At 36.8% G+C, this 72089-nt stretch overlaps 2 protein-coding genes across 2 annotated transcripts; one reads left to right on the forward strand and one right to left on the reverse strand.

Annotated features, from left to right (window-relative positions):
- Positions 1-20474: 20474 nt before the first annotated feature.
- Positions 20475-56170, reverse strand: CDKL3 (cyclin dependent kinase like 3). The gene is given in 16 exon segments (XM_032211417.1): positions 20475-20508; positions 21468-21498; positions 21501-21533; positions 21536-21562; positions 24541-24703; positions 27213-27235; positions 27238-27305; positions 27809-28137; positions 29729-29882; positions 31854-31942; positions 39447-39586; positions 47435-47547; positions 49048-49226; positions 50529-50723; positions 54177-54358; positions 56090-56170. Coding segments are annotated over 15 exon segments (1743 nt in total). The 5' UTR covers positions 54342-54358; positions 56090-56170.
- Positions 56171-57312: 1142 nt separating this feature from the next.
- Positions 57313-69293, forward strand: UBE2B (ubiquitin conjugating enzyme E2 B). Its single transcript, XM_032210361.1, has 6 exons — positions 57313-57512; positions 61787-61867; positions 62311-62336; positions 66848-66937; positions 68373-68461; positions 68742-69293. Exons 1-6 carry the CDS (start codon positions 57469-57471, stop codon positions 68868-68870), a joined length of 459 nt encoding a protein of 152 aa, XP_032066252.1. The 5' UTR covers positions 57313-57468; the 3' UTR covers positions 68871-69293.
- Positions 69294-72089: the final 2796 nt, after the last annotated feature.

Below are 72089 nucleotides of genomic sequence, written 5' to 3' on the forward strand. Positions count from 1 at the left end.
TCTGCCAACCTAGCAGTACGAAAGCACATAGAAATGCAAGTAGAAAAATAGGAACCACTTTGGTGGGAAGGTAACAGCATTTCGTGCGCCTTCGGCATTTAGTCATGCCAGCCACATCACCATGGAGATGTCTTTGTACAGCGCTGGCTCTTCAGCTTTGAAACGGAGATGAGCACCACCTCCTAGAGTCTGGAATGACTAGCACATATGTGCGAGGGGAACCTTTACTATTTTATTAGAATTGGCATCAGTATACCTACTGTGTAATTTTCAGCTCTTTGAGCTCAGATTTCTGAGTAGGCATGCATAGGATTCTGTTGTTAATGGTGGAAGGTTATAGGCAAGAATGCTTTAAAAGTGTTTTTTCAAAAAGTCCTAAAAATAATAAAAAACGAGCAACTGCTAAATGTTTATTATTATGGGAAGTCTAACAAATGAAAATAACTAAATTACCAACAGTATTCTAATAGATGGGGCTCAATTAATTACTTTAAATACATGGATGAAATATTTAGAATATTGTAGACTTGTAGGCAAATTATAAATTGCATCTCCAAAATGCTACCTGTCAAATCAAGAAATATAGAATCAGGTTAGTTAATTTATATAATTATAAGAGATAATTTTTGCATAATGCTGAGCAATTAAATGTGAGGAAGATTACTCTAATTTTCTCAGAGATACTCATTGGTTATATCTCCTATGTTGAAAGAAATATTGACTCTTGTTTCCACCTTTACAAAAAAAATTGTGTATTTTGCAACATAGCAAGGTTGAGAAACCTGGCAATAGGAGTAGTATATTTGCTGATGATTTCAAGAGGCATAATACTAATATGCTAATATGACATAATTCTAAGGAACTCTGGAGGCTATGAAAATAAGGCTTGGGTTTCTTACAACCTATCCATGGCTAGTTGTCCAGAAAGAGAGGTGTCAAGAAATATATGATTCATGTAGGGAAGTTACAAAATTGAGAGAAAAGGTTTTTCTGTGGGTATCACAAGATATAAAAATCCCTCATATTTCTAAATGCAACAGCCCCTTGGCAATTTTGAAACAATCCTACACAGGTAATTATACTTATTAGGTTTAGTGAAGTAAAATAGGTGAAAGTCAAATAATATTAATCACTGTCATATTAATTCCTGTTTTTAAAGTATTTATGTATGTCTGACAGTGTTAGAAGGATGTATAACAAATACTAGGCTATTGTATGTATTTTTAGCACTATAGCACAAGAAGTAGCACTTAGACTTATATACTGCTTCACAGTGCTTTACAGCCCTCTCTAAGCGGTTTACAGAGTCAGCATATTTCCCCCAACAATCTGGGTCCTCATTTTACTTACCTGAAAAGGATGAAAAGCTGAGTCAACCTTGAGCCGGTTAGAATCGAACTGCTAGCAGTTAGCAGAATTAGCCTGCAATACTGCATTCTAACCATTGCACCACCATGGCTCTTTACCTTGCTGCTGTCTGGACTTGGTTGTTTACTTGCCAGCATTTCATTACCCGTCTAGGTAACATCATCAATGTTAGGGAGTATGTGTTAGGGAGTATGGTGGCGCAGTGGTTAAATGCAGCACTGCAGGCTAACCACTGAGCCAAGGTGGCGCAGTGGTTAAATGCAGCACTGCAGGCTGACTGCTAGATCAGCAGTTCAGCGGTTCAAATCTCACCAGCTCAGGGTTGACTCAGCCTTCCATCCTTCCGAGGTGGGTAAAATGAGGACCCGGATTGTTGTTGGGGGCAATATGCTGACTCTGTAAACCGCTTAGAGAGGGCTGAAAGCCCTATGAAGCAGTATAAGTCTACTGTTATTGCTATTATTGCTATTGCTATTGCTGTGTAGTTTGCCCTGCCATTATTGGTGAGGCTATGATGGTGAGGTTTCTCTTTGCTATTTTCAGTATTATTTGCAAAGGGACTGTGACTTGAATTTGGAAGAGTAGCTCTAAATCTTCTATAGAAAACAACCAAGTGTCTTGTGGTTTTTTAAACTGTAGAGAGCCATAAAACATTTCATGGTTTTGTCTTGAAATAAAAACCGAATTAGGACAGAGGTGAGAGGAAAGTTTTTTCTTTAGCAACAGTCTTCACTAACCATGTGAGCTAGGCTGTCTTTTTTTACCAATGTTGTAGACCTTAAAATTACCCAGTGAGGGGTTCTATAGTATTAGCTGCAATTGAAAAAGCTGTCCCTTAGGTACTCTTTGTGTATCAGTGACGTGCAGTCAGAGGAGGCAGGGCCTCACCACTGTCATCTTGAAAAGAAAAAAAAATTAAAAGGAAAAAGGCTGAGGTAGTTGCTGCCAGAGTCACAGTGGATGACTCTGCTTAGTGCTTAACTGTTTAAAAAAGTCTCTTTAAAAAGTGCCCTCTGCAGGAGGAGGCGAGAGAACCACGTGCCTCATTTAGTCTATGATCACTTGAGCAGAGTTAAGCAAGGGTTAAAAGGCGAAAAATTCCTTATGTAGATGAGGCATGTGGTTCACCTCCTCCTGTAGAGGACACTTTTTTAGAGGCTTTTTTTAAACAGTTAAGCAGAGTCATCCATTGGAGGCTCTGTCAGCAGCTAACCCAGCCTGACTTCAGCAGCTCTTGCCTTTTTCTTTTTACATTTTTTACATTTTCATCATGGCAGACAAGAAGAGAGTTGAAATCCTCTGTGAAACAGCTGGAAAAGGTATGTGGGTCGGAGGGAGGGGGAGGAGGAATTCAAAATTATTGTAATTTGTAAGTAATTGTAATTTGTATTATTGTAAGTAATTTGTGTGTGTGTGTGTGTGTTTAACCCGCCTCTGCTGGCGCGCAAACTGGCACTTATTTTTATTTTTTTAAAGCCCTGCCGCCGTGTCCGCCATAGAGCTCTATGGCGGACACAGCGGCGGGGCTTTCGGAAAGCCACACCGGGGCTTTCAGAAAGCCACGCCAAAGCCCTGGCGCTGGCAAACGTAGGGTGGCTTTTGCCCACTTGCCTCACCACTCATGAACCTCACTGCACATCATTGTGTGTATGTATTTGTACAAGAAGCAATTGCTCTCTTTTTTGGTATGTTTTCACTATGATAAAAGTAACTTGTGTACTTTTCAGTTTTTGTTTCTTTTTAAAGAGAAAGAAACTTTCAAATAAGGTTTTTAAGTTCACATCTGGCAATAAAACATACAATACACAAATGATATTGTTAATTTCTTGCCTAAACTGGCCACCAGACAATTTTGTCTTGGGTACCAAATGTGATGCAGTGTTTAAGAGCAGTTTATTTGGGACAATATCTTCTTCAAATTAGCAGTAGGAATCTGCATTATGCTTACCTTCCAAAGTAAGGGAGGGAATGCAATTAGATTAAGTTACATTTTGTATACATATCTAAAATTATGATTTACACCTGACTTTACATACTGACTTTACACATGGTACTAAGGCATAATTGATTTGTTTATGGCTAGGTATGTTTCACCACACAGCTGTTTGTGAAATATGAATTATGGCTAGTGCAATTATGTATTTATTTACTTTTTAAATTTGATTCCTATCACAGCTTTCATTAAGAGCTCAAGGCAGTGTACATAATGTTCTTCCTGTTTTTTTCCCTCAGGTAGGCTTTCCTTGGGGTAGATTAAGCTGAGAAAATGACTGGGCCCAATGTCACCCTGAGAGCTTTGTTCCATGAATCCAGCCCATTATGACTTATTCAATCATTCTACTTAAACTATGGTTTAGCATATTTTATGCAGTTTTATGAGTAAAAAAACTTGTGCCAATATGAAATATCATTAACCTGTTTTCAAGGTTTAAAATAGCTACAATGTTTCTTTATAGCTCTGGTAGATCTGGTGATATTTATATCGATTCAGTCATTTTCAGTCATACACAGAAGAATGAATTTCTGCAGGATGCGTACCATTGAAAATGAGACCAGAACAGAATTGGTGAAAAAAATACAAGTACTGAATGTTTTTCTCTAGATTCTTCTTCTGTGACCTATAATGCCATTTTTATATATAATAGGAATGGTAAGAAAATGTAAAATTGTACGTAATGGCATAGCAACATTTTAAAAGGCCACCATGTTCAAAAAATATTTTTGTCTGAAAGAAAAACATTTAGAGAACAACTAATGAGATAGAGTACATTTGGAATTTTGAACTGTTGTGGATATTCTCTCAAAATCTGAGATGAATTATTTTCAAAACTGCAGCCATGGTGGATATATACTGCATATACTGCATTGTGGGTATATACTGCATAGACATAGAATTCCATTTAAAACTAAAGATAAAGGTTTCCCTCTCCAGTCATGTCCGACTCTAGGGGGCAGTGCTCATCTCGGTTTCTGAGCTGTGAGAGCCAGCATTGTCCGAAGGTCATGTGGCCAGCATGAGTATATGCAAAAGTGCACAGAATGCTTTGCTTTTCAACTGAAGTGGTACCTATTTATCTACTTGCATTTGCATGCTTTCAAATTGCTAGGTTGGACAGGAGCTGGGGCAAGTAACGGGAGATCACCCCATCACACTCAGGTCTTGAACCTAGGCGAACAAGCTCAGGTCTCTAACTGAGCCATAATGCCCCCGCAATTCCATTTACTAGAAGGCAAACAGACAAGGTTATTTTATATTGCAACTATTTACCATCTAAACTTATTTTTACCATTTCCACTGCTAGTGATTTTTTTTCAATCACGCAGCATAATAATCCAACCATTTGCTTGTCAGTGTAAGCCCTATCTTCATTGGTAATATATTACTTCAACAATTGTTGGATGACGCATTAATGTGCTATCAATCTTTAATGAGGAAATGGCTAAAGTACCAGGCTGAAGTCACCTGTGTTTTTCCCCCTTATAACAAGTCTCAATTAAGTTTTATCTACTGTTTGTGAGAATGCTTACCATAATACTTCGTATTTCTGCATAGCTTGTCATGCTAAATACTGCTGAAAGCAATGGACTTACTTTAATTGAACACAGGATCAGGCTGTACTTTCATAATCCAGAACTCAATAGATAGCTGCAAAAAGGCTCCATGGGACTAAATGAGTAATGCCTTTGAATAAACATGATATTATTGTATGTCGTGAATATCTCCCTCTGAACCAGTTCTGTCAGGGCACATCATGTCAGTATTTTTTGTTTAATAATTTTATTGATAATATGGTAAAAACTAATACAAATAAATTAGAAGGGGGAAAAATCAGGTGCAGAAAAAAAAAAGAAAAAAGATGAAAGAAAAAGGCAACAAATGAAATAATAAAGGCTTCCAACCTTTATTGCATCAAGCATGAGCTGATAAACTAAAGTTTCACTATTTGAAAGTTACAGATAAAAAATTCTCCTTTTTATAGCCTAACTTTTATCTCTAGTATCTTCTTTCATTTTTTTTAATCTTAAAGCAAAAAATAACTGATATTCCAATAACTTTTTGTCACCCAATCTGTTTAAACCTTTGTTAAAATACTTTTTTTTTGCTTTTTGCAAATTGCATAATATTTTAATTCTTAAGTCTGCTTAAAACTTTTCAAATTCAAAAAAAGATAAAACTGATCAGCTGTCAAATTAAGCTTGCTGTTTTGAAAATCTCTGATAATTATAAAGTGATTAAATTCAACATTTCCAAACATAATTAGAAAGTGAGTTTGGCTGGCTTATAGTCCTTATGAAATGCTCTGCCATTGCTGAGAGCAAAGATGTTGTCTCTCTTGACTCCTGGTGCTCAAACGCACAGCAGACTGCTGTTTGTAAGTACGTAACTACAATTCAGACACTTGTAAACAATCTCCCAATCTCTCCATCTTTGGAAAACCAAAAAAACCAATCTAATTGCCAGTCTTCTGTTCTTCACAACGATTGTCATCTCTGATTTGTGGAGACATCTTTAGTTAGCCATGACGTACACCAGAAACCACTTATTCTGTTTGATTACTGATTATATTTTGCACCACTTATTCTGACACCACTATATAGTATTACATATTGCATTTAATGTGTAACAATGCATATTACCTAGAAAAGTATGGTATGTCAGGTGATACTAATTTTAAATACATTCCAATGCTGGATTAGAATTTAGATTAGACTAGTTTGATATAGATGCTGCCTTATTTATGAGTTTTGTAAAAAAAAAAAAAGTTATATAATGCCATTCAAAGACCGGATTCCCACCCTGTACCAGGTCATAATGTTATTTTGAGAACTCACATCATGAAAAGTTGTGGATTTGTTACCTACTGCAGTATGTTAGCCCAGCCAATTTTGGCATATTTAATATATTACAATTTAAGAAAATAGTGCGATATATATGAGCTCCAGTAATAAATTTTCTCTCCATCCTCTCTATTATGTCTCTCTTCCATATGCTCTACAAAGAGGTAGCAATGTATGTGCATTCAGAATATGTCTTTCTCTGTGAAATGGCTTTGTGTTAATCCTGTATTTAAAAGTAACTCCTTCAGCAGCAGTTCAGATATAATTATTTCATGTAGCTCTGTATTGTTCAATATTTAGATTTATTAAAATAGGCTTAGTGTCAAAATAATGTCAACTAAGAACAAACAATGTATTTGTTTTTATAATTTATTAATTAAATAAGAATTATAACAATGGAACAAATGGAATTTGCCCCTTTGATGGAATGCAAATACCTATTATATCTAAATACAGTATATACACTCTGGGGGGAAATTTGCTACCTGGTTAATTTTATGTTAATTTTAGTGTTAGTCATTCAATTAGGTTAGTTCAGTGGTTCCTAACGTGGGGCTTGCCCCATGCCCCACAGGGAGGCAATTTGATTTTTAATGGGGGCAATTTGAACCTTGTTTAAACCAAGTTAATGGCCTTTTAGGCTTCCTAAAGTGAGTAGAGTTCACTTTTTGAGTAAAGTAAAAATTATATGTCAGAGGAGGGGGGGAATCAGGATTTTAAAGATGCTTAGGTGGGGCATGGCCAAATAAAGGTTGGGCATCACTGGGTTAGTTAATGTGATTTTAAATTCCAATGTTATTATAGGGAGAATAAGTATCTTCACATCTATAATGTGGAGAAAAAGAATTTTGAAGGAACTTCTCTTTCCACAAATTTCACAGAACTTTGTACTGTCAATACTGGATCCATACCATTAAGTTAAGCTATAACAATTTGGAGAAAATAAAAGTAGAGACATAGTTGGGTAAGTAAGGAAAGAACCCCTGTTTCTCAGCTCATTTTTTTAATACTTATTATCCACTGAACTATTTTTTCGTTCTTGATAATGCCACTTCTGGAAAGAACTAATAATATTTAAAGCAGCTATGTCTAACCCGCAGGCCACATGTGGCCTTGAACAGCTACTAATGTGGCCCAAGATTATAAACTTTTAACACTATTATGTGATTTATATACATTATATGACACATTTTTATGTGGCCCAAGATAGTTCTTCTTCACTCAGTGCAATCCAGACAAGCCAAAAGGTTGGACATCATGATTTAAACTGCTACATAACAATATTTTATTATTGTATGCCAGTGGTGGGTTTCAATTTATTTTACTACTGGTTCGTTAGTGTGCATGTGTGCGCTTGTACGACGCTTCTGTGCATGTGGAAACACAACCAGGCTGGTAGGCAGAGCCTCCTGATTCCGCTATTACCGGTTCACCTGATCTGGGGTGAACAGGCAGAAACCACCTGTGTATGTGGTTGTTTAGTATAGCACTCTGGGAGAGCTACACTCTGAAAGATACTTTCTAAATATTGTACTAAATACTTGAATTTGTAAAGGAAGTGCCTAATATCATAAATGTAGGCAACTTCATATGTCTCATTTATTGCTCTTTTGACTGTATTGCTATGCATGGGTCAGATAGAAATGTAATTTTAAATGGGATTATATCAGGTTTTATCACACAGAAGGGCAATGCATATTAAAACTTCCTGTTTTCTTCCAGCAGAAAGTGAACTGGTATTATCTGTCTGAAGTACATGCTGAAGTTCTTTTACAATTTTGCTTACTTGTTGCTTCAGCATAATATTTGACTGACTCTTTTCTACCTGATAATGTGTGCTTACATGATTTTAAAAAGGAGTGGAGGAAAATATAATACATGAATGATAGTGATATGAATTAAGAGGATATCATTAATGTCCTTTATGCTTTCATCTTTCAATTTAACTAGCAGTTGAATTATTATTTTTTCTCCAGTGGAACTAGTGAAGTTTTCAAACAAACGGAACCCTTGTCACCATTAATTTTACTGAAACTGCACTGCTATGACAATTTTCAAGGATGTCAACCTCTCCCATGCATCCCAATTGCTCTTGTGCCTCGGGGAATTGCACCAGATTAAAATATAAATCCTCTAATTTGCCAACAAATACTTGGCAGCATTTACAGCTTGGTGAAAATCAAGCATTGGGAATCCTATTAAATTTTATGCTGCTGTTTGGAACCTGACATCTGCTCACATTTACTGGGAATTGATGATACGTTCATTGAGTTGCCATATTCCATTACACAGCAGTTGTTATAGGCTCTCAAATCCCCAGTGGTTAATTTCTAAAAAAAGGAAATGCCAGCGGTTAGCTTTGGGGGTGAAATTTTCTGATTAGGAAGCCCTTCCTTTACTCCCTGATGTATGCTGCAGATTCTCTCTGCTTTGTCAATGGTGTGTAGGAAATACACTATAAGCCTGCCTAGGGCATTTTTGTCTGTTCTTAAATCATCTTTTCCCTAAACTAAACCTTGGCATAGAAAATAGATACGAAGACTGAATCCTGGAAAGCTCTGGTATAAAACTATAGTACATAAAATAAAGTGAATGTAGCAAAGTGCTTTGATGATCTGTGTTGAATGTCTTCTGGCTTCCTCCATTCCCTGAATGATATACCATATAACCTGAGGCATAGTTTCCTGTTTCTTCATAATTCGTTCATAAAAGCCAATAAAACAAGGGATAGATCATAAGGATAAACAAGAGTTGCCATGGAGATAATATGCTACCATTTTATGTTGCAATTGAAATTGCATATATTTGGCATGCCACACATGGCTCCAGTAGGCATAAAATTCTATATAATTTCTGCATCCCTCTGAGACGCTTCATGAGAAAGCCTACCTGCTCTTTCTTCCCATTCAGGGAAGAAAGGAACGGCAATTTGTTCTGGTTGAGAAATACAAGGACAGCAAACCAAGCCTGCCAAAAATCACTCTTTTATGTATCTGTTCATCATGCAGGGCTCTTGCCCTCTTTGGCATCTGGCCCTTCTATCAGCCAGTTCTGGGCCACTCACTCCCGCTTCTGCAGTTCTAAATGGAAAAGAAATGAATATGCAATGTTTTCTGCAAAACCAGGCTGGAAGTCATTGGAAGCTTACCCAACAGGTAGAACTTCCTGTCCTTATTTATGTAACTCTTCAATTGTGTACAAAGCTTAAGAACCAGCGGATACATGGGTTAGGAAATACTGCATTTCAACAAAAGGAATTACTTGAGATTCAGAAGTCCAGATTAATGAAGGAAGGAGCTACCTACATAGCAAATTCAATCCACGTACACGTTGGATAAGTGCAAGTAACTTTCTAAGCATAGGAGAAGGTTTGTTCAGCAGCTTCTTCATTTCCCCCCTCTGGGGTACAATCTGTCTTGTTCTTTTTTTCTCACCACCTCCATTTTTTTCACTTTCAAAACAGAGAAGGTACTGCCATTGTACCTGCCATCCTGCCAAGAGCTCTTCTGGGGAAGGAAAGAGGGAAGGCAGTACTTGTGAACAATTAAAAATATTTACACACACATTGGGCTGGTGATGTAAGAGCGCTGGACTTGAACTCAGTGATTTAGAGTCACGTTTCTCAACAGCAGCAACTTTAAGATGTGAAGACTTAAAATGCTAGAATTCCTTGGTGCTGTAAAGGTTTGTGTGACCTGTCAGTTTACCAGCCTGCCTTACAATCTGAATAAGTAAATACGGGAGAAAATGTTGCATTGAGCAATGTGAGGGAGAAAAAAATCTTATCTGAAGAAGGTGTTTCCTACACATATGAAGAAATATCTCTACATACAGATGTAATGAAGAATCTTTTACCTGATTCCCCTAATATCAATACCTCCATTGTCTTGAGAATTAGTACTATCATCATTGGTTTGTAACTCACCAGTTACATGTTGGTACTTCTGTCAACTCTGCATCCTAGAAGGACCTTCAGAGTACAAATGAAGATAAATAACAAATTAGCACATCAACCAGCATATAACTGCTAGTTGATGTGCTGGTTTGCTATTTATTTATCTTCATAAATTGTGCCTGAACACACCTTAAAAATACTAGCCACCAGCCACTGAACCAGCAAAAAAAGTATTGCCCTGATAGGTGAATGCTGCCCTGACAAGTGAATCATTATATCTCACTAAGAAAGCCAGCAAGGGGTTTCTCTTGATACTGCAGTGTTAATGCACAACACATTAAGCAAAGTCATCCCCTATTTAATTTCCCCTCCCAAAGAGCATCACCTGCTATAGGAAATATAATCAATGTTTTCTCAATATGTGATGTGGGATGGGTATGGACAGGTACCTTGGATGGTAAATATGGTAAAATCCCACCATATGTCAAGTTGTCTAATAGGCTGCAGGTTTGACATAGGGCATAAAAGAAACAGGATGGTGTTCCTCCAATGTATTGGAAGTTCTCACATTGCCCCCCATGATACTTCTATGAGCTTGTCACCTGTCCTTCAGGCTATGAGGTACAAAGGAAGGACTAGGTGAAGGGAAAGGAAGAAATAAGTAATGAGCAAGCTTTGTCCTTGATGCACACTGCAGGGAAATAGCGATGCTGCCAATGAGTGGCCATGACTAACACCACCCAGAAGTAGCCTATTAATAGGCACAATGGTACTGCCCCTCCTCATCCCAACTATAAAAGATTCAGTTATTGGCGGAAGTAGATAATTTGTATTGGCTCACCTGTTAAGCAACCCATTCATGACAGAACCAGCAACAAACACAGCTGATTCTCTTTCCCACTGTAAATTGTCTTCTCTGTAACAGAGAATTAAAAGCAATGGTCTTTTGTTTTCCTAACACGCTTTTAGCACTCTTCTAAGTGTTAATCTGGGTTTATAAAAGAGGTAGTGGGAGAAAATTATAACTGGTTCTCCAATGGAAAAATTTGTTTGGGGCACCTAGCATTAGTTCCTAGGGAAAAATCCCACCTCAAGAGAGTGAGATCCCAAAATAAGAAAATTCAAATGCAATCCATCAATCAATGTTTAAGCCAATCAAATTAGAAACCAAGTAAAAGCAATCAAAGCATAGGAAAGTCACACTGAGTACTGGGCCCAGTCAGGAGAAAGATTTTGTCACTGAAGTAAACCTTTTAAAAAGGAAGGGAATGGTTCCATATTGTCTTCGTTGTGCCTTTTTTCTGGCATAGAAGATGGAGTATTTCTTCCTGGACTGGTTACAAGCCATGGAAACAGTATCCTAATCATCAGATATTTGGGACTGGAAGTCAGGAAATAGTTTTCTAGTGACTAGTGTCAGATAGCTGTGAGTTAAAATATGGATTTATTTCACAGAAAATAAGAAAATAGAAAATAAATAGATTAACAGTAGACCAACAATCAAGAAGTTAACAATACTCCTATTAAGGAGCCACCAACTCAGACAAACAAGCTAACAGTAAACAACAGCCTAACAAGGAACCACGAAGACCACTCCCACCAATGCTGACAGGGCAAATCACTAGTATATAAACTTAGAGCAAACTTTATTCCCTTGTAACTGATTGTGTTATTTAGTTTGATTATGAGATGTCTGCAAGAAAACAACTAAGCTCAAGGGCCTCACGGTTCAACCCTGAGCTACAAGTATTCTCTTCTATTGGTATTACAGAAAATAATTTCCTTGGTGCTTTCTTAGTTTTTGCCTTTATTCTGATTCTGTGACAGCTTCCCTGGTTGAAAGAGCAATTTGCTGGGAAAAACTCTTCAGAATCAGTTTTGGTGAAGGTGCTGGCCTACAAACCAAGAGAGTGAGTTCTAATCCCACCTTTGGCATGAAAGCCAGTTGCTTGACTCTAGGCCACTGATTCTCTTTCAGCCCAACTCATCTCATAGAGTTCTTGTGGAGAAAATAGGAGGAGGAGGAAACATTAAGTAACTCTGCCATCTTGAGTTATGGAAATTATTGAGGCAGAATAAACATTGAATACTGAAATAACATAAAATAAATAAGTAGTACTTTTTCCCTCACCTGGCTAAATAGCTGATGAGAACATTTGACCCCCTTTTTTCCTCCTGAATCACACAATGCAGATAAGGATTTTTACCTGGAATAACATAAATAATGACAATGCCCTGAATAGATTGTTATAGGAGAATGAGAGAATCCAAGAGGGATGATGAGGAAATGCTTTAAAGCAGCCTTTATGAATCCTTTTATACCACCACCAGCCCTTGAAATAATGTTCGGATCTCAGGGAAACACCAAATAAAAATTGCAAAAATATGAAAATTTCACAATACAATTTATTTTTAACTGACACAATGTTTTGCAATGTTTACAATAAGAGAAAAACAGCAGGCTGGCAATTTAGTCATGACCCATAAATTTTACCATCACCAAGCATGCTAGCACTGTACAGTGTGCAAAGTTCAAAAATTCTGAGTCAGAGAGTTTTTTTGTTCCCAATCTCTCACAGAATCCCTAGAAACTTTTCACAGGGCCCCTAGTTAGGAAATACTGCAGTAGGGACTTCCTCCAAGGAACCAGAGAGGGCAGTCCACCGTCTTCCAAGTATGTGCTTACAAATACATTCTGTTGGAAGAGCAGTGAACCCCAAGAAACACCTGTTATTCCACAGCAAAATCTGATGGATCGTAATCTGTGCTTGTACAAACAGCCATACTACATTTGATAAAAGTGGGAGGATCAAAGTAAATGTGCTTGGATAAAAACCCATTATTCCATAGGATTGCAATAGGTAGGGATTTTTCAATAACACTTTAAATGAAATCTTTTGTATCTGTGTGCATATGTGCGTGTGTTTGTGTGTGCGTCTTCGAGTCATTCTTGACTCCTGGGGAGTGCTTGGACAAGTCCCTGCAGTTCTCTTGACAAGGTTTTTCAGAAGGGGCTTAGCATTGGCCCTCAGCAGGGTTGAGCACAACTGGCCCAAGGTTACCCAGTTGGCTTTGTGCCCAAGGCAGGACTAGAATTCCCAGTCTCCCAATCACTAGCCTGATGTTTTAACCACGATACCCAATATGGAAATAATAGCAGATTACCGCAGAGTGGTTTGACGTATTCTTGCAGAACAGCAGTGTTGCTTCATGTAGTTTGTTGTTTACTTAAAACATTCCAAATGCTATTTTTATCATTCAGTAAAATCGAGGTGCAGATTGGTGGGACAAAAGGGCCTACATTATTACACACACACTTTCTCTCTAATTGTACAAATGTCTGCAGTGTGGTAACCCATCACTGAATCTAGGCAACAAAAGTATCACATTTCATGATACTTGACTGCAGATGGTTTCAACTCGAACAGCTAAGCTATATTCCTGATGGAAACAGATCTGTGATTTATACATAATTTCTGGTTGCCAGAGTGTATCATTCCACTCCTCCCTTTTAATAAAGGCTCTGGGTTAGAACAGTTTGTTATGTAAGAATGCAAACTATATTCAGACCCACCATAATTATCCTAACTGCATCATCACCTATTTTTAACACCAAAGGCACCAGGGAAGTTTGTATTACATTGTTCAGAGAACAAACAGGCAACAGATATGTGCATCCAAAATGAAATATGATTTAACGATGGCTTGAGTGGGGCTTGTTATAAGTACAGTAGATAAACAGTTATTCTTTTACTTCATTAACACTAAATTCCAATGACATGCTTCTAATATTGTATTTTTATTCAAATTGTAAAATGCCCAAATATATCCAATTTTCCTAGTCTGAATAACCATTTAAAAGGCCTAGCTTTCTCTGCAAAATAGCTTTAACAAGTGATGTTGGTAAGATCTAATGGTTAGCTTCATGGAGTAGCTACAATGAGAGAGAAACCTAATACTTCTCTCTCCAGTAATGACAAGCAATAAAATCGTGGAAAGAAACATCTTGTGATCTGATAATCAAGTGGCTGTAATGCTATTTAGAATTATTTTAGGAGCATTTAGTCATATGTGGGAAGAGAATATAAATATAAGTGACTCTCCTGAATGGCAGCACTTATTCCTGCTCAAGAGGTCAGATGCAGTCTCCTCTATGCAATCTATTCTATGTCTACCCTTCAGTTATTAATGAGACAAAAAGAACATATTAACTTTTTGTGTATATTTTCCTTGGGCAACAAATCCAGAGATTGGAAATTTAGGATAGTATGCAGTTCAGTACTGGCTTCACAAAGTAATCACAAAGTTGATTCTCAGGTAATCAACTACAATTGAAATTAAATCTTATATTCAATTCATATTCACACCCTGGTCAGTGTCTCTTTGCACTTCTACCATCAGGCAGAAGACATCAAAGTATAGCCAGCCGAACAAATAGGTTTAAAGATAGTTTCTATCCTTGGACTGTGAGACTTTTAAATACAACCACAATCACTCCATGCACACACTAGTTTTTTCCTTTTTCTTTGTTATAATTTTGCACCAGTGAGGTTAAAACCAATTTTGCATTTAAGTACAATGACATAAATATTATATTAAAATACTTACTAAATATTCAGAAGCACCATCCCCCCAATAATTATTTACTATGTAGAATCCATTTCTATTTAGGATTCATTATCAAGTAAATATGAGAACCAGCATCGCAAAGTAGTTGATTAGATTTGAATCCATAATCTTCAGTGAAGAAGTCTTCAGCATGCAATGTTTGGTTCAAGTTAATGATGATAATAATAATGATGCACATAAGACTTCTGGGTATCAAAACCAGATGTAGAGAAATCCACCAAATCATCATGATTATTTAAAAAAAGATTTAGGGGCTTGGGATTTTAAAAAATACAAATTCAGAAGAACTACAGCTATGGTAAAACAACACAAGGAACAAAAGGCAAAATTAGGGCAGTAAAAGGTAGAACAGAATGAATTGTGCAAGTATTACAAAAGAAAAAGCGTGTCAGTTACTATAACCTGAAGCACGCATGAGTGCTGCATGAGCTATTTTTGTGGTTACCACAGTTTAATACAAGCTATTACATTCACTAGTGAGAACTTATTGTGCTTTGAAAGTTTGTGTTGTTTAAGCACCATGCCTTGAGGACGGCATAGAAGTTGAGAACAGATTTTAATGTTCAGCTCTCCCGTGGACATACAAGAAGGCATAAAGCTTGATTGGGACTTCAGCTATGAATATATAAGTGCAGATAATTAAGAAATATACAAAGGTAGTTTGGTCAGTAATATAATTAATTGCTATACTGTAGGTTTTTTTGGGAGTTGTGATTAGAATCATATATATTCAAGGTTTTCTTTTAAAATATAGTTGCCTTTTTTCCAATAGATTTCTGCTTTGGATCTTACATAGCTACATAACAAAGGAGAAATTCAACTAGTTAGGCACATTCTCAAAAATGTGCCTAACTATAATTTGTTTTGCCACACAATTATTATTGTATTTTAAGAAGGCAACAAGCCATAACAAAGAGTGCAGTCTGATCCATTTCATCAACCACTTGTTTGGTGTTAGGTGACATCTAGTCATGTGGGGGGGGGAGTACACTCTTTGAATTCTGTGGTTTTATGTATCAGGACATAGTAAAAATAATCTGGTCCTCAGCAGTTCTTAAAAGTAGGTAAATACAACCTCAGCTGAACAATAACACATGACATATTGCACTATGTCATCATATTTTACAAAAGAAAGCCAAAATGGAGAAGTGGTATGTGAAAAACTAAGTACACCTTATGATTTCATAGCTTGTAGAACCATCTTTAGCAGCAATAACTTGAAGTAATCGTTTTCTGTATGACTTTATGAATCTTCTGTCACATCGTTGTGGAGGAATTTTGGCCCATTCGTTGCAATATTGTTTCAGGTTTGTGGGCATTTGTTTATGCCCAGCTCTCTTGAGGTCCTGCATTTCAGTCAGGTTGGGTCTGAACTTTGGGCCATTACAATGCCTTGATTCTTTTCTTTTTCAGTCATTCTGTTGTAAATTTGCTGATGTGCTTGGGATCATTGTCCTGTTGCATGGCCCAGTATCAGTCAAGTTTTAGCTGTCGGATAAATGACCTCACATTTGACTTTAGAATATTTTGCAATACAAAATTGTTCATGGTTGAGTCAATGTCTGCAAGGTTCTCAGGTGATGTAATTGCAAAATAAGCGTAAATCATCACCCTTCCACCACACTTGGCAGTTGGTATGAGTTGTTTGTGCTGATATATTGTTGGGTTTCGCCAAACTTAGCACTGTGCATTATGACCAAACATCTCCATTTTGATTTCATCTATCAAAAAAAAATGTTCCAGAATTTTGTGATTGGTTCAGATGCAACTTTGCAAACCTAAGCCATGCCGCTATGTTGGTTTTTTTTTTTTTAAGAGAAGAGGCTTTCTCCTGCTAACCCTTCCAAACAAGACACACTTGTTCAGCTTTTTTTCTAATTGTACTGTCATGAACTTCAACATTTAACATGCTGAGATTAACACTTGGATTTTATTTTTTTGCAGTTTTCTGAGCATTACATGATCTGACCTTGGGGAAAATTTCTTGAGATCTACTCCTGAGAAGATTGGCAACTGCCTTGAATGTTTTCCACTTATGATGTTCCTCACTGTAGAATGATGGACTTTAAATTGTTTGGAAATGGCTTTATAACCCTTCCCAGATTGTTGGGCAGCAACAATTGCTTCTCTAAGATCATTGCTAATGTCTGTACTCTTTGGCATTGTGTTAACACACATACCTCAGTGCTGGAGACCAGCAAACTCCTAAAACTTTGGCTTTTATAGAGTTAGTCGTACTTACTGATCAATTGATCAAGGGCTCTTGATTAGAAGACTTGGCTACTACCTAGCCTCTTCTACCTATGGAAGAAGGTACCATGTACTTAGTTTTCCACAAGGCTTCTTCATTTGGCTTCCTTTTTGTAAAATAAATACATGGTGTCATGCATTGTTGTTCATCTGAGATTGAATACCTACTTATAAAAAACTGCTAAGGACCAGATGATTTTTACTATGTCCTAATACATAAATCTGTAGAGATTCTCAGTCATCCAGGTCAGGCTTGTCCAAAAGGTGCTTTTTTCAGGAGGCAACTGGATTCTCCTTGTTTTTTTCTTTTGAAGACATTTCGCTTCTCACAGGACTATGTCGTATGGAATCTATTTCCTGACATCATCTACCCTGAAAGACTGACAATAACTGCTAATAGCCAAACCATCAATGACATGGAAAGGGGCAACTGCCTACATTTAGGCTTGTATCCCGTAATATTTATTATAGTTGAAAATGAGAAATAGCATTTGTAATTAATTGTCAAAAAACTCAGTACTGTGAAAATTGTTACTATTTTATAGAATTTAACAGAATTTTGTAGAATTTAACAAATCACAGAAAGCAACTAATGACATTGAATGTGTGACATTGAATTGCAATAGTATTTTTCTACATTACTTGTAATCATTAAAACAGCAATAAGAATAGAAAATAAAATTCAGGCACATATTGCTGTGGTATTCTGATTAGCTGCTTTAGAAAATATGTGTTTCTGGGTGTGTATTTGAGAGTGTGTGTTTGTATATTTGAGTGTGAGTGGGAGATTACCTTTGTGGAGGAAGGGAAAGAATTCTTAGCAGCCAATACACTTACAGGTTTTCTTTTGTTATATTTTATTTTTACAAGTGCTAGCGTGTTTGTTTCTATAAAAATGATGCTTGATTCAGGTTGTAAATAAACCCTCTGCAAATAAACAACCACAGAAATTCAGCTTATTGTCAATGACATGTATAAGACACATTGAAATATTTTTAATTAGCTAAATGAGAATTACTGTATATATTTATTTTGGAAAAAAATCCTGCAGCATATATATTCACTGTATGAGAAAAAGTTATTTCCTGTTTATTTCCTTTATCAAGTACTTGGAGCTGATGGTGAAAAACATAATCAATGGAAATCATAAAGAAAAAACTGCATTCATTCAGTTTGTGTTGCATTTACAGTAAGTTTCTCTGACCTGAAAAATAAAATAAAAACAGTTTAACAGAGCATTTAAAAATGTACCAACCAAATGAATAATAAAAAATACTATCAATTTGAAATAGAATGTGCTTTGTAATTTCTAATATATTGGCTGATTTTAATCAAAAGAGATTCTAGCTCATGCTGTTTTTCCCACTGCTTTGACACAATGGACTTCTCCACATAATAGTCATTAGAGCAATAACACTCCATTGAACAGATTGCACAATTCTGATTACTGTATTTTTCGGAGTATAAGATGCACCTTTTTCCCTCAAAAAAGAGGGTGAAAATCTGGGTGTGTCTTATTCACTGAATGCAACATTTTTGGCCTCCCGAAACCCTGCCCCCCTTTGGCATCCATAGCCTTTAGGAGGCTTATAGAGTGCTCCTGGGAGCTGGGGAGGCAAAATGAGCAAAAAAAATGGGCCTTTTATTGCTCGTTTTTGCCCCCCACCCCCGCCTCCAGGAGCACTCTATAAGCCTCCTAAAGGCTATGGATGCCACTTCTTTGACAAATAACGGGGCTATTTCATGAAAACTGGGCTGTTTTCAGGAGGTCTGCAGAGTGCAAAAACCTTTTTTTTAATTTGCCTCTTCAAAATCTTGGTGCATCTTATACTCTGGTGTGTCTTATACTCCAAAAAATACGGTATGTCAAATTGAATGTTTGAATTATGTCAAATTTTGCTTATGTCAAATTATGTACAGAACTGTGCAAATGTCTTAGGCTCTCTTTAGATTTGTTGTTGCAGCAATGGTATAATGACCCATATATAATTATGTCTCTGTCTCCTTATTAGAATATAACCAGAAATTACAGGTATTTTGTGTGCAGAATCCAAAACAGGAAAAAGCAGAGAAAAAAGAGCTTCCATAGGCCAAAGTGACAAGTATATAGTGTGACCTTCCTTTATAGCTGAGCAAAGCAGACACCTGGCCCCCATAAACCTAAATGGAATGGAATCCTAATTTGACAGAGATAAAATCATACTGTTGCATCAGCAAGGCTACTCTCAAGGGGAAAAAACAAACTGGATATTCAAGATGTGGTATTCAAGACCCAAAAAATAATATGGTCATTAAAATCTTGCTAGAACAACAAAGCAGGTGGTGGCTAAGACTTTTGCACAGTACTATCTATAAAATGTATGTTACCTGACTGTATAATATTTTGGCAGTGATATCTATTTTTATCATTGGGCATATCATTTCACAATGAATTAGGTTCACTCACAAATTCACTACTTTTTAATCATAATAAGTAGCAGAAATTATATGTCCAGAAATACAGGAGCCAGGGATTCAGACATTAGTACTTCAAATACAAATTAAGTCACAAGATAAGCTGGAAGCATTTTATATTGGTAGCCAGTGAACAACCAAAGATGGGAAGGTGGCTAAAGGCTGGACCATTAGACGTTTTATGATAAGAGTTGCCCTAGGCCCCAAAGGTTTGTGTTTGTGGATGGTTTCTGTTAGTTTTCTCCTTGCCCAAAGTTATCTTTTGTGGTTGAGACAAGCTACAATTATTCCACAAGTTAGAATCTTTGCATATTATCTTATACAATTTCTGATGTGCTTGTTAGCAGTAGCCACATTTAGCAGTATCTTTTTTTGGCATGGACCTGAGGAGTGAAAAGCTAAAAAGTATTAATCCCCTTTTGGGTTGTTAAAATTTTTGCATACATTTGCTATTAATTGCTATTAAATAATTATTTCTAAGAGAAAAAATACATCAAAATTAAAAACATTTGTAGCAGATAACATTCCATAATGGTGTAGGGTTTCCTGCCTAAGCAGGGGGTTGGACTAGAAGACCTCTGAGATCCCTTCCAACTCAGTTATTCTATTATTGTGTTCTGTTCATTGGCAAAGATATGCAAACTTCATAAAAATCTAAAAATGGATGAATACTTTTTCATAGAACTGTACATTGCTAGCAATGTGAGTGAGGGCTGGTGGAGTAAAGGCACTTTAGTATAATTTTGATTATTCTATGTGTGCTTATGTGGAGCTGAATGCTAAGATGTTCCCCTAGTATCTTAGTATGAGCACTGTGTATATATACTTAGTTTCTTTAAATATACTATATAATTCCATACAAAATGAATAGTTTGGTGACTATTGCATTTCAAAATACTTTATTAGAGGATCTACACATGTTCTGCAGAGTTATCCATGGCAGTTTTTAATAAAAAGTTAATTGAAAAGCAAATGTCTTACGCCAACATTCTATATCTTCCCAAGATGCATGCTGTTACATGGTAAAACGTGGCTTTTTTCATTCATTTTGCATATTTCCAGAATTTCTCGTGCTCTAAATATTACATTGAAAATAAAATTAGTTGACAAAAGAGTTTTATTAGAATTATCTTATTTCTTTATTAATCCAATTTTATAAAAGCAACTCTGAGCAGTGCACACCAATCTTCTCTCAAACACCCCAATGTTTTACATTGCAATAACATTTCCAAAAGACTTTTGCAGCAGTTTTTAACAAAAGAATGCAAATGTTACTCATAACCCCATTCAAACAATAACTCAGCAAAGGAGTTCAAAGTAGGTCTGGGAACATGGGAGTGAAAGAGCAAGATTTTCTGGAATTTCCAGGCTTTTGCTACCTCAAAAGTAACTTGGGCAACAGTTTTGTTTTATTAAAATCCCAGAAAGGAATCAGGAGAATTTTCTTTTGTCAGCTTCAGGTATGCAACCAAGCAACCCAATGCAAGTCCCTTTCAAGGGAATGAAGGGCTTTGGCACCCACAGGATCATTCATATACCATTCCGACCAGAAGGTAGTACTCAGCCAGTTCTCTCCAGTTTGGGCGAACCGATAGTGACAGTTGCAGGAGGCTCTGCTCACCCGCCCCGACGTAATGAGTGAGCACTGCACATGCATGTGCTCACATTTGCAAACCAGTAGGGAAGGTAAATTAATCCACCTCTGATTCTGACCTATAATTATTGCAACCTGCCTAGCAGCCACCATCAATGTAAATATCCCAGCAGTAAATTGTCACAACATTTAATCAAACATATCTGGGTCATTTGAAATGGATATCACACACCTTCCCATTTTATCCTATCCTTCCATGGACAATCATCCAAAGGGCTTGTATTTATCCCTGGACTTTTAATTTTTAGTTGAGTTATTATCATTATTGCTTATATAAAGGACAAGAAAATTTAAATCAAATAATAAAATACCAATACCAAATCAAGACTAACCACATTGTTATATGGCTAGAAAATCACAGCAGAGAAATTAACTTACTTCTTGTTTTCACGATTCTGATCCGAATTTTGTAAGATGGTATTTTGGATATTTCAGGTTTCTTAGACTCCTTTTCAGCACTCTTACCTGTTTAACTTTTACAAGAAAAAATAACTATTTCTAAAACTGCACATTTTCTTTTCTTTTTTTATCTTTCCTTTTTTTAGAACTATGGGTTTAGATCCATTTGTTGTTTTAGAAATGGCTAGTACATACTATATAAAGTAAAAAGTTGTAATAACATTATCTTATTCTATTGTGCTAAAAGAGTCGGAAGCCAATGTTTTTTTTTTTCTTTTTCCCTCTTAACACTACCCTTCTTTTTCCCTCTTCCTTCCTCATTTTCCAATATTTCACCTTTTTTTGTATATCTTCATAATATTATGTCTGTCTGGTTTGGCTCTGTGACCAAACAAGACAGACAGACACAGACTTCAATGGATAATTAGAACTGCAGAAAAACAATTGCTACCAACCTGGCTTCCATTGAGGACCTGTATACTGCACAAGTCAAAAGAGGGCTGTGAAAGTATCTACAGACCCTCACATCCTGGAATTGTTTCAACTTCTAGCCTCAAAATGATGCTATAGGGCACTGCATACCAGAACAACTAGACAGAAAACAGTTTTTCCCCGAATGCCTTCACTCTGCTAAACAACTAATTCCCATAACACTGTCAAACTATTTATTAAGACTATATTACTATTTATTCTTCTCATCCTTCCTATTACCTATCTCCTCCCACTTATGAATATAACCTTGTTGCTTGTATCTTTACTATTTATATTGTTTTATTTGTTTCCTAGTATGATTTGATTGCTTATTTAGTAACCTATGACTATCACTAAGTGTTGTATCTTATGATTCTTGATGAATGTATTTTTTCGTTTTATGTACACTGAGAGTATATGTACCAAAGACAAATTCCTTGTGTGTCTAATCACACTTGGCCAATAAAGACTTCTATTCTATACCCATGGCACATTTTCTGTTTTGAAGAAATATTCCAAAAACTACAACTCAATAGCTAACAAAACCATTGAAGATTGCAAAAGGAAACCACTGCAAAAGGAAAAAGTATTTGTTTATCAAAGCGTTCATATTTTAATTCAGCTTTCAATATATATATCTGGGGACCTCAGCCTATATGATGAAAAATAAATGAAAGGACCCACTTGCAGGAGCATAATACCTGTCAGAAAAGCAACATTAATCACTGCCTCTGGTCCAAATTTGAAACTCTTAGCATTTAAAAAATGTTTAGGCTGCTTAGCATTTAAAAATGGCCCAAGGAAGTTTTTTAAAAAGCAACTGAAAACAGAAATCATAGATAATAAACCACTATTATAAACCACTATAATAAACCATATTTATTAGTGAAATGAACTCTGGGGAATGTCATTTGAGACTATGACTACATACTTTTTACTTTCATGCCACTAGTCTCTTCAGAATAGGTCTGAAGTTGAATGCAGCAACAGATATCATATCCTTATGTAATGACCATGTGTGACATTACATACTTATACACACACATAAATACTGTTTTCTATTTATTTGGGTGCTTGTTTGGTTATCTACTGCTTATAGACATATACTGCCTCAATGAACGCAGAAGTATGATTTGCCTTCTATTGCCAGATTCCGTTTCAAATATGCTCTAATGGGGCAGTGGCATGGCTAGCAAAATGTCAGTGTATATTGCTATCTTGCATTGCATTATACAAAAGATAGTTCACCAATAAAAAAGTAATACTTCTCTTCCCATACCACATGTATTGCAAGCCTTTTTAGAAAATGAGGGGGTTCCAAAGCACTTTCTCAGTTGGTTATGGAATTTCTCCAGTTCAAAGAAAATAAACTAATACACATTCTTGGTCATCTTGTGGCCAAATTATTCAGGACTTTACCTTTTAGTATTTTATTTATATTTAAAATATTATAATGGAACTACATTTTTACTGGAGAAAGCAGCATAGGATAGAGGGGCTGTTTAATTTGATCTTTTAAAAAATCAAACAAAAATAAGTGCAAACGGTAGCATTTGCACAATACATGTAGTCCTGTATACAACCAAACCCAAAATTTCTATGGCTAAACAAGGCAATTGTTATGTTTTGCCCCATTTTACAACCTTTTTTGCAATAGTTGTTAAATGAATCCCTGCAGTTATTACGTTAATAACATGCTTGTTAATAGCAATAGCAATAGCAGTTAGACTTATATACCGCTTCATAGGGCTTTCAGCCCTCTCTAAGCGGTTTACAGAGTCAGCATATTGCCCCCAACAACAATCCAGGTCCTCATTTTACCCACCTCGGAAGGATGGAAGGCTGAGTCAACCCTGAGCCGGTGAGATTTGAACAGCCGAATTGCAGAACTGCAGTCAGCTGAAGTAGCCTGCAGTGCTGCATTTAACCACTGCGCCACCTCGGCTCTCTAAGTAAATCTGGCTTCCTCATTGACTGCTTGTCAGATCACCAAAGATGATCACATGACCTTGGGACACTGCAACCATCATAAATATGAGCCAGTTGCCAAACGTTTGAATTTTGATCACATGTCCATGGGGATGCTGTAGTAGTCGTTTTAAGTGTGAAAAACAATCGTAAGTTGCTTTTTTCAAGTATTGTTGTAAATTCAAATGGTCACTAAACAAATGATTGTAAGTCGAGGACCACAAGTAATGTTTCTAATGGGGAAATATGAAGGCTAAATATAAACACTAAAGCTCCATTTGAATTGTGGGCAAATATGCTTGCTGGCTGTGACTTAAAGTCAGCCATACGTAACTGTACTCCAGTAATAGCTGGATTTTTTCCCATTTCCAATAATTTTTGGATTAGTTTGTATTCAAGCATCCCTTTACAAAGAAAAGATGCTACTCCAGTTGTGTACTAAACAAAAAGACTGTTTACTGTCAATGAATTTTTGGGGAACTATTTCTTTAAATCTGATGTAATGCTACTTCATATTTAAAGTCCATAATTACAGATACACATTTCAGGTGTAAGGCCCATAATTATATACACAAAGATATTCACAAAGACCTGTAGAATATAACAAACATACTTTCCATTGCTTTCAATTCTTTCTGTTGCCCTGTTGTATTTAGTTCTGGCAAGTGAATTTCTCTTTTCTCACATCTTGAAATGTTGCGTTTCTTCCTGTTTATGTTCACCATTTGATCAATTTGAGCAGCTCTTTCATACAGGGATACTTTCTCCATTTGGTTCTAAACATGGAATAATTATGCATCCAAGGAAACATCTATACCATGATTATAATATAATTTATATCAAATCAGCAACACAACACTTCAGGAACAATTGTACATACAACACCACCAGATGCCGCGCACAAACCTCATTTTAAGAAAATAAAAAAGAATTTTAAAAAATTAACTCATCAGATATATAAGAAATTGACCCTAGTCATGCAAGATAACTATTCTTGGAAGACATCTTTGAGAATTCATTAAGATTTAATTTTTTAAATTATTTTTATTCATTTCTGCCTTTCCTGTAACATACTAAAAATCTTTCCTTTATTTAGAGAAAGCTTATATCAATAGGAAGTAGAAGTTCTTTAAAAAATATTGGGCAAACTAAATCAATGTATTTGGTGCTTTAGTAACTGACAGCATTCAGCATTATGTCTCTGAAAAATCCAACAATACAGTACTTGCTTGGTTTACATTTTCTACTAAGATTTGTTTATTTTACCTGCTAAAAAATAAGAAGCAGCAACTTCCTTTGAAAAAAATGGGAAAGCCAAGGTAATTTTTGAAATGTGTTTCCAAGCATATTTCTCTAAAATAATTATTTAACTGGCACACCAAAGGCTATGAATCAGAATTCAATAGTCAATCTTTAAAAATTTTGCTACTTTCAGCTATCACATTCAAATAGGCCTTTTCTGTAACCAAAACCACCAAAAAAAGCCAAAGAGATAGTCAGTGACAGTTATTTATTTTCCAATTCAGATCATAGGAACAAGCTATGGTCCAGAGGCCAGGAAAATGTAGACATCAACCTGTCCATTTAACATTAAGTTGTTTACTCATTTTTAGAAGCCTGAAAAAATGCAAACATTTTACAATGGAATATAATTGAATTGGAATAAACTCCAGGCTATACTAGAACAACAGAACCTATTGGATGTTTTAACACTGGGGATGAACCAGTGGTGCTATTCAGTTGGTTCTATCAGGTTCAGGCAAACGGTAGCAGTGGCTGCGGGAGGCTCCGCCTACCCGCTCGGACATCATCATGTCTGATTTTTGACACTCTGTGCATGCTCAGAAGGTACCGCGCATGCATAGAGGTGCACACACACATTTGCAAACCAGTAGCAAAAGTAAGTTGATTACATCCCTGGGATGAACAAAGATGGACTTCATTTAGCAACCTCAACTGAAACCAATAACTCAGATGTTAAGCAAAGCAGTCCCTAGGTGAAAAATCATGTGACCTCAACAGTGCTCATCATTTGATTTCAGCTTTCTTTTAGTGGCAGAAAATATGACTCAAAACAGCTAGGTGAATCCAAACAATGAGGAAAATTTCCAGAATTCAATTTACAAGGAAGCTGGGTAAAAGGAAAAATCTTATGGCCCATTTTTCCTTCTTCCCTCCCCACACTTGGATAATTAGCAAGAAAAGAACTAAGAACTATTTGCATTAATTGGATAGGAAGGGATTACAAGAGAGTAGGTTAGCATACAATGGGGAATACACATCTAAAGGAAGGTGCTAGCACTTTTCCTATCAAGCTCATGGCTGCCAGCTTCCTAGAGGCAAAAGAATCTTCAATGTGAAATTAGTTAGGGTCTGGTTATTGTCCGGCAGCAGTGCAAGCCCATTGGACAGTTCCAATCAACTAATGAAAGTCACAGAGCTGAGTTTGTTAACTTGAGGTTAGCACCTTCTGGAGAGATACTGCATTGTGGAGAAAAGCATCTCAAGAAGAGATAGCTTGCTTAAATAATAATCTCTCCGCCCTGCTGGGGACAACAAATAAAAACAAAAGAAACAAGTCAGGTGTAGACAATCCAATATTGTACTAGTTGACTATAATAGCAAATGTGACTGAGAAACAATGCGAAGGTCATATATGCAGATATTGGCTGCAAAGTTCCTTTTTTTATCACCATTGTAACTGCAAGTGGTCATAGTAAGAGGCAATTGCTAAATGTGATTACCTATACAGCAATCAAAACACTACAAAAGTCAGCAAGTATAATATTGACAAATTTGCTTGAGTCTAGCTGAAATCAGAAGTGGCATTATTTCCTCACTGATTTAAAAGGGCATAGGAGGTGTTTTTTAATGTATTCAAATATGAGACCATCAAATAGGAATACTGATTTTAAGATACATAAGCCTCCAAATAGGACGTATCCTGATTTGTTTTTTTTTAAATCCCACCTTTATTACCTTATAAAGGTAGTGAACATAACTAATACTCCTTCCTGCTCCTATTTTTCCCATGACAACAGCCCTGTGAGGTAAGTTCAGCTAAGAGAGAGTGACTGGCCTAAAGTCACTCAGCTGGTTTTTCATACCTAAGGTAGATGAACCTCCTTCCTGCTTTACCTGTAGCTGGGCTATAAACCATGTTTAAACAAAAAAAAATAGTTTGTCAAATCTAGTATAGCTTAAAATTAATTGGAAAATAATTTGATTTATAATTGTTTTAGTGCATGAACTATAGTATTTTACAAAATATTTTTTTATCATTACTTGAGTCAGAACTCCATCTTCTGACGACTGTTTGAACCTATTTGTCCTACTGATGGCCAAGGACTTCGCCGTTTCTTTGCTTTTTCTGGAAGTCTGATAAAGAAAGAATACATTTATTCTTGGACAATAATTGAGCACTTGAGAGTGTAATGTTTTCCTCCAAAATGAAATTAAAAAACATGTTTCATATATCATTTTAAAACATTTATCCTGAAAAGATGATTTTTAAATAAGGAGTCAAAAACATATTTAAATCTATGAATTAAAAAATCCTACTCTTTAAAGCTTTGAATGAGGCCTGAGGGTTGACTGAGATGTTTTCCTTCTATTAATAGAAATTGTTGGTTGGTGGGAATGGAAGTTACTCTTATTCCCAGGATCTAATTTTGTGATGTTTATGAATGCAATATTATAATTACATGTTGTATAGTATAGTATTAATCCAAGTTATGGAGAGGAAATAAAACATTGCTTCAGGTTGGTTGTGATTGAGGAAGCCTATAAACCCTATAAAATGAATAAAAATTAATACCCTTTCCTATCCTCCATCCAACTCTCCCCTATACATGGCCAGCATTCAGTTTTCCAATCGATACCTTGAATTAGGACACAGGAAATGTGAACTGAAATTCGCAGTAAGATTTCCACAGTTTGGATGTATCCGTGGCATTGTTGTACAGGGTGTCTGTGGAGCTTCATCCTTCATCCCACCAGCATCAATGCCAACTGTTATCAAGCTGGTACCATCACCAATTGTGGGTTTGTTCTCATAAGGTAAGTTTAGAGCATTCTGAGACAAAGTCACCCACTGTGAAACAGCATCTTCTTGTTCATTTCTTTTAAGCTCTGAAATTTCAGATTTTCCCCCTTTCACTTTAATACCTTTGATCTTCATCTCCTTTGACTTTCTGTCTTTTTCCATTTCCTAAAACAGGTAATACATTCAAACTTTGTGCAAATACATCTACTCATACTATACAATGTGAAACATGTTTATGAAATTCATTGAAAAATGAAACTGTTCAAATCATTTCGGAACATGAATTTAAAAGTAGTTATTTTGGTAGATAACAACATAAGGAAGGCCCTGCTTTATTTACTCATAGTTTCAATAGATAAACCTGTGTAAATTTTACATAATCTTCTAATCCAGAATACTAACTCAACAACTATGGAACACTAACTTTGATAGATGAAATGTCATCTTGCCAGTAGAATCCATGAACCTGATTCTCTGGATAATATGCTGGGAGTATTAACTGTGGAATTCTCTTACTAAAATAATTGAGAATATTTTCTTTACAGGGATACTGCATTAAACAATCTTTTAACACTTTAAAGCTAATACATTTGTTACATCAAAATACTGTCGCACAAATCCATTTCATCAGGTGATTGTAACAAACTTATATGTTTTTGGGGGTTGCAAAACTCTTTGTTGGTTTTGCTGCAAAAAACATGCCAGCTATTCCTCTGGAGCTCGCTACACCGAAAACAATATTGGAAATATTTCTTCAGTTATAAAGGCATTTTATTTTACAATTAATGTAATTGAAAAAAAAGCAGTTTAGAGCTCTCAGTTCAGTAATATTAGAAAAACTAGACCTGAGATTTTCTTATTAACGTTAAATTGTTTGCCTTACAGCCTAATTAAGCAGCCTATTATAAAACCAATTCTAGTGTAAATCAATTATCTAGAATGAACCTAATGCCAATAATTTGGTATCACATTCTATCACATTGTATTTTTAGGATATCTTATTATTACCAATATAGACTTCCAATTTTATGTCTCCCAATTTCTAGCCTGATGCCATAGCCACTACACTAAATGTTTATTATCTATTTTAATACATGTTTTAACCAATGGCTTTGATATTTTATTTGTACACCACTCAGAGTCCCTCTGTGTGGGAGTTGGATGGTTTCTTAAATAAACGAGGGTGAAGATTCGTTCTCCGAGCTTGTGGGTTGGTTTCCAAATATTTCATTACGAAGCTAGGTAACATCTTCAGCAGAGTTTAGGGAATGTCAGTGTTGATATTCTTCTGTTTATAAGGGCTTCGTATGGTCAATAAGTCTTGTGATGGGTAAGTTGTGGGTGTGTCAAATGAGGAATCTTGTAATGGCTATTGTGATAAGTCAGATGTGAGTTATCAGTGAGAGTCTTGTGATGGGTCTTAAATTCACAATTCTTTAATCAAAATTCTTAATTAAGCCTTGTTTAACTTGATATTCATGAGCTTTTTTGAGCAAAAATTCCCACAATTTTGGGAGTTGTAATTGCCAATAGACCTGACTTGTTGAGATAAGACTAAATCACTGTATTAAGAGAAGAATAAATTAATTTGTATGGAAATTAATTTAATATAACTATAAAATATGATTAAATAAACCATACATAAAGCAATATAATGGTACAGTATATCTGTAGATATTTAACAGATAATTTGTATATGTTATATGTTGTGTCATAGATCAAACATTTTAAAAGAATAATCATAAATCATTCTTACCTTTACAGTTACAGGACCATTCTGAGACATGTTAATATGAACTATTCTCTTTTCATCTTTGATTTGTTCCATCTCTTTGTTATTGTCTCTGAATTTTGAAAGATAATTCAGCTTTGCTTCTTGTAGTAATTTGCTTTTCAATTCTGGTAGGAATCTGATATGAAAAACGACATTATTTAAATTACACTGACAATTTCAAATATAATCTTCTCCAGTTGCTTGATTCCCTACAACAATTTGGTTCTTCCTACTTTCCCAACCACCTACTTCTTTCTAGAGACGAAACTATTGTATATGCAATAAAGTAAGCATAATTCATAGAGAAATTAATGCAATAGACAGTTCACATAAATTTCAGTATCCAGCTTCAGTTACTGCCATATATCTACACTCTATACAAAGCAAATATACTGTACAAAGCATACAAATGACAACACATGTTCTCTATATCATAGATTTGATCTCGCTGGAAAAGACTTAAAGGATTTGCTGGTGTGCTCTCTTTCCATGTTAAATATTTACTTCTCAGTACAAAATATATGTTCTCTTTCCAATTCTCTTTCAATCTTGACAAATTATGCACTGTTTTATGTGTTGTGTTTAAAAATCAGGATTCTTTCTTGTCCCTTTAGCAAAACCATTTTGAAGTTTGAAAAACAGAACAAGTTCCTAGACAGATTTGCAACAAATTCATTATTCATTCAGTTTTTTCATCTAATACCTAAGATTATTATGTCATCCATGGATACATTCCAAACTATAAGGGTCTGCAAAATAAAAAAAAAGATTTTCACACTGGCTTGTGATTCAAGCTTTCCTTCTATACATTCCATTCATTCAAGCTAATTACTAAAATTGTATTTGAAACCATCAGAATATATGCTTTTTGGGGTGACAAGCTAGACAAGGCTAGTAAACTTTCTAATATAGATACATAACCCATCTTTTGGACAAAGGCAGTAAAACCTTCTTCCATTGTTTATAGCCTTTCTATTGAAAAGATACTGCTTTTCTTTCATCCATATTGTGTTTAAATGGTAAGCCATTGGTTGAAACTGAGAACATCTTATTCATTGATCCCTTTTTCTTCTCAGAAAATGAATCAAGCTTCTAACAATATACTTTCTTAGAAAAAAACCAACCACCTGTCTCGTGATGGGACATTCTCTTGTATAGATTATGTTTTCATCCTTCCAAGATGTCTGTAAGACTCAGAGAGGTTTTTTTCAGCACTTGTGTTCACTTTTTTTCATTCTTGAGCCCAATTTGTTCAATAGCAGATATGCAAAAACACAGCTCTCCAAAACCAGTAACCTGGGCCCTGAGATCTGGGTTCAAAAAGTAAGGTTTTTCTTCCTTTTTCATAGGACTAATTCTTCCAATGGGCATTAATATCTTCCTTTTCCTCGTATTAGATTCTAAGTGCAAATCACTCTCTGTAGAAAAGGTTTCCCTGTCTGAGGATATAATTTTCAGATTTGAGCTCTGAACCCTGTCAATTAAGTACATCCCGGAAGCAAGAACATGAGATAAAACAAGAACAATAAGATAATTCTCTACCTCTTTTTCCCAGGCTAATTCCTAGAAACTTGGCTAATTAGGAAGTTTTGGGAGAAAAAAACTATTAAATACCCTCATGTTCACATTGTTCTGGAATTCCTCAGTTACCATCATTCACATTACTGCCTCTGGCCCACCTTTCAAATACCCTTTTGCCCCCCCAGATTTCTTTCAGCTGAAAAAGCCAGAATACCCAGGCAAAGCCACACCAGATAGAAATTTTTAAAAGTAGTAAACACCTAGAAATCTGGAGAGTACTAGTTAGGGAGGGATGTTCTGATCTACAGAGTACTGGGACATTGAATTACAGCAATCCCACAGTAATTGCATTTCAAATTGCTCTGTTTTGTATCTAGAACATGTGAAGAAAATAAGGTTTCCAAGAAATCAGATATTACGCATGAGAAAAATATAGCATCTCAGCAACACAAGCAGTATTGTGGTGGAGATTTGACCCTCTCCAATCAATAAATTAACAGCAATTTTACATCTGTCATACAAAAAAAGCCAACCATCTCAAAAAGCTCTTTGATTAAATGCTGAATGTTATATCCAAATAGCTTACTTTTCAACAAAACCATCTCTGGTGAAATATTCATGCTGTAGCAAATCAGCAGATGATATCCTGTCTGCAGGATCCATTTGTAAACAAGCCTAGTAAATAAAAATTATTATGTTAGAAATAATATACTACAGAAGAATGTTGTGTAATAAAGTTTGTATTATATTTTTTCTATTGTTTAAAAATGTAAATGTAATTGTCCTTTAGTTTCAATAATGAGTATCTCTTTATTGCCAGAAAAATCTTGCTCAATTTTTCTCTACAAAAATTCATATATTAGTACACTGATATGAATAAGTCTCAATTCTTTTAAGACAAATTCTCTCTTGCTTGAAACAGAAAACAGCTATCCTTCTTGTGATCTTTGAAAGGATTTCTAAGAGCATTTTAGGAACACAGGCCTATTTTATAGCATAAAAAATGCAAATTGCTGATAATTTATTGTCTAGAATCCTGCCATCTTACCTAAAGGAAATAAACTTTTCATCTATGAAACAGTTCAGCATATTTTTTTAACAACTGAATTATTTTTTAAAAATCCTAAAATTACAAAAGTAAAGAAAGGACAGCAGATGTTAACAAGAATAGAACCATCTCAGTACCTCACAAGGCCCCTAGAGCCCCAGACCTGATACCAGGTTTTAAGGACTTCCTGAAAATCAACAGGGATGGAATCAGCCTCATGTCAGAGTCCATAATGTAGGCGCCATGGCAGAGAAGGCTCACCACCTGAGACCTGTCAAGTATAGTTCCCTAACATACAAGACCTATACAGATAGTCTTCGACATACGACCACAATTGAACCCAAACTTCCTGTTGTTAAGTAAGACATTTGTTAGGTGGGTTTTGCCGCATTTTATCACTTTTCATGCCTCTGTTGTTAAGTGAATCACTACAGTTAACAACCCAGTTGTTAAGTGAATCTGGCTTCCCCATTGACTTTGCTTGTCAGAAGGTCATAAAAGGGGATCACATGACCTTGGGGGACAGCAATCAACATAAATATGAACTAAGCATCCAAATTTTGCTCACATGATCATTGGGATGCTGCAAACATCCTAAGTGTGAACAATGGTCATAAGTAACTTTGAACGGTCACTAAATGAACTGCTGTAAGTAGAGGACCCCCTGTATAGCATGCCTCTCTTGGAGGATCTGATTGAATTATCAGATATAATTGAAGAGAGGCTGTCCCTCAAATAACCAGGCTGAAAGATTTTAAAAGTAGAAAACAGCACCTTGAATTGGATCCGGAAGCAGACTGGTAATCAATGCAGCTCAGGGAAATGATGTTCTAAAGGCACACATAACTACCCTGCTTCGCCATTTTGCACCAACTAAAGCTTTCAGATACTCTTCAAGGAGAACCCCGTGTAGAATGCATTAGATAAGTCCAGTCAGGAGATGACCAAAGCATACGTGACAACAAGCAGAGCCCCTGATCTAGGAATAGGTGTAAAACAAAGATGTGCAATGGTCCTTCTAGCCATGACTTCCATCTATTCTTTGAGCAGGAATCATGAGTCCAGGAGGACCTCCAAGTTGTACAGAAGTCTGTTTGGGGCAGTGCGTCAAAGATGGTATAGCTTTACAGCCAACAGGCCCCAAAACCCAGTCACTCAGTCTTGTAAAGATTCAGCTACTTTTGTTCCCCATCCACATATTCACAGCCTCTAGATACCAAGATAAGATGTCTATGGTATTGCTTAATTCACCAGAGGCAAAGATATATCATCAGTGTATTGATGATACCCACCCAATGGCAATGGATGAGCTCTCCCAGCAGCTTCATGTAGATGTTGAATAGGAGAAGAGAGAGCACCAAACCCTGTGTCACCCCATATAGTAGCTTCCAAGGGCAAGATCCCCCTCCCCTCATCACCACTAACAGGAATTAATTCTGGAGAAAGGAGATGAACCAGTACAACACAGTGTCACCTGCCCTCAATCCTCTGAGCTGATCTATCAGGATACCATGGTATATCAAAGGGTTGAGTAGGGCAAGGATGGATGTTCTCATAAAAGCCTCAGCTAACATTCTTAATTTTCAAACAATTCTTAACTTTTTTCTGAGGAAATGCTGTTTTTCTCTTTCTTAGCGCATTAGCTGATTCAAAAAGTGAATCAAATTTTCTGATAGCGCCAGGGATAAATTCAAACATCAAAAAGAATGATAACCTCTCATCTGGGCTATTGATGATAACTTAGCAATTCTGCCTTTCTCAGCTAGAGGCCCTAGATGTGGATGTCACCATCCATATCCAGGGTAACGCTATCCAAGGATTATGAATGTAGTCCAAAACACCCAAAGAGTGCAATGCTGGGGGAAGCCTACCTAATTTTTATTCCAGAGCATTATTTATTGCAAACCTAGAAACAGTAAGAAATGTGCAAGAAGGAATCTAAAACAAAGGGGCAAACTGGATGTTATGCTGAATTTATAATTAGGAAACACATTTGCAATTTGTTTATACGCACAGCCAGTTTTAATTAGGAGGACTACAGCACTTGATCTTTCTTTTCCCAACTACATTCCCAATTATAATTGGCCATTTATGCCCTTAGTCGCTCTGAATGATTTCCATCCCCACCACAAAATTGGGGGGGGGGGGGGGGGCGTCTCCTATGTTAAGGCAGACTGTGAAAAAACTAGTCTCATTCTCATTCCTAATAGCACTTTCCCCCCACTCAAGGCACTAGTTCTGCCACTGTGAACCTGATATCACTGGATTTTCTAAAATGCTGAGACCAGCATGGTTCCCTTCATTCCCAGAAAAAGAAAATCTATTCATATTATCAGGTCCTGTCTTTGAATAGGCAGAACTAGCCAGTCAAGATGAAAATGAAGAAAATGCATAACTTCCACAACCTGCGGCTCATTCAATATCTTGAATTGAACTCCTATAATCCCCAGTTAGCAAAGAAAGCTCTTCTGCCCTTTTAAAAATAAATAAGGGTATTATTCCTGAAGAGTACAGCCCTTGTTTGCCAGGAGTGTTAAAGCTTATATTCTATTAGATGTCACATAATCCTCTGGTTACAAAGTTGCTGATCTTAATAAATTAATGTAAACATATTTAAATTTAACAGCAGTGAACATTTGCAAGAGCTGCCTCACAATCATTTTTCCAAAAGCTGTTTGCAAACAGAATTGATCCTCAATAAGAGCTAATAGCTAGTTGTCTCCCACCCGCCTCTGAGTGTGTGTGTAATAATTCACTAGGAAAAAAATGAACTTAAGAACTTTAGTAAATCTGGGGAAGGAAAAGTTCTTTAGTTTTGAATTTGGCCAAGACAAAAATGTTGCAGAAAAGTCTTCTGCAACCTAGCCAGGCTAATTGTATTCCAGCATATTGGAAGGGTGTCAGGCTGGGGATACTGGCTGAAAACTAGAAACTGTTGGATTGGAAGCAGCCCAAGAGCCTTCAGATGTATGCAGAATTGCTTTGCTGTGTTTATATGGTCCTATTGGTGCAAAGGGGCTTTGCTGGAGGTGGGGTGAGGGTGGCTTTTCGCCATCAAAAAGGTCAGGCATTTCATAAAGTGAGCAATAGGAAAATACTTAATTTGCCCTCTTGCTCTAGCTATATAATTTAAAAGAAAAACAGAGTTGATTGTAAGCTTCATACTCCCCCATCCAAAGTAAGTTAAGAACTGTAATATTATTCCTAGAATTTTTCTCTGCCAGAATCGTAGGGAGAATGTAAAAACATTTCTCAGAAGCAGTGTTATCAATCCAGAAATTGCTTTATACCGGTCAAGGAGCAAGCATTGCTTGAGATGACTAAATTGTTCAGAGTCCCTTAGAACTCTGTGGGTAGCTGACATGATGATACTATGGAATATGAAAGTTAACATAGAGACATCCCAGAATTACAATCTAGCACTTTCTGTATTATCGGTGAAATTTCATATGTACCAGCATTGCATAAAGTAGAAACTGAAGCAAATTTCCATGTTTGGCTAACACATTTTAAATTTGTCAATACCATCATTCTGCTGCTTGCAGCTTTGGTGACCTTTCACTGAATGAATGAATGATAACCCTTCATTTCACTGAAATGAAGTCTATCAGTGCTAAAGGAGTTATTGGCCTCATTACTTTATGCTGAATCAAATACTTCAGACTTTTGTTCAACAATAAATGATAGCTGTACAGTATTATTACAAATGTGCCTGCCACTGCTATTGCCATTAATGATGTAACTGACTCTTTGTTACTATGTGTACAATTCTTTAGATTTAAGATCTGATAAGCAGCCACTGTCTTAAACAATATTTGTAAAATGTAGATTTCAGAAATATAACAGAAAATTTTGAGGAAATCTATATTATGGATGAAAAATTATAAAGAGGCCATCAATCAGCCTTCAGGAAATATGTCATTATGTAATAGATTAAATCAGGTTTCCTCATTTCAATAGGGCCTTTCACAAAGAGTTCAGGAAGTTAAACCATAGCAACTCCCAATCTTATTTGGAATGAGGATACAACAGAATTAGTGACAAGACTACAAAAGCCAATACTATTACGTCTGTGATCTGAGTAATGGTTACCAAAACAGAGAGGAGACATGTGAAAGAAAGCTGATGTAACTTGTCAGATTAGTCACAGCTGCATTGTTACATTGCATAACCACTTAATATACCTGCCTGGGACTTGCATGGCCCAAATATAATAGCAGGTCTTTCCTCTTATTTTAAGCATAACCAATATAAAGTCAAAGAATCACTAAGTTGTAATATGGTTAAGACAAAAAACAAACTATGATAAGCAGAATTGACACAAATTTATTTATTTCTGTATTTCAAGATCAAGAGGATCTACCATATCTCCCTTTTTTTCCCTAGGGAGTGAAATGAAGGAAGCTTAGTGGTTTGGGGGGGGGGGGAAGGCAAATTTTAGGCCAGCACAATTTGCTGATAAGAGTAAATGGGTTCCACTTCAAACAATTTATTCAAGAAAGATATAGAAATAATATGCATACTGAAATTTTCTATAAGCACAAAGAAAATCAGCTTATAATATTTCAGGGAAACCTTTTAGCTAAAATTTTGATTAAACAGAATTAAGATGTTACCCTTAAATTTTCAAATGACTGAAAATAGATTTGCAGATAGCCTCTACTTCTTTAACAAAGGTTTCTTTCCTCATATAAGCAAACAAGATGTGAGTTCAATTATCAGAAGTATCAGAAACATGCAAAAGCACCATTCACTGCTAAACTAATTACAAGACACAAAATAACCCCTCTATTCACCAAATACATCAGGATTCATCCACAACAAATGATCATCCATCATGAAATAGCTATTACTACAATGTATGTACAAACCTTCTCACATCACAAATAAATAAATAGATAAAAGGCTAACAATAATCCTCCAGAATCCTAAATTCCTGCCAAACTATCATGGATTTTTTTAAAAAAAACAATACTTTAGCTGTCTTAAAAATGTTAGACGTTGTTGTATAATTTCAAACTCCCTTTCCTCAGTGAAAAATAAAATTATTTATTTATCTCACAACAGTGACTCTAGGCAGTGTAGAAAGTTTAAAACCAATAATTATTTACAAATTTATTCTGTAATGTTAACTAAAATTTTTAGTAAGAAATAACTAATGATTCAAAGCTAGAAGTGTACAATTTCCAAAATGTTTGTATAAGTGGCCAAAAGGGTTAGTAGAGCATGACAGTTTTACAAAGAGAAAACTAATTAACAAGTTGATTTGGATCCTATTAAAAACTGCAATAAAACCCAAGCTACAAAACAAAAAAGCTATGAAATGGATAGAAAATTGTACAAGTGTCTTTTAATTATTAATATAGATTTGTTAGGAAACATTTTTAAGTTAATTATCTTCCTTGAAAAACAATTGTTTTGAATTTTTATGTATTTTAATCACATTATACTTTTAAAGATGCTGAAACTGTGATCACCAATTCATGCCATAATGAAAAAGAATTAATACTACTAAAGGGTATACGTGTAATTAGTAATAGCATTTTTTAAAGAAAAAGTATGTCTAATTTTGAAGCAGTAGCTTCCAAAATTGTATCTATTGGTTAATAAAAGTTAATAATATTTGAGACTTGTTTTCTGTTTTTGGTAAGATCTTTAAAACCCAAGAAGAAATAGGTAGGCAGGGGGAAAGGTTTTGAACATTAAGTATTTATTAGTATTATAAGTGGCCAGATCATATTGAGCTGCCAATGAAGATACTTTGAAGATAACTTTAATTTTTTCTTTTAATTTTGTTTATTATTATTTTTAACTTGAGAGAAGATGATAGAGAGACTATGTTTCCACTTAGTAAATTCATTTTGATTAATTAGTATCTTCTTGTTTTCAATATTCCTCCTTACTAAAAACATCTCCTATGTTAACATATGCATTACTAGATGTGTATGTTTTCTAAGTAAAGATGAAAATGATCAAAGGATATTTTATCTTCTGTTAGTACAATATCTTGTTTGAACCAAAGTAATGCCAGTTGTGTGCTCTTCATCTTAATATTTAATAATGGTTACTGGTTTCCATAATATTGTGCCAACTTATAATCCACTCATAAGATTTAATAAATGGCTAATAGTTTCCATAATATTATGCCTTAAACAGTAGAACTATGTAGCATGTTCAATTCCATTCCAATGTACACTTTGGAGTATGAAGGAACATAAATATAGCATCTGTCTGCCACTCCTTAAGGTAGTCGTGGTTTTCCCCAGGATCATAGATTTGGAATCAGATTCAAAGCACTACACTACCCAAATAAACTTACAATAAACTCGCCATCTTTTCCCCAAATGCTCTACCCTATGCTTTGCAACTAAGAAAGCACCAATGAAGCTCTACTTACACATAAAACCTGAATCTGCTTACTGCAAACACAGACAATCTTCACCCTCAACTACAGTAGTAAGCATATATTTAAAAAGTCTATTTAATATTTATTAGGATGTGTGACAAATATATCTAAAATATATTTACTCCTGCATATTAAATTGTCAAGTCAATAGGAATTTCATCCAAAAATATTTGATTCTTCCAAGGCTCATATGAATGTGTCCATGTAGTTATTATGAGTCGAGACTGATCTGAAGGTACTTTTTTAAAAATGGTACTTGCTGTAGTAAAATCACATCTGTTTATTTAAAAGCATATATTTTTCTCTCTCATCCATACATATAGATGCATAGGCATGCACATAGAGTACCTCTCTCTGCCTTTCAGTACATTTGAAGACATACTCAAGAGCTTTTCTACAACAATCTGTTGGATAAAAATGGAAAATAGCATCTTAGACTGAAAAATTAAAACTTCACGGACTTACTTGCAAAAATATCTGAAATATGCAAATACCTCTCTTTATTGACCTGAACTGAAATTTCAAATATCAATAAAACCTCTACTGAATATGAAAAGGGCAGTGACAAACAAATCAACAACAAAGAAATTTTTATATCATGCAGCAAGTCTCTTTCCCATTTTTAAATACAACTGATAATTCAAGATGTATAAATTATACATAAAATGTTAGGCTACAATTAATAATCATCAGTAAGCTTGATACTCAGACCTCTTCTGACATACATGAACCATATCTGCAAGTAGTGCACTGAGTTTGGGATATTTTTTTCTTGCACTTTTAGGATGCTGAACTTCAGGAAGAACCATCCCTGAGAAAACTGGGCTCCTTATAAAAATACTCTGAAAGTGAGGTGTCAAGTTTCCTGAAAGACAGCAAACATTATTTATTTACAAATAAATAATTCAACTTACTCCCACATATTTACTCTAGCAGTGTTAATATTTTGTAATAAATTAGTTAACATTGATTTTACATCTATAATTCAAGATTCAACTCAGATTAAGGTAATTCTATTCATATTACGAGATAGATCAATTTAAAGTCAGTTTCATTACTGACTTTTTAAGAAATACCAAATAATTGTTTAGTGAATTATGGTTTCCAAAGTTAAATCATTTTAAAGAAATATTGTTATAGTGAAGGAATATTAATAAAATCTTAATGCTGCTATGGTAAGACCAGTTTAACAAAGTAATATTATAGACTTTATTGTTTTAATCTCATAACAAGCCTTAAAAAGGTAAAGGCGCACACTGTACAGGCCACAAACTATCATTTTCTCTAATTTTAAAGCAAGTCTGCTGATTGATGTATATCTGTAAGATTATGTTCAATGTTTCCTTTATGTTCAATTTTTATGAAAAAGTAGCATTCACACAGGCAGACAAACAGAGAAACAGACACACACACAAAAGAACTTATAAACTATTGTGTTCTACTTGTTCATATTTCTAAGAATTGGGATCTCTGATTTTCATGCTACATATTAAGCATTCATCTAATATGCAATGTTTATAATGCAACATAGGATTTTGTCCCAGCCTTGCTTTATACATTCTTATTGATCAGGACATACTCCCAACTTGTCTCTACCTAGAACTCTATTCTAAAGCTCTAGATACAGGTATCCCGACATCAAATTTCACTCTAAAAATTGAGAATACCACAATATTGCTCACATTATTTTTATTTTACATACATTTTTTAAAAGCACAGCAAGGTCATAGTTTCCCCTTTCCCAGTGATATTCTAAATTCTTGTGCCCTTTTTCAGACTCTAATAAATCACTGGAGAACACTTTGAACAACTACTGATCCGTTTCATGTCTTGAATCATAAACAAGTAATTTGATGTCTACTGATCATCGATTATGCTGGTAAGGTCTGATGGAAGCCAAGTCCAAATCATATAAGGGGTATTAAATGTCTTTCCCCATCCTGAATCCTTGGCAATTCAGCTAATGTGATTATCTTACTGGGTGGAATTGAAACCCATGCATAAGGTGAGTTCTAGGTCTTTTTTACAAGGAACTTGGCCTAGAACCAGTGTGGATTATGTATTGTCTGTCTTCTCTTTCTTCCTTTTTTGTGTGTGCTATTACCATAAAAGTAGTGCCTCTAGTGAGCAGAGGGAAGATAGAGCCCAAGCCTAGGAAGAGGATGATGGTGGTTAACAGAACTGCTAGTTGTGGTATAGGAATTAATGAAATAGGGACACCAAGATGTGATTTTTCTGGGTTAGAGATATGATGATAATGATGTGTATTTGCAGGGGTTTGTTGTTAATTCTTGAATGTTTCACCTACAATTTTGTTTCCCCCTCCCCTTATTCAGGATTGAAGAGAAGAGAGTTTAATGGAGAAGAATGTCCCAGACAGCTATCCGCATTCTTCTGTATTGTTTCATTTGTATTTATTTGTGTTTAACCATATTTATGCTTAACCTTCTCATCAGAATATAATACTATTAGCATGTGAGATTAGACAGACTAATAACAAGTATAGTAGCATCACATGCATGATGGAAGGGAGAAACCTGAGAATTAGAACTGTTCTCTGTGCTTTAGAGAAACAGCATAAAAACATTGAGTGGTGTGGTTGCAGCCATGCAGAAACGCCACCCACCCCACTTCCTGAGGCTAAGTTAAGCTCACCCCTTCCACAAAGGGACACAGGTTTACAGTCTTGAAAATATGAGTGCTCAATTCCCTCCCTCCCCCCCCCACCCCGGCCAGCTGAGAGAGATGGACTGAGAACATCCATCCATAGACATCCACACCTATATCTCTGCTGGTCATTTGGGCACACCCAGCGCTATTTGACTGGCATAACAACATCCAATTTGGATAGCTGAGCCACCCCCTAGGCTTTTCCAGGAATATACCAATATCCATGAACAGCAACTGTATCCCATTCATGCCCTTAGGCTAAAAAAAAGGAAAGCCAACCCGGAATGTGCATCTGTATGTGTGAGTGGGAGAAGAATACACAAAGAATGGGCATCTAGAAGATGAGGAAGTACAAAGTGATATCCAGGCACATATAACAACTACAGGCAAGTAAGATGGCTGACAGTCAACTGTCAAGACAAAATGCAGGGTAAGTGGCCCATCTGTGCTTGATCCCTGCCTGGAATTCAGCTTGGATACTCAATACCAACATTGCTTAAGAGCAGAGCTTGCCCTGGACCTTGGCAACAATTATAAAAGGAACAGCCACGCTAAGGAAGCATGTAAACCCCAATGAATGCAAAAACCGTTGGAAAGAGACAAGGCCTGGATGCCACTTTACAAACTTTTAGCTGTTGTAAGGACTGAGACCCACATCTTTACATGCTAAACCAACTTGTCAGGGTAAGAGGGCGGAGTTAGGGTAACAGCCAGGGTAACAGCGTGTTGCTGAATAAAGTATTTAGTACAATAAAGATTATGTAACATTTTTATTCTAAGCTGTGGTGTGGCGGCATCATCAGAAAGAATTCCTCATGAGAGATCACAATATCATGCTCCAAGCATACAGACGATACTTTAGACATTCAAATAAGTGCATGAAGAAGGAGGTGAAGCAATGAGACCAGTACTTGATACATAATTCCTAGTACCCTGGGATCACAAGCATGCCCTCAAACTCAGGGATGCATCAAGGGGGCAGCAGATACAGCAAAAAAAAAAAGATAAAGGGAAAAGGGAGAGATGGTTACTGAGGAACACACAGATACAGATCCAACAGTGGAAGCATACAAAGCAGAGAGTTAAAGCAAATCCAGCCCAGCAGAGTCATGAACCAGTAGTATGAAGGAGACACTGCACCAACAGCAAACAGATCCATCTCTTAAGGGAAAAAGAAGAAATTACATGATGCGAGGTTGAATGTAGGGATTGCCTAGAAAAAGAAAGGGGGAAGAAAGAAAAGCTCAAAGGAAGGAGCATAGTGTTTCTTCTCTCCTCAGGAAAACAGAAGTCACTGTAGGAGAAGCTCCACCACTGGGAAGCTCTACCCTTAGTAGGGTATGTTAGGTATATAAAAATCTATCCATCCCTAAGTGTGTGATGAAGACACAGAGGCATTATTAATGATGTCTGAATGTGCAATAATGTCATGTAAATGGGAGGGGAAGACTCGGTGGCAGGAGGTGGTGGATTACAATAAAGTAAAAGAGGTGATCCTCTACTATTATGAAGTCACAAAATATGCAAAGATTCCGTGAATATAACTGGAATAGGAAGGAGTGAGAGAACTCTAAGTAAGGCTGAGAGACCTAGCTAGAAAATGATTGCAGCCAGATAGACATGGTACGGATGAAAGTATTTTAGAATAATTCCTACAGATCCTGCCAGCTCCTGACTGATTTTGGGTGAAAGAGTGTCACTTAGACATAGAAACAATGCAGCCTCCTTAGCTGAAGATTATCTTGCAGTCAGAAAAACTGAGGGAGCTAGAAGGGGGCATGGAGAGGTTGGAAAAAAGAAAAAAGGACTGAAAAAGGAGGTATGCAGGGGAAAGTGAGGATGAACAAACCAAAGAGAAAATAGATCCTGTTATAAATGTGCAAGATAGGGCACTTAGTTCAAGATTGTCGAATCTGCCAAGGAAAGGGATCTTTCACAGCCATGTTGCAAGCATCCAGAGAATAAGAAATAACAGGTGAGCTAAGATCAATGGAAACCCAGTTGCAGGTTTAGGAAGCAAATGAATGGTTTGTCCTTATTTGATCAAGAAAGAGTGGACAATGAGCACTTTAAAAATGTTTATGTCCATACTAGTCTTGTACTACAATGTAGAGCAAATATACAAGTTAAGGACAAAATAGAAACTATGGAAGCTATGCTTGCGGTAGTACTAAACTGCTCCATTGACAGCTAATATGAACAGATTTTCCCAGCTAGACATATCCTCAGAGGGAGGGGTAAGAATAACTACTGAGGTACCAGCATGTAACAGGAAGAGGAGGTTTCAAAAGCAATAGATGTTTTCCCTTCTCATCCTGATTTGAGTGGGAAAGGATGTGCAAGCCTCCAAAAGGGAAAAAAAGAAATAGGGAAGCAAATAAAACTAGTGGAGAGCTCCTGAATACTGGAGATCTCCCATGGGGTATTGATATGGTAAAAAAGCAGAGAAGACACTTCTTTAAAAAGATTTTGGCAGGAAGTGACAATGTATACAAAGAAGTATCTACTGAATACTAGATACCGTATTTTTCGGAGTATAAGACGCACCAAGGTTTTGAAGAGGCAAATTTTTAAAAAAGTAGGTAGGTAGATAGATAGAGGGATAGAGAGGGAGAGAAAGAAAGAGAAATACAGTAGGTAGGTAGGTAGAGAGAGTCAGTAGGTAGATAGGTAGGTAGGTAGGTAGGTAGGTAGGTAGGTAGGTAGGTAGGTAGATAGGTAGGTAAAGGGATAGAGGGAGAGAAATAAAGAGAGAGAAATACAGTAGATAGGTAGGGAGAGAGTGGGTAGGTAGGTAGGTAGGTAGGTAGGTAGGATAGAGAGAGAGAGACATACAGTAGATAGGTAGGGAGAGAGAGAGAGTAAGTAGGTAGGTAGGTAGTGGGATAGAGAGAGAAATACAGTAGATATTGTGCCCTGAAAATAAGACAGGGTCTTATTTTCTTTTTACACACAAAATATGGCTTGGGCCTTATTATCAGGGGAGGGCTTATTGTTTTGAGATTGCCGGGCAGCTGCTCTCTTGCGAGCGGGCTCCCAAACAGCTGGGCACAGTCTCAGAGGTGAACGGCTGTGTTGCGCTATCATAGCAGTGCAACACAGCAACCATGAAGCAACCACACTCAGGAGCAGCCACCCAGCAAACCCCCTTTCCAGCTGGGCACAGCACCATTCACTGACCTAGGGGTATCGCAAAGCCACGTGAGCGCCTGTTCGCCGCCTCCCGGCTGTCGTGGCTTGGCACCTTCGAAATGCCAGTGAAAGGCACTCTACATGGCTGGAGAGGGAGGTTGCACAAGTGGCTGTTCCGCTCCCACTCGTGAGCCTCCCAGCCTCACGATGCCCTGGCACAGCTCTCCCCGCAGAGACAGAGCACCTCCGCTGCCGCTGCCACCGCCATCCCAGCAAGGCTTTTTCAGCAGCTTCTAAACCGAGTCTTTCGGCAGCGGCCGCTCTGGGCGTACGCTCTATGGTTGTGAGTCAGCTGCTGGCAGAGCATACTCCCAGAGTGTACAACCATAGAAAGTATGCCCAGAGCGGCAGGTAGGGAGAGAGAGAGTAGGTAGGTAGGTAGATGTTTCCAGGTGTATTTATCCATGTGCTGGAGAAGGAAATCACTGACAAACCTTAAGTCTTTGTTTCTGCTGGCACAGCACTTGATCAATGTAATTCTCATCAGTTAAAGAGCTTTCCAAAAAGGGGGGGGAAGGTTTTGCACTCTGCAAACCTCCAAAAAACGGCCCGTTTTTCGCGAAAACTGGCCTGTTGTTTTTTTTCAAATAAAATGCATGAATAGCTTTGTGGGGGGCTTGCAGAGTATTCCAAAGAGGTTGGGGGGGGAGCAAAAAAACGGGCCTGTTTTTTGTCAAAAAAATTACATGCATAGCCTTATAGAGGCTTATAGAGTGCTGCTGGGGTTGAGGGGGGGCAAAAAACGGCCCATGTTTTGCTCATTTCTGCCCTCCCCAGCCCCTATGCACGGCCATTTTGGTGAAGGGGCAGGGCTTCAGGAGGCCAAAATGCTGTATTCGATGTATAAGACGCACCCAGATTTTCAGCCTCTTTTTTGAGGAAAAAAGGTGCGTCTTATACTCCGAAAAATACGGTAGGTTCTGCTGGTCAGAAATTGGAACAGATGTCAGTAGACACCGTCAGGTAGTGTCAAGTATGTGGGGAAGGCTGGTTAGCCAAACAGGAGGCAGTACTCATAGTCCAAAGGTATGAGTACTCATCATGCCAGAACCAATTATAAAACCCTCACACCCTTACTGACCCAAACTGCACTCTCACATACCCTCCTCAGCCCTAATCACACTCTGCATACTCTTCCCAATCCTCACACACCCTCCCCAATCCACACTTTTCTCATACACTCCCTAGCTGGAGCTGAACCTCTGGGCCACTCCCTCCCCCATCCAGCAGCAGTCACTTAGCTGCCTGAAGTCCTGGGTTTTACAGCTTCCTGCCAGCTTCTGCACTGACTTTGGTTGCAGGAAGCTGGGAGGAGTTGCCTTGCATAACACACTTGGAACTCAGTTTACAATGGTAAATGGGACTGCAGGGATTGCCATCACTTAGCAGTGCAGTTGCACTTTAAGATGGCATCACTTAGTGATGGAAATTTCAGTCCCAGTTGTCATTTTCAGTTGAGGACTATCTGTAGTGTAATGGAAATAAATTCCCCTGTCTAAGACCTTGGATTTATTTCATTATAATGAGTATTTAGTAATTATTTAAAGTCCTACAGATTGTACACGTACAGTAGAGGTACAATAATGGGTACCTTGAGTAGGGCAATTTCTGAAAATCCAGTTAGGCCAGAACACAAACTAACATTACCTGTCGTAAGGTAACTCTAAGACAATCTGTTGGCTATATCTGTAAGTAAACACAAATTCTCTCATCTTGAAGTTAAATAAGGTGAAAAGTTGAAGACTTTTATTTCTTTAAATTTTCTCACAGAAAAAACATGGAAAGCGAGGGAGAGAGGAACCTAAACCATGCAGAGTTAGAGGCAACACTTCCAGAACTCTGGATGGAGAGTAACACACCTAGATTTCTAAATGTGATTAAGCCTCGGGCAGAAAAGTAACTCTGAAGGAAATTGGCAACTTGTGTTTAGTACATGCAAAATAAAAAAAATCTGATGATTAATAATTACACTCTTTATGCAAATAACATAAGCAATGTAATTCATCTCAATTGCATGTGTCATCATTTAAATTCTTCTGTTTGGTATCAACTGCATTTCACATCACTGAGTGATGTCAGGCCCTATATTATTTAACAAACAATCCTTCCTTGCAACTGTCAGTTAAAATAAGTTTTACGTTTATAATCTGTATGTGTATACATCCCAAAGGGCATACATAGTAAAAATTGATAGAATATATATTGCACAAAAAATAAAGGAAGGAGTAAAAAGATAACATATATATTTAGGTCAGTTCTACAATTAATAAATTATGTATCTTAAAATGATTTTATATATACATTTCTAGAAAGCATCTGCTTCTGGCTTTTGGAGTAACCTTGAAGATAATTTACATTGAAATTAGAAATACAGGAAGAAGTATTTAAACATGGTGGGATCAACATGTTCCAATGGCTTTGGAGAGGTTAAGAGATGAGAGGTAGGTACAAATAAAATCAAATCTGTATTTGAAGTCAAGGAAATAAGATAGCATGAAGACCGGATCTACAACTGTTTATGAGGTTGGCGGAAAAGAGAAAGTTGCAGGGAGCAAAGTGGTTCAGAAAGTCAACCTTTGGAAGAACCGAAGCTATTTTGCTTCACACTATTTTCTAATATATGTATCATAAGAAAATATGGAAATGTTTTGAAGCCAAGGAGAATTTTTCAAGTAAAATGTTTACTGAAAGTGATTTTTTTCAGATAAAGAATATGATTCACCCATTCCCCATAATGAAACTTTTATAGAAATTCCAAAGGCTGAACATAAAGATATATAGGGCTAAATGCATTTATTCTGCACCAATAGATTTGCACCGTATTTGGAGTAACATTAAGAACAGCACTTACCAACTTTGGTCACAATTTTATGAAGTAGATCTAGGTCAGAGCTGCTGGGTAGATAAGGGTTGCCAGTGGCCATCTCGATAATCATACAACCTAAAGCCCAGATGTCCACAGGTCTAAGATCAGGAAATGAACAAAGTGCTCAACAATACAAAGACTAAACTTACAAATGTTTACTTCTTGTCATATAAATGTTCTAAAACAAATTTCTTTCTTTATTATAAATCTTACCATGAAAGGAAGTTCACCAAATTCACACACCTGCTTTAGAACCAGAATTTGGCAGCATTCCTATCATAATACTCGTATAATCATAAGACTGATGATGTATACAAATGTGTGTGTGTGTGTGTACACACACACAAACACTATATTGCCAAAAGTATTCGCTCACCTGCCTTTACTCGCATATGAACTTACTGCAAGTGACATCCCATTCCTAATCCATAGGGTTTAATATAACGTCGGTCCACCCTTTGCAGCTGTAACAGCTTCAACTCTTCTGGGAAGGCTGTCTACAAGGTTTAGGAGTGTGTTTATGGGAATTTTTGATCATTCTTCCAGAAGCGCATTTGTGAGGTCACACACTGATGTTGGACGAGTTTACGTGGCCTACCACTTCATGGCTGAGTTGCTGTCGTTCCCAAACACGTCCATGTTCTTATAATATAGCTGACAGTTGACTATGGAATATTTAGGAGCGAGGAAATTTCATGACTGGATTTGTTGCATAGGTGGCATTCCTATCACAGTTCCATGCTGGAATTCACTGAGCTCCTGAGAGCGACCCATTCTTTCACAAATGTTTGCAAAAACAGTCTGCATGCCTAGGTACTTGATTTTATACACCTGTGGCCATGGAAGTGATTGGAACATCTGATTCTGGTTATTTGGATGGGTGAGTGAATACTTTCAGCAATATAGTGTATATATATAATGTTTCACATTGATACCAAACTGTGTGTTTACATCTATCTGGCAGAACCTACTATAGCCCAAATCTCCTCAGCTCAAATTTTTGGAATTGTTTTGCTTGTGGTTTTGTAATCAAGAGTTTACCATAATGCAACATTTATACCTCTCTTCAAACTGTAGATTATGTCTATGATATTCTGCAAATTGCTGAGACTGAATACTTTTTAGAATTTATCAAAAGAAAAAAGGAAAAAGAAAAGGAAATAAAAGAAAAGAAAAGGAACTCTTCAGCATGTAGCAACAGCCCCTGGGAAATTAGGCAGGGTTGGGCGTGATTAGTATTTGAATGGGAACCTGTAGGGAATGCTAGAGTTAAAGACCACAATGGAAAGCAAACAAACAAATAAACAAGAATCCAGAATAAGCAATGACAAACCATCCCTTATTGTTACTGTACAAAGAAAACTACGGGGCTATTAACGAGGAGTTGAGTCTAAATCAAGGACTTTTTAAAATCAAAACAAGAACTAGAGTATATAAACGTATCAGGGCGCCCTCTAATGTTCCTTTACTATTATTCACCACAAGTAAGTTTATAGATTTTTTGCTTTTGGAGTATTCTGTGTGGCTGTAATTTAATTAAAAATAATTAATGATACACATTTAACAGCCATATGTATTATTTTTTAAAAAATACCTACTTCCCATATGTTGTATCTCTTAATACCAGTTCTGGAGCTCTGTACCACCTTGTAGCTACATAATCAGTATAAATATCACCTGGGGCTGCTAAAGTCCGAGCAAATCCAAAATCGCAAAGCTTAGTTATTCCAGTTTGTGAAACCAAAATGTTTTCAGGTTTAATATCACGGTGAATGACCTAGCAGAAGAATAATGTAGAATCTGGTTTAAGAACAAAAATAGGTTGTTTGAAAACAGAATATTAAAAGTTAACTAGTTCAGTAACAAGAATACAAGTTCAGACTGCTAAACATCTAAGAATAAAATAATAACTTCAATTATCTTTTGGGAGGTAGAAAAAAATCTAGGTGAATTAGTTGAACTGATGACAGGCTTAAAACTAAAGCCTATCTATATTATTAGTAGTATTAGTCTTATACTGGTTCAAGCAATAATAGAAAGGATTGAAAAGCAAGTTAAATACTGAGATCTTAATATGACATCCATTTAATTATTTTCAAAGATGGGTCCAACAAGCCTGCTTATTATCATTTTGGGAACACTACATTCCATTTTATTTAAACCTAGACTTTTTCTGTTAGTGGAGCAAAGCATATTTGAAATAATGTTTGGTTTTTAATTATAGCTTTTGTTTTAATATACTAGAAGGAACAATAACATAACTGTTAATTAGGAATTCAATTTCCTACAAGCCAATGTTGAAAAAAAGGGAATTATCCCTTTGTTCAAGAATTGAATGTTTGGATAGAAAAGCAAATTAATTCAAGAGCTCAGATGAAAGAAGTCTGTGACTCAAGGATGTTTGCTGCCTTGTTGGATTTTCTACATAGAATTTTAAAAGATCTATATCAGGGATGTCAAACTCACATTGTCACGATGGCATCACGTGACGCATCAGGACTTTTCCCCCCTTCCCTAAACCGGATATGGGTGTGGCCAGCATGTGACGCATCCAGCCTACGAGCCAGGAGTTTGACAGCTCTGACCTATATGAACAAAGCTGGAAATTTTAATCTCAGAATTTTTTTAAAACTACTTTATGCTGGAGGTCCAGTAAGAGGAAGTATGGGAATAGTTTGCTATTATACCAAATTGACATAACAAAGTCCACTTTCAGAATCCCAAGAGATGCCATTGTTTGATTGAAGAAACCTAGAGAACACTATCTCTGCCAGTCTGATTCAGTCTGGCAGATACTATGGGAGATAGGCAGCCTTCAAGTAACCAGGTCTTATATCACTGAAGTGCTTTATAGGAAATTACTAGCACCTTGAATTGCACCTAAAAGCTAAACGGCAAACAGTGCAGCTTGCAAACCAGAGGAGTTGCATGGGCATACTGAGGTACGCCCATCACTGCTCGTGCTGCTGTGTTCTGGACTTGTTGAAGCTTCTAAGTGGTCTTCAAGGGCAGCTAAATATAGAGTCCATTGCAGTAGTCAAGCTGTACAATACTTACAAGATTTTTGTAAAGTACTTACATTGTTGCTGTGGAGGTAGTCAATTGCTCGAAGAATCTGATAAAGATACCTCTTAAGTCTTCTACTATCCAGTCCATGAGAATAGTGTTGCAGCTCATCTAAAACTGTGTGGTCAATAAATTCAAACACTAAATGAATTTTCTTTTTTTGTCTGAAGACTTCAATCAGATTGACCAAGTTTTCATGACGAAATTGCTGTTAACAAAAGAGCAAATGAAGAATATTGTGTGTGCTCTACCCTGCCCTCAACACTCAATTATTTTTTATAATAATTAATTTAAACCAATATATTTTATATGTTTTATTAAGTAATTTAATAAAAGTATCACAAACACTACTGTTAACTAGGAAATCTATGAAAGAATAACTAAAAACTTGGCTTCATCTACATTACAATTTTTTAAAAAAGAGCCGAGGTGGCGCAGTGGGTAGAGTGCAGGCCACTTCAGCTGACTGTTATCTGCAGTTCAGTGGTTCAAATCTCACCGGCTCAGGGTTGACTCAGCCTTCCATCCTTCCGAGGTGGGTGAAATGAGGACCCGGATTGTTGTTGGGGGTGATTTGCTGACTCTGTAAACCGCTTAGAGAGGGCTGAAAGCCCTATGAAGCGGTATATAAGTCGAACTGCTATTGCTACCTCACAAAAGCCAATTCTTAAATTAAGAATCTTCGTACAAAGAAAACCAAGCTAGGGGGCAGGGGGACCCTCATCTGCCACTTTACTGAATTGTAAAACCTCCCAAAGTTATTGGGAGCCAAGCACCCTATAAATTGTTACAGTATTTACAAGTAGTCTTTGACTTACAATAATTCTTTTAGTGACTGTTACAATGGCAGTGACTTATGATTGGTTTTTCACACTTACGACACTGCAGCATCTCCCTGGCTACATGTTAAAAATTTAGCTGCTTGGCAATTGGCATGTATTTTTTGATAGTTGCACTGTCCCGGGGTCATGTGATCACCATTTGTAATCTTCCCAGCTGACTTCCAACAAACAAAGTCAATGGGGAAACCAAATTTGCTTAACACACATGATTTACTTAACAGTGATTCCCTTAACAACTATGGCAAAAATTCACTTAACTGCCTTGCTTAGAAATGGAAAGTATGGACTCAGTTATGGTTATAAGTAAAGGACTACCTATATTAACATATTTGTAGCCCACCTATGTGGTAGATTGAATCAGGAAAACTATACAATAGCAATTCCAGTTTTAGAAAATCACTATAAAAGAAACACTACTATGGAACATAAAATTATATTGATTTCAAGGTTTACATAATTACATCTTAACATGTTTTTGAATTAATAACAATGTAGCATGAAAGGCCCATTAAAAGGAGTCATTTCATAACTCAGTTATCACAGCTGAAAATCTCTTCATCTCTTCCTAACATATACCTTCCATAAGGGAACAAAGATGACAGACTAACAGACCCTAATATTTAGGCAAATACTTATAGGAGAGATATCCCACTTAGGATTCTATGTGTTATTATCAACGCCACAAACATACGCCATAAACATAGGGCACCTGGTGCAATTCTTTTGAAATTGGTCTGATGGAAATTATATGTGCTGTTACCAGGATCTGCAGAATTTGTGAGCCCTATCAGTGCCTTGCAGTGTCTAAAAGAGCAAAATTGGTCTGTCCTCTCTGGATCAAGTTTGGTCAAATAATCTTGAAAACCACCACCCAAAACTTGCTACCAGAATCACAACCATCTCTTAAATTAGCAAATAAAGATCAGGTGCAATGCAAATGGTTACACATTGCTTCCGGCTGTGAGGTGGAATCATCTAAAAGAAACTGAGAAATCATTTATGATGACCTGTGACACATCACTGCTGTTTTCTTTTTGCTTGTATGACAGTACCAAAGAGCCACTGATCATAAATGTGGTATTTTCAATGAATGTGAAAAGTTTGCCACTTTCAAATATAACCTCATAGATATCCAGAAAGGAAATTTCAGAGAATGAATATTCTATCCCTGACTAAAAATAGATATACCTGGCTAAAGGGGCTCCTGATCATCAAAGTTACTTGCTTTTTCAATGACAAAAAATTGATGAAAAACACCCTAAAACTATTGACATTTTTAAAAGTGTAATCCTAGCTAAGTAAGCTATTTTTCAAATGTCCAGATCTGAGAACGCCAATTCTATCCAGCTTCCAATTTATCAGGAGTAATTTCATGTCTCGGTCATTCGAGTATCCAGTCAGTAGTCCCTTTCCGGCGCAACAGCATATAACTCCAATAAAAGGGAGGAATATAGTTGGACAAAATCAGGATACCAATAACATCCACATTCAAATCCCAGATCACCTCACCTAACAGATTTATATAGAAGTTAAACAGCATGAGGGTATGAAAGGAAGTCCTGTGTTTACTACACTGAAACAAAGCTTTGGAAACTGAGGGATAATAAAAATAATTCTATTATTAAATACTATATAATTAATATATAGTTGCTGTATTTCTAATTGTTATATTTATTATCTATGAAAACAACAGCATAACATAAGTATATCTTGCTGCAGCCATATGAAGAAATGAAGTAGCTGCAGCAGGATACTTTTCAAGAGTTTTTTTTTCAAGAGGAAGCTTCCACTGGGACAGCCAGCAGAGCCAAGCCGGGATAACTTCAACATTCACTGAAACAATGTCACTGAAAAATATATTATTTAAAATATTTAAACACATATTTTAAAAATCTAAATCTGTAAAATAAAGAAATACTGCCAAATACTGCTACAGATAATATAAGAAATGTATAAAGTAATAAATGTAATTAATTTCTTTGGAACATCAAGATGAGTGTTAAGTTCTTTAAAAAAAACTGCATGCTAATTTTAAAAGGTTTACACAAAATAAGCCTGGTATAAACATAATCCCTTTACTTATACTAATATGTATTTATATACATCCCCACCCTATGTTACCAGTGCCAAACATGGATATTTGCAATAAAGCATGAGTGAAAGTTAAACACCAAGGAAATGAGATGTTTGAGAAAAGCTGTGGAATGACCAGAAGGGATAAAATCAAAAATGAGATCACAAGAGAAAGAACTGGAATAGAACCAATCTTAAATTACAAAGACAGCGTTAAGTGATTTGCTCACCTGAAAAGAATGTCTTGGGATTCTATACCATACAAGGCATATACAAAAAGAGAAGGCAAAAGAACACAAAGCAGACCCAGAAGAAGATGGAGAGACAACATCAAAGACACACTACAACAGCATCAAATAACAATGGTTGAGGCTGCCAGAAGTTCAAGAACCTGAATCTTGTATCTTCGACACCCAAAGTGGTAAGAGGCAGTTAAGAAGAACATGTATTTACTAGGTTATAAATCAAAATTTTAATATCAAAACACCTCACACAACATGTGTCCTCAACAAATAAACTGCCACAGTCAGTGCAAAGATGCCTTGCCAAATACTTTCTATGCCTCCAGGACTCACTGTCAGTTCTAGCACTGCCACAGCTCTACTAGCTGGTGAACAACTGATTGGTATTTCTTTGCATGTTGTGATTATTTTTCATTTATGGTATCAATGTTGCTCTTTTCCCCCTACAAGTTGTACAGGCCTCTATTAAAAACACTGATTTTTAAAAGAATAAAAGAAGCAAACCTTCAGGAATTTTATTTCTCTCATTGCAATTTTGTTGACAGATTTTTCTGTTTTTTCATAAAATATCTTAATGGCAACTATATGTCCTGTTTCCTTGTGTTTACATTTCATTACCGTTCCGTAACTTCCCTCTCCCACTTTTCCAAGGATCTCATACATTTCCATACTCAAGTCTGAAATCTCTGGAAGAAAAAAAAAAATCTTGTTAACCAGTCTTATTTTTGTTTGTTTCTTAAGCCCTGCTTATAAACATGAGCAGATAAATTATGGCTACACTCACAGGCATACTGGCCTGATAGCACATAATCAGAATTAAACATCTTATATCTAATAAGCTATATAATGGTTAAAGACACTGATTTATCCAAATTCCACCAGACTAAAGTGGGCAATTAATATCAATACCTGTTGGGTTTTTGAATATTTATTGTCAATGGAGAGGACTACTGCAGGATAAGGCTATCTACAATTGTTTGTCATGATGGTATATTGCTCCCACCAGTATAAGAAATAATATGCTTCCAATTGACTGTTGCTGAGGACATAAAACTGTTATTGAGCCACTGCTTATCAATTTTCTATAAGTAAGTTGATTACTGAAAGAACGGATTGTTGAATAAATTGGCTATAGCTCTGATCCAGGATGACTGAGTTGTTAAGACTAGAGATTTGGTGGACCATATCCCACGCAACACAAAGGGTAGCTTGCATTTAAATCAGGCAATTAGTTTATAGTCTACTCTTGACTCTTAATACATTCCATTTCTTAATGCTTTTATTTCAGATCCACTTGCAAACTACATTATGGCTCCAAGATTTATCATGTGATTATAATATATTAGAAATAGCATATTGTCTGGATTTATTCTCTGTTAAAAATGTTCTCTTTTTCCAATAAGATTATTTGAAGAAACTATTATTTATATGAATATTAGGGAAATTCATTTCCAAAATGGTTAATTGCTGAAACATGGAAAATGTCATACATAAGAAAAATGCCCAAGAGGGTAGAGGATCAAAAGCAGGGAATTCTTCCCCTGAAGAGGATTGCATTTCAATGATTATTAATCTCTATCAAAATGGTAAATTACAAAGAAATGTAGGAGAGCTAATCAAATTTCTGCCAGGGACTAGCTCATCTCTCCCTCTATTGAACTAGGTTGTGTCTGCATTCTTTGCAGCTTATCCTTATTTACTTATTTACTGTACTGGGTACACTCTGCTATGATGGAGTAACTCCCACTTCTCAAAAAGAAAAGAAAAAGGCAAATGTTTAACTCCCTGATTTTTGCAGGAAGCATTAAAACCATTTAACAGATGGAAATGAGATGAAGCCCATCAAATGGTGCATTTGATTGCTGTCACCAGCGGGGCACAGGGAGGTTATTGCATTTTATTTATTTTTGTATTGAGCTTTTATCCTTGTAAGCCTCCAAGAGTTACTAAGAGTGAGTTGGGTTTCCATATAAAATAAATCTTAAATAAATACACAAGGATCCTTCTGCCCACCATGGGGGATATCAAGAGTGGAAACTTCTGATTAATCTACATTGCAAATGTGTTCTTTGGTGCATTTGGATGTTGCATAATGCATAGCCAACTCAATCCCCTGCACATTTATTTAGGTACTTTTGAGTATACCGAAGGTTTCTCTGGAGCAAGGGATTATTACAGGACTGCAAAATAATCCTTTGCTTTTAAACCTGCATTTGGATTTTGATGATTTGCAACGTTTTTCCTCACTTCCACCACATCTCCCCTCCCATGCTACAGTATTTGGAAACGCAACCTGAGCAAGCTTCATCACCTCACACCCCACCCTGCCTGCTCTTTTCCGGGCCTCAAGGAACATCTGTTCCGCGTCACACCAGGATATCCCACAGCTGCCCTCCCTTATCTAGGGCGCTCCTGACCTGCTCCCGGGAAATCCCCATGTTGAGTCTTCCCAGGTCTAGCCAAGCAAACCGGTCCAGTTCCATGGCAACCGCCGCTATGTCAACAGCCAGGCACGACGTCATCGCGTTCGATAAGGTTTCGGGCAAGGCAAGGTCCTGGGTGACGTCAGCTCCCGGGTGGAAGACGATGTTCTGTCCCGCCTAATGGGGTGTTTCTGCAAAAGCCGCTAATCGGCAAAAATTCATTTGAAAGCACCGGACAACGCCGAGTGCCCACAGCCCGGAAAAAGCTCATTTCTTTGCCCTCATGTAGCACCTTTGTACCATCAGATGATCGAAAGGGGGAAACATCAGATGTTTCAGGGGCGGGTGGTTTCGGCCGTCGTTACGTTCGTAAAACTTATTTTCTAAATTAATAGGCAATATGCTGGATCGAGGGTGGGTTTTTTTTAACCCGCTTTAATCGGGTCTCATTGCACACAACCAGAAAGCTTGCAATATTTCCGTAGCTATAACTAGGCATTCTGCTAATTGTTGTTTTTCTTATACTCATTCACGTACGTCCGCGTCGCTTCAGCTGCATTAGTATAGTTGCTTAACTCTTTTTCATTTTTTTCATTTTGCAGATAACAAAGTAGCCAGAAAGCACAACAATTTTTCGCCCGTTTTTAGGGCATTATTGCCTCCGTTTACCCAAGCAACCCCGATTTTATCATCGAATGGAGATGTACCTAAAAACAGCATTGGAAGATTGGCAAAAAAAAAGCACTCCTTTACTGGGCAAGGTCGCTACACATACAGTCATACACCTATAGGTTCGGTTGCTAGTCACATTAGGCGGCAAAATAATCCTGTGACATCTTAAAAACCGACCCAATTTTTCACGCGATAATAAATTAACTCTTAAAAGCACAGTCAGACTTGTTTATCATTAGATTCTTCACAAGGCTTATACCACACCTCCACAATTTAACGATCAGGGAACTGTGGTTAATATATAGAAAGATGAATAATAGACTCGATCTTTTGAAATCAAAAATCAGAACGTGCTGCAATTGAAATCTGCAAAAACATCGCCCGCGCCGCCGCAACCGCCTCCCTCCGGCTTAAAAAGCGAGCGGAAGCTCCCCAGCGGGAGCTCGGAGAAAAGGGTGCTCCCCTTTTCACGTCGGCGCGGTGGTACGTTCCTAAGGCGTTCTGGGTCTCCTCCGCAAGCAGGCCGAGTGGTAGAGTCGCGAAGGGTGGCTTCTTTCCCTCCTCCCACCGGCGGAGGGAGACGCCATTGCAGAGTTGTTTGTGAAGCAGCGCGGGGAGCGAGGCAGCTGCGCTAGGAGCAGTGCTGAGGCTTTTGGGGGAGGGGGCCACCGGGAGTCTTCGATCATCGGGGCGAGAAGATCATGTCCACTCCAGCCAGGCGGAGGCTAATGAGGGATTTCAAGAGGTAAATGATTCCTATGTGTCTCCCGATCGCTCTTTCCAGGGCTAAAAACCCTTTTTTTAGTGCTTGAGCTGGGATTGAACAACCCCCCCCCTCTCCGGGCCGGGTCCCCTCTTCTAGGGGGAAAGAGATATATCTTTCCTGGGGGCTCCCTTGGCTGGAACTTAATTACTTCTTTGCCCTTCCGGGCGGCGGCGGCGAGTATGGGCCTTGGTAGAGAGAAAAAAGCGAAAGAGGAAATCTGGATTATTTTCTGCTCAAAAACTGGGAGGCAAAGTGTTTCCCCTCCTTTGTAAGAAACTATTTCCCTTCTCTTAGTCGTCCCGCGTTGGGGAAGAAAACAACGAGGATGCTAAAACTAAGAAGGATTATTTGAGAAACGAGATTTAAACCATCGGATTATTGGATGCATGTGGGTGGTTGTTGTTGTTTTTAATAATCCTCCCAACCCAAAGAACCTCCCATTAGAGACCGTGAAAGCATTGGGTCTCTAATGCCTATTTTGTAAATAAAGTGAGCCGGATTAAAATGGACTGAGTTGACCACGTAGTACAGCTGACGGGCGCCTGTAGTTGAGAGAGAGAGAGAGAGAGAGAAAGCAAGTGCCAGGTTTTCTTTTAACTATTTCTTGGAAATGGTGGCCAGAAGCCTTGCTTTAAAAAGCTACTGATTTGCTGCCAAGTACTGAGCTACCTGGGGAAACGAAAGCATGTTTTTTTCTCTTTCTAAACCCCCAGACAAGAAGATTAGAAGCGTTGCATGAAAACCGCAAACTTGATTTAAAAAAAAAAAAGGTGCTGGTTGATGGGCCATAGATTGTGTGAACTACGTCTTTGGCTTCAAGTGTTTATTTGGTATGCTTTCCGTTCACTGATTACAAAGCATTTTGCCAATACTGCACAATTGATTAAAAATAATAAAAGAAAAGCAGGCATGGCTGAATCTCAGGCAAGGAAACCCTGAAGTAGGATCCTCTTCTTTCTTTAGTGGGTTGAATCTTTTAATCTCTTAACTATTCGTTTCCGTATATCTGAAATTTATTTCACTTAGTTCTTTAATACATATACAAAGAGAATAGTGCACAGCTTTTATTTCAGGCATGTAAAATCTTGGAAAGGCTGGCTAATGAATTCTATAATTGAAAGGAGGAAATGGAAAATGTGGATGGAAAAAAAACAGTTTATGAGCCTGTGATTTGTTTTTTGTTTTCTCTGAATCGTTCTGAAAGTACTTTTTTGATAAAATACTTGTGAAAAAGCCAGTTGTGCTGAAGCAAATTCAATAAATATTCCAGTACTGTATAGTAATTCTAGCACAAGGAAGCTATTTAATGTTCTTTATGGAAGGGGGTACTTCCGTGTTTGCTTAGGTTGCTTCCTTCTGTCTTCTTTGCCTCTTGGCTTTTAGTGACATCTGGAGGCATCTGAGCTTGTTATTGCTAGTTGGCAGAAATATGGCCATTCCCTTTTCTCAAGCAAGCTGTTAAAAAAACTGTCCAAAATGTCTTTCCTGGCATAGCTAATAAAGTTCACCAATAAAACCTAAAATCCTAATTAAACAACAGCTCGTAAACTGAACATTTGGATAATATGTATATCACTATATTAAAATTACAGCTGCTCCATGCAATGTTAACTAGAAAATCAGTAGAGCTATAGGAAGCCCAACATTCATTTAGACTGAAATAAGTATAGGAGGGAATGGCAAAAAATTTTAAAAATGATTTTTATAAGTGTAGATGTTTCAGAATGGATGCTATAGCTGATAATCAGCACATATTTGCATATATGTAGAGCAGTTCTACCCTGATATTTGGTTAGGATTTAAATTGCACCTCAGTCATTAGATAAACATTTGGATTTAGCACTGTGTAGAAAGAAACAATGTGAAATAGGCTTCATTTGTGGTATCTAGCGAAGATAAATAAGAAAGCCATACTAAATATTAAATGAGAGATAGGTATCTCAAAATGGAGTTCATTTATTCCACAGTGTTTTCTAACATAACTAGGTTGGTACATGTGATGTACCTGGATGTGATTTCTTGTCAGAAAGCTTTTGTGCTAAGCTCAGAATGCTGTTGTTAATGGGAGAAAGTTTATGAATTTAAACTGGAGGTAGTAAATAGCATTTATGTATTCAGCGACCTTCAGATGACAGTGTTCACATATGAAATCCCCATTTAGAGTACAAAATTTAAAGAGTAAAAGGCTTTTCACAGCATGGTGTTAATGAAGTTTTAATAACCAAAGCTATCTCTGAAATGCACATGGCAATTAATAATTTGGCGTGACATTGGTGTGCAAACTTGCTGTCTTATAGCAGAGGGTCACATTTTGCTATCCAGCCAAGGCTTTTGGTAGCCTGTGTTGTTGACATTAAATGGATTGAACTGAGCATGCCTGAAAATCAGAGCTGTATAAAGTTCAGAGTAGTTTTAAAAGGCAAAGAAATATAGATTAGTAGGATCATGTTATTAATTTCCTCTTATGCTAATTACTAATTTGCATTTACTTTCTTTCCAAGAAACGAAAGTGTATGACTACAGTTTTATTTTAGATACAGCTCTGTATAAAACATGTATAAAAGTTTGTGAACTCTTAAGTGTAAATAAATGAGAATAATGCAATATAGTTAATGCTGCAGCAAATACATTTGCATATTACAGTAACTGAATTGTTTGTCAAGGATAAGGAAAGTTTCATACAGTAAAAGTATAGAGGACATGTTTGCCACATGGTGGAACTTAGTGCTGTTTAATTTTCTTTAAAGGATGGCCTGTTGATAATTCCGTTTGAGAGATTGAATAATGTAAAAAAATTAAGATATTTCCTGGATATGATACACAAAATACATGAGTATTTTGGAGAGATGGGATACCTCATCAAGGTGATTGAATGGAATGGGACAGTACATCAGAATCAGGCTGTTCCACCCCACCAAAATAAATGGCATTATTTGATTATTTTTTGGATACAAACAAAAGACTTAGAAGTTTCCAATCGGTACTAATTTATTGGTGCTTCAGAGAGATAAACTTAATGTCCCCTTCTGGAGAGTTATGATCAATACCCAATACATGGAGATAACTATATGGAAAAGTACAGATAGTCCTCACTTATTGACTGTTCATTCAGTGGCCATTTGAAAACATGACTGCTGAACAAAAGAACTTACAACCTGCACCCAAAGTTAAGATTGTTGCAGCTTTCCTACCCTCAAGTGATGAAAATTTGGACACTTGGCAGTCCACCAATCCTTACAACTGACTGCAGGAGCTCAGCAACTCCCTATCTGCCTGTCTCTTCCCCCCCCCCCAGCTGCCCACCTGGTCCATCAGCACCTGCAAAGCTGCTGCAGCCTTGGACACATGGATCTGCTCCCCACTCCATCATATCCAGGAAGCATCAACCAGTTACAGGGCAAGCAGTGCATGTAACTTGCTTCAATTACCTATAGTTTTTTCTGCAGCTGCTGACAAGCATATGCAGTTGATGTGTGGTGTGGACTTCCTATAAAGACCATCCAAATCATTCTCCAAGCTGAGGCCATTCTCAATCATACAGAAAGCTAGAAAGAGCTCCTTCTCCAAATCATATTTTTTTTAGAAACGTTTTCAAATGTCCATTAGAATAAAGGAAGTCTCTGTCCCATTTTGGCTGGGCATGCCAGTAAGCAGCTGCAGAAAAATGCAAAGGTGAGTGGAGGAATCTGCATATGCGACTGCAGTTGCAGTTACTGCAACTGGTTGAGGCCTCTCAAGTCTGGTGGGATATGGAGAGAAGGCCTAGATCTGTGGCAGTTTTCTATGCATTGCTGAGCTCTGTAGTCTGCACCAAGCCTCCTAGCGCCTCTACCACCACTGTGCTCCACTTAATGACCTGCATGATCATTTAACAACCACAAGTGATACATCCAGGATTATTGTGTTTGAGCAAAATGCTCAATGGTTGCTTAATGACCACTGCACTCAACAACTGAAGATTCCAGGCTCAATTGTAGCTTAGAGAACTATCTGTAATATCAATTGTCCCCAAGAATTGGATTCATCTTTTCTATAAAATTCTGTTTATAGTAAGGACATTCTGACCAATATTTTTTAAATTGGAGAAAATAAAAAATATTTTATATTTTTCTTAACAAGTCAACAGTATTTTTTTAGAGCTAAGTAGTGAAGTATTAGAATAATATGATTTTGAATACTTTCAAACTGCATAATTGGTGTTTGCACACTGTCAGATTTTATATTTTTGTTTATTATATTTTGTTTATTGGAAGATTACAAGAAGATCCACCTGTTGGGGTCAGTGGTGCACCATCCGAAAACAATATAATGCAATGGAATGCAGTAATTTTTGGGTAAGTAAAGAATTCAGTTGTAAAGAAAATATATATTTGATAATTCTCTGTGAACATGATATAAATACCAAATAATAAGACTACCCAACATAAATTTGATGAAAGTCCAAAGTTTTCAAAATAAAAAAAATGTTCTTAATAATTTTAAGTATAAATGGGGCATAATAGCAAGGCTATATATGTTTCATGATGTTGAACATTTGTAAGCAAATCCCATTTGATGCTTATTTTATCTCAAATTATAAATACAAGAAAGACTCCGAAAATAGATGACCTGAGGTACTAGAAAATTACATTTATCTTCAGTTATACATTCTATATATTTATGGGATACCCAGTTGTAACAGATTAGTTATAAATGTAAGTTTTATTTTTGTCATTTATAGTGCAGGTATAAAATAAGTGCAAGAGTTAATCACTATAGATCTTGTTTCTCTTTTCAGGCCTGAAGGTACTCCCTTTGAAGATGGTATGTTTCTTTAAACTTTATCTTTTTTTGGTTTTAGTTTCATGAGCCTATATAGTATTTCCTGCATTTGATACCTGAAGCAGATGCTGAAAAATAATATATAAGAAACAGTAACTGACTATGTAGCAAGCATTCATTTGCTGCTCAGTGACAAAAAAAACCAATTGAGAAAACATCTATTGGCAAACAATATTAATTGGAAATTAAATGCATATTTGCCATATGCACCAAAAAAGCTAAAATATATATTTTTAATAAAAATAAACAATTCTGCAGGAAACATTTGTAGATTTAAGAACCACAATATTTTTTTTTCACCCCTTATATCTATTTTTGTCATCTGAATGTGAGCCAGCAAGAGATCTCTAGAGGTGGGTAGGATAAATAAGATGGTAAATAAATGAGTAAAACTCAAAAGCTGCAGTAAGCTAGGTTTTTTTTAAGTACTACTCAAATCTATGATTCGCATGGGATTATAATTAATTGCATTGCTCTACAGACTTGATAATTCTAAAAATGAATTTAACCACATTAGAATCTTTAAAATAAGCATTATTACCTTATATTCAGAAGAAGAAACCTTCTCTCTTTAGCAAGGTCAAATTTCTATACACTACTAAAGCCACTCTTTGGTTCTCACCTGTGAGAGGCTCTCTTAAGACCTTACCAAATTTGAGGTCATTGATTCAACTGGATTTTGAGAAAAATGACTCAGAGACAATAAAACATCAAAACATTAAACCAAGCTTTTGTATTCTAATTGTTTAGTGTAGTCAATAAGCACCTGGGTTGAAGGGCCACTTTATCTTTCATACAGATTTCCATTTTTGTCAGTAATACCCTGGGTTTTGTCAGTAATACATTGTCCTAATTCATCTTTGGTCACTTGGAAATGCAAATGTCCCAGTATATATTACATTATCTTGATACAAACAACCACAGTAAAATATGAGACTATTATGGCAGTGACAGACATACAAGATAGCCACCCACTTCTCACTTTTAAATGTTATGTCTTGAAGAAGTGTTTTTAAGGTTGTGCAATGCTTCAGATTTAGTTCTGAAAATCTGCCACTGACTCATTAACGCAGATGCATCTGTTTCCAGGATCAGTCCTGCTTTAAAGACTCACCAACAGATGCTATACTTGCATTTTGCAATTCTTTTCAATTGAAGCCAGTGTTGCACAGCCTTTACAGCTTTAATACAGTTAAAAATATGCTTGTTTATAACTGAAAACATATTGAAGGATAATTGATGAGAATGTAGTTTTAAGTAACAAATATAGGCAATAAAGTGCCAGTTTAATGGTTGAAACTATTTTATGTTAATATTCTGTATTTATACAAGAAGATGGGAATGGATGCATTCCCATCTTCATATTAGTGAAGTCTAATAATTTTACAAAAGCTTTTAGAGCAGATTTATTTGGCACTGGCGCCTGTTGTAATTGAAAGGAGCAGAATAATATTGTGAATTGTCCCTTCCTGGAAACCATTCTTATTCCGCTCCCTCATAAAGGTAAATGGCTATTCACAAGCCAAGTTGCTTGGGCTTTCCACATGCAGCTGTATTTTTTTGTTTTTTTTTAAGTGGGGGAGTTCAACACTCCTGTGGATGACATGCTTCCTGTTCTGCCATAGTATATAGATCCTATTACCTCTTTCTAGCAACTGTATTGAATATTTTAACGCCTTCTAAAACTTCCCACAGACTTATCAGTTTCATTGAAGGATTATTTTTGGATTACAAGTAAAACTGCATAAGTAAATTTAAATTGTTGTGAAATAAACTCTACATTAATATATTTCTGAGGGTTAAAACAACAATAATGAAATAGTTCTTTGGAAGTCAGTGATGTTTATGTCTATGAATATACTGGGGATTGCACTCCAGAAACTCTTAGTTAATACAAATTGAAATCCCTTTGTCTCAAAAAAATGGAAGAAAGAATAAATCCCTACTACATTTTACACCAAGGAAGAATTCGCATTACAAATCTTTTTATTCATTCTGTACAAAAGTGGAAGATTTATTTCTGTGTGTATGTATGTATGTATGTATGTCTCTAGTTATTTGGGTTTTCTCCTGCGTAAAATTGGAGATGTCTTGGCGACGTTTCGACGAAGTCTCATTCGTCATCTTCAAGCTTGTTTGCTCCGCTTGGTGCTTCCAGGAGCAAACTTTATATATATATAAAGCCCCTCCCCCACCAATACACTTGTGTTGAAAACAATGCCATGTGAGTGGCTTCTGATGAAGATTCATGGTGAACTAGATGTCTGTGAAGGGACAGGGATGGCATTGTGGAGGAGATTCACAGCCAGATGGTGATAACAAAGTCCAGAAAAAGGGGAGGTTATCAGATTGCTCACTTGCACTGCAGGAACTGAGATTTTTGTGGTCGATTTATAAGTTGAATAGCTGAGAGTTGAGGGATTTCAACTAAGCTCACAGCTCTGTTGTAGCCTATATGGCCATAAGATTTGCCAAACCTCATTTCTTCACTTTGGAAAATTGCTTAACTATTTGAAAATTTAGACTGACAAGTTTATTTTATAACAGCAGGTGTTTTTCCTTCAATTCTTAGCAAAAGAAAATTTAAATACAAGTTTAAAAAATATATACCCCCTTTTTGGAATAAGCAACAAAAGAGGGATTAGAATCATGATTTTGAAAAGTTACAAATAGACTAAGGGTCCAGCTACCGTAGGTTTGAAATAAGATTTTGAAAGAAATAGTCCTGCAGGAAGATGCTGGTATTTTGAATTATTTAAAAAAAGCAAGTTTGTTAGAAATTAAAGCAACCCATGACATATCGGGACATTTTTTTCCCCTTCGCTAAGCTGGGTGGGGCCAGCATATGACGCATCCAGTCTGCTGGCTGTGAATTTGACACTCCTGAATTAAAGGAATATAAAGCTGGTTTATTTGACCAAAGTTAAAATAGATATTCTATTAACTCTAATAACCCTTAATCAACTTTTGCTGACTAGGACTGCAGAGTTGTAAGGATATGTTTTAAAGAGAGATGGGAAGAAGAGATCATTTGTTGTATTTTAAGTGAAGGTGATAAGTTACCAAAATGGTTTATACTTGTTGGGATGAAAGGGGAGATCAATTTTCTTTTTCTTTACCATATTTTTTTTCTATTGCATTTTCTAGTTTTCTTTTATTTCTTACATACTTTATTTAAATCTTTTTTAGTTTTTACCTTTTTAATTGTAATTTTTTTTTTAAGGAAAGAATACTGTATGTGTAATGGAATGCATGGATGACCTTGGGGAACAAGTGGGGAAGAGATGCTGCCAGGGAAATAATGAGACAATTGAGACCGGAGCCCCAGTGGCTTAACTGTCAGAGAAAGAAACTTAGGAATAGTGGTGGGTTGCAGGCGGTATGCCCCAGTACAGGTGTATCGGAGCCAGCCCAGAGCACCGGATACCGTTCCGGTACAGTGCTCTGGAGGGCCCATCCACCCAAGGAGCTCCTTACCAGTGTTTAAAGGCTTCTGCACTTCCATGCAGGCGCATGGCACGTACAGCGCCTGAACAACGCTCTGCAGGGCAGCTGGACCGTCACGGAGGCGGTAAGACTCATGCATGTGCTGCGCGTGTCCATGAGGACGCCACCGGCGCCATTCCAACCGTATCGGTTTGCAACCCACCACTACTTAGGAAGGATCAGCCCTAATTGATTAGGCTGCTAAATGTGGCAGCAGGAAGTTTGTATCCTTAGACTTAACATTTGTTAATGTAGCCTTACAATAAAAGTAGAATTATTTCATCTAGTTCTATTTCCTGTCTGTTTACCTGGGAGGACTATGAAATTCAGGTGTAGGTTATTTATATATATTTTCTGTGTTTCCATATGTGAGAAGGAGGGAGAGAAACACAGATGATCTTAAATTTTCTAATGCAAAGCAGGATTTTTTTAGTACAGGAATGCATAATATGTAAAGAAGTCCTAACCTTTAGTTTAGCAGAAGAATTAATACCTATTACAAATGAGGTGCTTATATATTTTTTCTTCTGAACTAGTTGGTCATACCAGTCATACATGCTCTTGCATTCTACTTTTGTATTTTATTTCTTCAGTTGTAGTAATATCCTACCATAGTGATCTGCAGTGTTTTCCTTAAAATAGTTGATAGTTAACTTTTAATTTGTTTTAGGTCTTGACCATAATCTTTTAGATGGATTGCTAAAGGAAGCTGAAGTTATTTCTATTTACATTTCAGTGCTTTATTAATATTTGAAATTAAAATAAATGTTTAATCTAACTCTTGTTTTCACAATGGTAGGCCATTTGCAAAAATGAAAAATTAGGTTAGTTTTCAATTGACTTACTGTGACCATGTTTCAAGATATTTGACTAAGATGACATAGGAATGCATTCTGTTATTAAACTAGAATAACAGTTGTTATTCTACTTTTTTTAAAAAAATGCATATATTTCTTTATTTCCTAAGCTCCACCATAGTTCCTTATTGCTTACTTTTTTTTACACAGGAACTTTTAAACTAATAATAGAATTTTCAGAAGAATACCCAAATAAACCACCAACGGTTAGGTTTTTATCAAAGATGTTTCATCCCAATGGTAAGTTTTATCGGAAGATGCAATAATAAAACCTTCATTGTAATAATATATTCAACAATGTTCTATTTCTGTATGTTGAAGATAGGCTTCTGGCAACTGGTTAGCGCAGAAATTCTTTGCAATCTGCCAGTGATAATTTATAAAATGAATACAATATTAATCATTTAGGTCACAAGAATAATCAAGAAATTAAGATGATAAATTTTTGGCTCTCTTAGAGGTTATTAACAATTCTTCAGATACATTCTTCTTTTCTTGAAGTCACTGTAGGCAGTTAACTGGAAGCAGTAATTCAGTCATTTGGCAAAATACCAAGGACCTGCATATAATCAGACTTAAACATTATATTTTTTTCCTTTATTGCCTTAGCTAAGCCTTTTTTAAAGGTACTTTACAATGTATTAATTCAAAAGTAATGAGTAATAAATTACTATTATCCTTAATACTATATGGTGCTGTTAAATATAATAAGTTGTGATATAAAAATGTTTTAAAATAAGCAGATAAGAAGATGCAGAAAGAAACTAAACCTTTAGACTCTTTAAAGGAGTATGTTTCCACTGGGAGAGAAATTAAAACTTCCTATTTTGTATGGAATCGTAAAGGAAGTATAGGTATGTCAGATATTTTCCTGTTGTAAGGAGATGCATTAGACTACAGTAAATACCATCTCGCATTCTGTTACTATAAATAATCTACATTAAACCACAACTTTCCTTTGATTTAATTTTATAAATCCATGAGTTCCGAATCTCGTACGTTAAATTACTAATCATTGCAGAAATCCAAAATTTGGAAAATAAACTTCATTTGGGTCCATATCTTTATAAAATATGGGCTTTCTTCCTGTGTGAATAATAATACTGTAATTAAATAAGTTATGGTATCTAAATATGACTGGTTAAAGCTAGTCCTGCTTATGAAAAAATTAGGCATCACTTCTTAGAAATGTTATACATTTTCAAATATTTATTGTTTGGCAATAAGTATGAACTTCTTTACAGAGATTTCTGGACTGTTCAATTAAAATTATACTAAAATATTAAACCTTGGGAGGAATATATTACTGACTTGCCTTAATAAGATATCAAAATAATTTAAAGTTTCTCCATGGTGCTGAAACACTTAGTTCCTCTAGAAACAATTAAATCAGGGACTGACTCTGAGATTTCATTCTTCATTTTTCCCATCAAAATCCGAAGCTGTGATTGCCCATGATTTTTTTCTAATTAGCAAAAAGAAAGCTAGCACATCTAGTTTGGATGTAACACTAAAAAAAATTATAAACATTTTTTATTACTTTTAAGAGGAATCAGAAAATGCATCGCCGATTTTTAGATGATCATTGAATCCAATTTACTTATTCTGTGTTTGTAGTAAACTGGAAATTAATGATCTGAAACAAATTACAGAATTCTAATATCTTCTATTTTAGTGTATGCAGATGGAAGCATATGTTTAGATATCCTTCAAAATCGTTGGAGTCCAACATATGATGTCTCATCTATTTTAACTTCAATTCAGGTAAGTTTAAAACAATAACAAACATTTTCTTCAGACTTGATGTAGAAGTGCCAGCTGTTAAATCTTCAGATGTAAGTTACGTTATATGAGCTAGTTGGTATATGACTTCATTTGTCAAAAAAGATTGTTTTGTAGAATTTTAACACTATATGAAGTATCTATAGTATCAGTCTAGCTGTAATTTCTGTCCAGTGTTGCATTGTTTTATATTTATTTTGTCATTATCCTTTTAATGCTAATTAATACTATTTTTCATGTTTTTTGTTTCCTCTACCTTCAGTCACTGCTTGATGAACCTAATCCTAATAGTCCTGCCAACAGTCAGGCTGCACAGCTTTATCAAGAGAACAAACGTGAATATGAAAAACGAGTTTCAGCTATTGTTGAACAAAGTTGGAATGATTCATAAGAAATGACTTTCATTAACAGACACCCCATAATCATCATGTACAATTTAACTTGCGATAGGAAATGCTACCAGAACTCAAGTGCCACGTTTGACTTGCGTACAGATGCATTTGCAAATGCTCTTCAGTTTCAAAACTTTAAAAGCTTGTGTACTTTGATTAATGTACTTTTTATTGCATGTTATGACCTAAGTTATTGCTACATAAATTTGTAATATATCCTGTTTGTATTTTTTTCAAAGTGTATAATGTTGGTGTGAAGTTTTCATGACAGAATATACATATTTTGTAAATCTGTACTTTTTTCAAAATATTGAATGCCTTATTTTTGAATTCTTTAGATTTTTAAATTGGACAAATCACTTAGAGTTTTATATATAAAATATTTCATGTAAAGCTGAAATACATAACCTCAGTGCAAGACATTTTTGTCACTATTCTATTTTTGACACAGATTTTAAAGTTGATTAATTTTTATATGCTTTTTTTAAGGAGCATGCTGCACAGCCATTTTTCATTAGTCCTATATGGCAGACTTAATATAAGACACCTTACATCTGACTAGGAAATTGCACCCAGGTTGCTCTCCAAAAGGAACATTTTTGCCAAAGCTTGCCCAGTGCCATTAAATAAAGTACGAACAGCTCTGAACAAGGAGAAACAAATTGCTGCCCTCTAGGGACTTAGCACTAAAGTGCCAGAGCAGTATATTTAGTCACAATGAATTATGGACATTGTAGTCCAAAAACTTTGTCTTCCTGGGTTTTCAAATAATTTATACTTGTACCTTGGCTGTTCAAGTCTTCTGTGATGCTATTCTACCCTTATTTGGTGATTCTACACTTGATATTAGCCAAAAGGCTGAGAAGCGATTCTTGGTAAGTCTGTGAATGTGATTACTGAAGAAAATTTGTGTGAATTGCAGTGCTCTTGAAGACCTTTTGAATGATTGCTTGACAAATCAGTTTTTCCCATTTTGAAGCAGGAAACACATGGAAAGCCACAATAGTCTCCCTTAAATAACCATTTTGCAGTTGAAATGCAAAGAATACCCAGCACTTCCCTCAAACCGAGACCCACAAACATTAATCCCTTGGCCACTGGAAAATTGCCCACTCTGCTTTAAACATATACAGACTTAAGAAGCAAGCCTATTCCTTTCTTTTAGATCAGTGGTCCCCAACCCCCGGTCCGCGGACCGGTGCCGGGCCGTGGAGTACCTGGCACCGGGCCGCGCAGCGGCCGGGGGCCATGATCGCTGCAGCGGCCGGGGGCCATATTTGCAACTTTGTAGTCCTCATGAACGCGCCCTTTCTCTGCCCCCCCCGCCGCCCCAGATGTGCGGGGCTGGGGGGGCGAGGGGAGGCCCGATCTCCCCCCCGCCCTCTTGCTCTGCTCGCCCCGGGAGGGAGGGGGCGGCGGCGGCGGCCTCGGCCCGAACTTGGGATGCTGCTGGCGGAGGCTGCCTGGGAGACGAAACTTTGTCCGCGGACTCACCCGGCCCGCCTGCCCCGTGGAATGACGAGGGGGGGGCAGGAGGGGGCGGCGGCGCTGCATTTTCCTCCCAAGGAGAAACTAAGGTTGCGGGGGGGAGGGGCGCAGCGCGGCCGTTTCGGGGGAACTTGGGGAGCTTCGCCGTTCCGAGAGGCGCTTCGCGCGCAGCCCCACCCAGGTGGGAGATGTTTTCCTCCGCCGAGGCGGGGAGGGGAGGCTTTACGTAAGACTCGCGGCGCAGCTCTGCCCCCCCTCCTGGAGTGTCACCTGCCTCCCTCCCCCCCGCCGCTCCGCCGAAGCGCTTTTTGTGTCAGGCCGGCGGGTCTCTCGGGGACCCTTCGGCCGCAGCCCGCCTTCTCCCCCTCTTCCCTTCATGGAGCGCGGCGCGGAGGCCCACCCCCTCGGAAGCAGCCGGCCTCCGCCGCGCCAGCCGCCCGCCCGCCCGAAGTAGGACACAGGGCCATCTTTTTCCCCCGCCGAACTGCAGCGAGGAAAAAGGGCTGCCCGAGCGAGCGGATCGCGGGGTCGGTTCCCCCTCCCTTCCCCCGGCGGCCGAGGAGGAGGAGGCGGGGCGGCCTCGCGGGCTGTCAGCCTTGGCGTGAAGGAAGCCCCCCCCCTGCGGAACGCGCGCCCAGGATGGCCGCCTTCCCACCCGCCGGTCCGGAAGGCCGAGGGAGGCTCGTCTGACTGGTCCGCGGCGATAAAAAGGTTGGGGACCACTGTTTTAGATCACTACAGCTATTTGTTCAAAGAGCTAATTCATTTTCCTTGACTGCTGTGCACATGTGATTCTTTGTTGTGGTTAAGGTCATATTACATCTATATAAATAGTCATGTACTGATATCAAACTACATGTTACTATAACAACCTTATTAACAGGCATAGTAGGTCATTTAAGGCTTGTGTTTGCTAAATGAAAGAAACATCAACTGAATATGCTTAATGAATTGCAAAGATCCAAATCCTTTTAATAGTTTGCTAAATTCTCAGGCTTGTCATTTTTTCATATCTGTAACAAGTTAAGTAAAACACTCAGAACATTCAGCAAATCTAGGAGTTAATCATCCCTTAAATATAAATAACTTAAAATATACTAGAAGCATCTGTGTACAGCGAGATCTCCACAAGGAATTATGTTGCATCAAAAACAATGGGGAATATTGGTAAGTTGGATTTTGAGCAATGGTTGTTTTTTTTTTTAAACAATTATTCTTTGCTGGGGTGTGAAAAATACATACTGGTTTCTGGCTTCTTTTAAGAAAAAAAACAAAAATTGCAGCAATTTTCTTCAGCCTTTTTCTACCACCCAAGTTCTTATGATAAAATTACTCCTAAGTGGCTGCTCTCTTCATATAGAGATACAATGCTACTATGTTAGGCTTAATTTGAAACGGAGAAAGGTACAAGGCCTCACAACACATTTCAAAAAGCAACAGGATGTTTCCCCTTTGACTATTCTGCATCAAATCTGCCATGAGAGTTTGCAGTAGAAATCCTGCTAACTCTTCCAAACTGCTGCAAAATGGTAAGTAGATACATTCTAATATAAAACAGCTGTGTGCTTTTCTGGAATTTTGCTGGTATATTTTCCACTCCATGTAGCTCTACTCAGAATAATTACTAGATTTTTATCCTGCCTTTTCTGTATATAATTCAAGGCAATGAACATGCCTAATAGCTCTGCCTTCTGTTTTTTCCCCACAACAGTCCTGTGAGGTGGGCTGAA

This window comes from Thamnophis elegans, chromosome 2, assembly GCF_009769535.1.
Source record: "Thamnophis elegans isolate rThaEle1 chromosome 2, rThaEle1.pri, whole genome shotgun sequence".
Classification (NCBI taxonomy): domain Eukaryota; kingdom Metazoa; phylum Chordata; class Lepidosauria; order Squamata; family Colubridae; genus Thamnophis; species Thamnophis elegans.

Excerpts from the sequence above, each read along its gene's own strand:
- UBE2B (XM_032210361.1), top strand. The coding sequence starts at position 57,469 with ATGTCCACTCCAGCCAGGCGGAGGCTAATGAGGGATTTCAAGAG. Across the intron at positions 57,513-61,786 it reads CTAATGAGGGATTTCAAGAG|ATTACAAGAAGATCCACCTG; the intron begins GTAAATGATTCC and ends GTTTATTGGAAG. Across the intron at positions 61,868-62,310 it reads TGGAATGCAGTAATTTTTGG|GCCTGAAGGTACTCCCTTTG; the intron begins GTAAGTAAAGAA and ends TTCTCTTTTCAG.